This window comes from Triticum aestivum, chromosome 4B, assembly GCF_018294505.1.
Source record: "Triticum aestivum cultivar Chinese Spring chromosome 4B, IWGSC CS RefSeq v2.1, whole genome shotgun sequence".
NCBI lineage: Eukaryota > Viridiplantae > Streptophyta > Magnoliopsida > Poales > Poaceae > Triticum > Triticum aestivum.
Genome location: NC_057804.1, coordinates 150,447,400 through 150,519,488, shown reverse-complemented (window position 1 = coordinate 150,519,488; position 72,089 = coordinate 150,447,400). Strand labels below are relative to the sequence as shown.

Sequence of the window (72,089 nt, the reverse complement as noted above, 5' to 3'; positions counted from 1 at the left end):
GGTTTTCCATTGAAAAACACTTTTCAAACAACCCTATATGCTTTATAGAAATTCTACATCATTTCTGATCAACAATATGTCAACAACATATACTCATCGGAAATTCTATAGTGCTCCCACTCACTTATTTGGAAATACATGTTTCTCATAAACTTTGTATAGACTCAAAATCTTTGATCATCTCATCAAAGCGTACATTCCAACTCCGAGATGCTTACTCTAGTCCTTAGAAGGATAGCTGGAGCTTTGCATACTTGTTAGCGTCTTTCAGGATTGTCAAAAACCTTCTGGTTATATCACATACAACCTTTCCTCAAGAAAACGTCAAGGAAACAATGTTTTTACATCCTATATGCAAGATTTCATAAATAATGCAGTAACTGCTAATCCAATTCCAACAGACTGTTAGCATCGCTACGAGTGAGAAAGCCTCACCTTAGTCAACTCCTTGAACTTGTCGGAAAACATATTTAACGACAAGTCGAGCTTTCTTAATGGTGATACTTACCATCATTGTCTGTCTTACTCTTAAAATCCATCTGTACCCAACAGCCTTATGACCATCAAGTATTTCTTCCAAAGTCATGGATCCTCTCTCAGATTCTATGGCCTCGAGCCATTTGTCGGAATCCGGGCCCACCATCGCTTCTCCATAGCTCGTAGGTTCATTGTTATCTAGCAACATGACCTTCAATACATGATTACAGTACCACTCTGAAGTAGTACGCATCCTTGTCACCCTACGAGGTTCGGTAGTGACTTGATCCGAAGTTTCATGATCACCATCATCAACTTCCACTTCAATTGATGTAGGTGCCACAGGAACAACTTCCTGTGCCCTGCTACATACTGGTTGAAGTGATGGTTCAATAACCTCATCAAGTCTCCACCATCCTCCCACTCAATTCTTTCGAGAGAAACTTTTCCTTGAGAAAGGACCCGTTTCTAGAAACAATTACTTTTGCTTACGGATCTGAGATAGGAGGTATACCCAACCATTTTGGGTATCCTATGAAGATGTATTTATCCGTTTTAGGTTCGAGCTTATCACGATGAAACTTTTTCACATAAGCATCGCAGCCCCAAACTTTTAAGAAACGACAACTTAGGTTTCTCCAAACCATAGTTCAAACGGTGTCGTCTCAACGGAATTACGTGGTGCCCAATTAAAGTGAGTGCGGTTTTCTCTAATGCCTAACCCGTGAACGATAGTGGTAATTCGATAAGAGACATCATGGTATGCACCATATTCAATAGGGTGCAACTATGATGTTCGGACACACCATCACACTATGGTGTTCTAGGCGGTATTTATTGTGAAACAATTTCCACAATGTCTTAATTGCGTGCCAAAGCTCGTAACTCAGATACTCATCTCTATGATCATATCATAGACATATTATCCTCTTGTCACGATAATCTTTAACTTCACTCTAAAATTACTCGAACCATTCAATAATTTAGATTTGTGTTTCCTCAAGTAAATATACTCAACATCTACTCGAATCATCTGTGAAGTAAGAACATAAGGATATTCACTGCATGCCTCAGCACTCATTGGACTGCACACATCAAAATGTGTTACTTCCAACAAGTTGCTATCTTGTTCCATCTTACTGAAAATGAGGCTTTTCAGTCATCTTGCCCATGTGGTATGATTTGCATATCTCAAGTGATTCAAAATCAAGAGTCCAAACAATCCATCTGCATGGAGTTTCTTCATGCGTATACACCAATAGAAATGGTTCGCATGTCTCAAACTTTTCAAAAACGAGTGAGTCCAAAGATCCATCAACATGGAGCTTCTTCATGCGTTTTACACCAATATGACTTACCTGGCAGTGCCACAAGTAAGTGGTACTATCATTAGTATCTTATATCTTTTGGCATGAAAATGTGTATCACTACGATCGAGATTCAATAAACCATTCTTTTCGGTGTAAGAGACCATTGAAGGTATTATTCAAATAATTAGAGTAACCATTATTCTCCTTAAATGAATAACCGCATCGCGATAGACATAATCCAATCATGTCTATGCTCAACGCAAACACCAAATGACAATTATTCTGGTTTAATACTAATCTTGATGGTAGAGGGAGCGTGCGATGTTTAATGACATCAAACTTGGAAACACTTCCAACACATATTGTCAGCTCACCTTTAGCTAGTCTCCGTTTATTCTGTAGCCTTTTATTTCGAGTTACTAACACTTAGCAACCGAACCGGTATCTAATACCCTGGTGCTACTAGGAGTACTAGTAAAGTACACAATGACTTAGTGTATATCCAATATACTTCTATCGACCTTGCCAGCCTTCTCATCTACCAAGTATCTAGGGTAATTCTGCTCCAGTGGTTGTTCCCCTTATTACAGAAGCACTTAGTCTCGGGTTTGGGTTCAACCTTGGGTTTCTTCATTAGAGCAGCAGCTGATTTGCTGTTTCATGAAGTATCCCTTCTTGTCCTTGCCCTTCTTGAAACTAGTGGTTTCACCAACCATCAACAATTGATGCTCCTTCTTGATTCCTACTTTCGCGGTGTCAAACATCGCGGATATCTCAAGGATCATCATATCTATCCCTGATTTGTTATAGTTCATCATGAAGCTCTAGCAGCTTGGTGGCAATGACTTTGGAGAAACATCACTATCTCTGGAAGATCAACTCCCACTCGATTCAAGTGATTGTTGCACTCAGACAATCTGAGCACAAGCTCAACGATTGAGCTTTTCTCCCTTAGTTTGCAGGCTAAGAAAATCGTCAGAGGTCTTATACCTCTTGACGTGGGCACGAGCCTGAAATCCCAATTTCAGCCCTCGAAATATCTCATATGTTTCGCGACGTTTTGAAAAACGTCTTTGGTGCCTCAAGTCTAAACCGTTTAACTGAACTATCACGTAGTTATCAAAACGTGTATGTTCGATGTTCATAACATCCACAGACGACGTTTGGGGTTCAGCACACTGAGCGGTGCATTAAGGACATAAGCTTTCTTCTGTCCGCATAATCGCTACTGTCAACTTTCAACTATATTTTCTCTAGGAACATATCTAAATAGTGGAACTAAAGCGCGAGCTTACGACATAATTTGTAAAGATCTTTTGACTATGTTCAGGACAATTAAGTTCATCTCATGAACTCCCACTCAGATAGACATCCCTCTAGTCATCTAAGTGATTACATGATCCGAGTCAACTAGGCCGTGTCCGATCATCACGTGAGACGGACTAGTCATCATCGATGAACATCTTCATGTTGATCATATCTACCATACGACTCATGCTCGACCTTTCGGTCTCTTGTATTCCGAGGCCATGTTTGTACATGCTAGGCTCGTCAAGTCAACCTAAGTGTTTCGCGTGTGTAAATCTGGCTTACACCCGTTGTATGTGAACGTAAGAATCTATCACACCCGATCATCACGTGGTGCTTCGAAATGACGAACTTTCGCAATGGTGCACAGTTAGGGGGAACACTTTCTTGAAATTTTAATGAGGGATCATCTTATTTACTACCGTCATTCTAAGCAAATAAGATGCATAAACATGATAAACATCACATGCAATCAAATAGTGACATGATATGGCCAATATCATTTTGCTCCTTTTGATCTCCATCTTCGGGGCTCCATGATCATCATCGTCACCGGCATGACACCATGATCTCCATCATCATGATCTCCATCATAATGATCTCCATCATCATGATCTCCATCATCGTGTCTTCATGAAGTTGTCTCGCCAACTATTACTTCTACTACTATGGCTAACGGTTAGCAATAAAGTAAAGTAATTACATGGCGTTGTTCAATGACACACAGGTCATAAAATAAATAAAGACAACTCCTATGGCTCCTGCCGGTTGTCATACTCATCGACATGCAAGTCGTGATTCCTATTACAAGAACATGATCAATCTCATACATCACATATCATTCATCAGATTCCTTTTTGGCCATATCACATCACATAGCATACCCTGCAAAAACAAGTTAGACGTCCTCTAATTGTTGTTTGCATGTTTTTACGTGGCTGCTATGGGTTTCTAGCAAGAACGTTTCTTACCTACGCAAAACCACAACGTGATATGCCAATTGCTATTTACCCTTCATAAGGACCCTTTTCATCAAATCCGTTCCGACTAAAGTGGGAGAGACTGGCACCCGCTAGCCACCTTATGCACCAAGTGCATGTCAGTCAGTGGAACCTGTCTCACGTAAGTGTACGTGTAAGGTCCGTCCGGGCCGCTTCATCCCACAATACCGTCGAAACAAGATTGGACTAGTAACGGTAAGCATATTGAACAAAATCAACGCCCACAACTACTTTGTGTTCTACTCGTGCAAAGAATCTACGCAATAGACCTAGCTCATGATGCCACTGTTGGGGAACGTAGCAGAACTTCAAAATTTTCTACGCATCACCAAGATCAATCTATGGAGAGACTAGCAACGAGAGAGAGAGGGAGTGCATCTACATAACCTTGTAGATTGCTAAGCATATGCGTTACAAGAAAACGGGGTTGAAGGAGTCGTACTCGTCGTGATCCAAATCACCAGAGATCCTAGTGCCGAACGGACGGCACCTCCGCGTTCAACACACGTACAGCCTGGTGACGTCTCTCATGCCTTGATCCAGCAAGGAGAGAGGGAGAGGTTGGGGAAGACTCCATCCAATAGCAGCACAACAGTGTGGCGGTGATGGAGGAGTGTGGCAATCCTGCAGGGCTTCGCCAAGCACCGCGGGAGAGGAGGAGGACTTGGGAGAGGGGGAGGGCTGCGCCAGGGGCAAGGGTGCAACTCCCATGCACCTCCCCACTATATATAGGGGTGGAGGGGGATTATTTCTTGCCCTCCAAGTTCATTGGGGCGTTGGCAAAGGCGGGAGGAAAGAAATCCCATCCTTACCTTTCCCCACCGATTGTTATCCCCCCTTTTTAGGGATCTTGATCTTATCCCTTCGGGATATGATCTTATTCCTTCTAAGGGGGGATATTGGTGCGCCTTGACCAGGGGTGTGGGGCCTTGCCCCCACTACCCACGTTCATGTGGGTCCCCCCATGCAGGTGGGCCCCACTCCGGAACCTTTTAGAACCTTCCCGGTACAATACCGAAAAATCCCGAACATTTTCCGGTGGCCAAAATAGGACTTCCCATATATAAATATTTACCTCCGGACCATTTCGGAACTCCTCGTGATGTCCGGGATCTCATCGGGGACTCCGAACAACATTCGGTAACCACGTATATCTATTCCCTATAACCCTAGCGTCATCGAACCTTAAGTGTGTAGACCCTACGGGTTCGGGAACCATGCAGACATGACCGAGACGTTCTCCGGTCAATAACCAACAGCGGGATCTGGATACCCATGTTGGCTCCCACATGTTCCACGATGATCTCATCAGATGAACCACGATGTCAAGGACTCAATCAATCCCGTATACAATTCCCTTTCTCTAGTGGTATTGTACTTGCCCGAGATTCGATCGTCGGTATGCCGATACCTTGTTCAATCTCGTTACTGGTAAGTCTCTTTACTCGTTCTGTAACACATCATCCCGTGATCAACCCCTTGGTCACATTGTGCACATTATGATGATGTCCTACCGAGTGGGCCCAGAGATACCTCTCCGTTTACACGGAGTGACAAATCCCAGTCTCGATTCGTGCCAACCCAACAGACACTTTCGGAGATACCTGTAGTGCACCTTTATAGCCACCCAGTTACGTTGTGATGTTTGGTACACCCAAAGCATTCCTACGGTATCCGGGAGTTGCACAATCTCATGGTCTAAGGAAAAGATACTTGACATTAGAAAAGCTTTAGCATACGAACTACACGATCTTTGTGCTAGGCTTAGGATTGGGTCTTGTCCATCACATCATTCTCCAAATGATGTGATCCCGTTATCAACGACATCCAATGTCCATGGTCAGGAAACCATAACCATCTGTTGATCAACGAGCTAGTCAACTAGAGGCTTACTAGGGACATGGTGTTGTTTATGTACCCACACATGTATCTGAGTTTCCTATCAATAAAATTATAGCATGGGTAATAAACGATTATCATGAACAAGGAAATATAATAATAACTAATTTATTATTGCCTCTAGGGCATATTTCCAACACCACCACCATCTTGAGATTGATCTTGCCCTTGTTCTTGTTCCCGAGGTTGAGGGCCTACACTTTGTTCTTCGGAAACGTGTGGGTCTTGAGTAGGTGAAGGCTCCACTAGAGTGGAGCATTGTCCTTCTCCTTCGGCCACAAGGGGTTCCTCAATGGGTAGAATATGACCAATACCCATTCTTCTTATGGCTTGGGGACGAATTTCATCACCTACATCACAAGTACCACTTTGCTCCACTTGGGAGCCGTTATTTTCGTCAAACTCCACGTTACACGTCTCCTCAATGAGTCCGTTGGACTTGTTGAGAACACGGTAAGCATGAGAGTTTGTAGCATAACCAACAAATATGCCCTCATGAGCTCTAGCCTCAAATTTAGACAAATGAACACCTTTCTTGAGAATGAAACACTTACACCCGAACACCCGGAAGTACTTGAGATTGGGCTTGTTCCCGGTGAGTATCTCATACGGAGTCTTGTTCAAGCCTTTGCGGAGATAGAGCCGACTGGATGCATGACATGCAGTGTTGATGGCTTCGGCCCAAAAGTTGTATGGAGACTTGAACTCCGCCATCATGGTCCTTGCCGCATCCATCAACGTCCAGTTCTTCCTCTCCGCAACACCATTTTGTTGAGGGGTATATGGTGCAGAATATTGGTGCTTGATCCCCTCATCACTAAGAAACTCATCCAAGGTGTAGTTCTTGAACTTGGTGCCGTTGTCACTTCTTATTGTCAAGATCTTCGCATTATGTTGACGTTGAGCTTCATTTGCAAAGTCGATGATGGTTCGTTGAGTCTCACTCTTCCTCTTGAAGAAGTATACCCAAGTGTATCTTGAATAATCATCCACAATCACCAAGCAATACTTTCTACCCCCAAGACTATCAAAGGATGGAGGCCCAAAGAGGTCCATGTGCAGGAGCTCCAAGGGTCTCTTCGAGTAGTTGATAGTCGTGGGAGGGTGAGCCGTCTCATCAAGCTTTCCTTCGATACAAGCACTGCAAACACGATCTTTGGCAAAACTAACATTCGTTAGTCCATGAACATGGTCCCCCTTGAGAAGACTTTGCAAAGATCTCATATTGACGTGGGCTAAACAGCGATGCCAAAGCCATCCCACATCAACTTTAGCCATTAGGCATGTCGCGATCTTATTGGGTTGCTCCGAAAAGTTAATCACATAGAGACCGTTCTCGACATGCCCAACAAAGGCTACTTTAAGAGTCTTGCTCCACAAGAGGGCCACGGTATCAATATCAAAGAAGGTGGTAAAGCCCATGAGTGCGAGTTGACAAACGGAAAGTAAATTGAACGCAAGGGACTCAACAAGCATGACTTTCTTGATCGTTAGATCATGAGAAATGACAACCTTGCCAAGACCCAATACCTTAGAATGTGAGGCATCACCCTATTCGACATTGGTGGGCATAGATGGGATCTTGTGCATGTCCACCACCAAGTCCTTGCTCCCAGTCATATGATTTGTTGCTCCACTATCGAGCAACCATGATCCCCCACCGGAAGCAAACACCTACAAGAGATCAATGCTTGGTTTTAGGTACCCATTGAGTAATGGGTCCTTTGATGTTAGTAACAAGGGTCTTAGGAACCCAAATAGACCATTCAATGTACTCATAAGAAGAACCAACAAATTTAGCATAAACATGCCCATCACTAGCACGGCACAACACATAAGAGGGGTTAAAGTCATCGGCTTTGTTGGGAGAGATGGCTTTGCACTCTTTGGCATCACCACTCTTCTCATTGTTATTCTTCTCCTTAGGAGCACCCTCTCCCTCCTTCACAAAGGTTTGCTTGAGTGGGGGAGGTCGATTGGTCTTGCTATCCTTCTCCTTGTTCTTCTTCTTGTTCTTGGACTTGGGCGAGAACCCAACTCCCTCCTTGCACACAACTTCCTTTTGATTCCTCAAAAGGTCATTTAGGTTCTTCTCGCCTTGTATGCATGACACAAGACCTTTCTTGAGTTGTTCCTTCAACTTGGCATTCTCCTCCACAAGATGCACATGCTCACAACATGGGTTAGTAGCATTTGCATTATCAATTAAGACCATGTGAGGAAATGTGGACTTTTCCTTGGTTAGCTTAACTTGGAGTTGAGCATGAGACTCCTTGAGGTTTGCATGAGCACCTTTCAAGACCTTATGGTCCTTGTCAAGTACATCAAACTCCTCCTTGAGTCTAGCATGATCAACCCCAAGTTTAGCCTTCTCGGAAGTTAGAACACGAGACACAACAAGAGCATGATCAAGATCTTTCTTTAATTTGTCATGGTCATCGTTGTGTGACTCCTCAAGAGCCAAAAGATGCCCATGCTCTTCCTCAAGAGCATTAGATAGTTCCGATATCTCATCGGCATAGTCACGACTATGACCTTCCATCTTAGAGATGGTTTCTTCGTGAGCCTCTATCATGTCATTGGCTTCACCAAGTTGTTCCGAGAGAGCAACGAAGTGCTTCTTGGATTTGCCCTTGAGCTTACTCATGAAGGACTCAAATTCATTTACCTCCTCATTAGACCCCTTACCATTATCAAAGTCATCCGTTGAAGGAGGATTAGGAATAATGGTGGTTTTGATGTTGGGGGTTACCTTGTTGGTGGCCTTAGCCATGAGGCACTTGGCGGTGATGTTCTCGTTATGTGAATCGAAGAGAGACACCCGGGGAGTTGTGACAATGGCAACGGATGCCATGGCCGTTGTTTCACTATCTTCATCATCATCGTCATCCTCACGGTATTCTTCTTGAACCACCAACCCGTGAGTAGGAGTCTTCTTGGTGAAGTTGTTCTTGTTGGGGAAGGACTTGGCTTTGTCTTTTCGAATGAACTTGCCACCATTGTCTTCCCGCTTCTCGTAAGGACAATCTGCAATGAAGTGGCTCACATTGCCACAGTTGAAACAAGTTCTAACTCGTTGCTTGCCCTTGAGGCCACTTCAGTTGTTCTTGTTGAAGTTGGGTCTTGTATTCTTCTTACTCCAAAATTGTCTTGAGGCAAGAGCCATGTGCTCATGATAATCATACTTCGTGTCTTCGGGGTTGCTCTCCTCATCTTCCTCTTCTTCTTCTTCTTCCACACTAACCTTGGCCTTCAAGGCAAGATTGGGCTTCTTTGCCCTTTGAGAACGGAGCACCGCATTATCGGCGGTCTTGTCCAAGATGCTCATTGCAACAAACTCATCCAACACTTCACCTGAGGTCATGGAGTGGAAGTCCGGTCTTTGACGAATGACGGAGGACATAGCCTTGTTGTAGGGCATCATGGCCTTGAGGAACTTTCGCTTGATCCAATTGTCATCCGTGTCCTTGCTCCCATGATCTCGGAGTGCGACCGCGAGTTTGGTCACTCTTCGAAAGAGCTCACAAGGTTCTTCATCTTCTTTCATTGCAAACTCATCGGCTTCATCTCGCACCACTTCATAGTTGGAGCGTTGAATGCTAGCACTTCCTCGATAGAGAGACTCAACACATTTCCATGCTTCTTTAGCCATGACATGAGGTCGAAGATGAGGGAGATCTTCAGGAAGGATTGCATCTTGGATGATGAAGAGAGCACTCTCATTGAATTGATTGTCCACGTCTTATCGAGGGGTGAAGTTGATTGGGTCATGAGGATAGAAACCTTGTTCAATGATTCTCTAAAGGTTAGTATTCACATGTTTTAAATGACGCTTGAAGCGATAAACCCAAGAATCAAAATCTTCATGTTTCACATATTTAGGAGGAGGACCGGCATGATTCAAATGAGTAGAGGGGATCAGTCCTCTATACACTGGGGGTTCCACATGGGCAAAGATGCCAGTGCCATTTCTACCACTAGTAGAAGGACTCTTTTCACTGTTAGCTTCCCCCTTGTCGGAGGTAGCATCTATCACCTTGTTAGTGGGATCACCCACTTTCATCTGCGAGGTAGATAGTTTAAGTCCTTCTAGGAATTCAGAAAACATGCTTTTAACCTCGACCGTCATGGAGGTTTTCAATGTGTCTAAAGCCACATTGAATTCCTCACGTGAGACCGAGGTTCCCCCTTCGGCCGAAGACGAGATGGGATTCACACCGGAGTGCTCCTCCGCACCGTCGTTGGTGTAAACCATACTCTTCGGATGGCAAAGTCCTTAATAAAGAGACGAGGCTCTAATACCAATTGAAAGGATCGATATGGTTGACTAGAGGGGGGGTGAATAGGCAACGAACAATTTTTAGACTTTTCTTTAACAATTTAAACCTTGCAACAAAATAGGTTGTCTACATGTGCAAAGACAACTAGCACACAAGCAAGCAATAGATACAACACAAGTAAGCTTGCAAAAGTAAAGGCACAAGATAACCAAGAGTGGACCCGGTGGAGACGAGGATGTGTTATCGAAGTTCCTTCCTTTTAAGGGGAAGTACGTCTACGTTAGAGCGGTGTGGAGGCACAATGCTCCCCAAGAAGCCACTAGGGCCACCGTAATCTCCTCACGCCCTCACACAATGCAAGATGCCGTGATTCCACTATTGATGCCCTTGAAGGCGGCGACCGAACCTTTACAAACAAGATTGGGGCTATCTCCACAACACTTGGAGGCTCCCAACAACACCACGAAGCTTCACCACAATGGAGTATGGCTTCGAGGTGACCTCAACCGTCTAGGGTGCTCAACACCCAAGAGTAACAAGATCCGCTAGGGATAAGTGGGGGAAATCAAATTTCTCTTGGTGGAAGTGTAGATCGGGGCCTTCTCAACCAATCCCGAGCAAATCAACAAGTTTGATTGGCTAGGGAGAGAGATCGGGCGAAAATGGAGCTTGGAGCAACAATGGAGCTTTTGGGGAAAGAGGTGAGTCAACTTTGGGGAAGAAGACACCTTTATATAGTGGGCGAACCAATCCAACCGTTACCCCACTGAACAACCCCGCACAGAGCGGTACTACCGCTTGGGCAGGGCGGTACTACCGCTGAGGGCGGTACTACCGCTCTTACCCAGCGGTACTGCCGTGCTGACGGGAAGGTCAGGGTCCTGACCCCAGAGCGGTACTACCGTGGGAGTAGGCATGCTACTACCGCTTGGAGCGGTACTACCGCCACTACTATCGCACTTAGTACCACAAAACCTGACACAAAAAACACCGGTCTCGAATCGAGGCGGCAGTAGCCCGGAACCACTGCGGTACTATGGCCGAACACCACAAGCGGTACTACCGCTCAGAGGTACTACCGTTGGGGTGATTCGGCAGTACTACCGCTGTGGATCGCGGTACTACCGCTGGGGCAGGACAAAGCATACACAGGGGAAAAGGCAGCTCCAATGAAGCGGAAGGAAAACGATGGGTGTGATAAGGATGTGTACGTGTTGATTCCACCCTAGCCTTACCAAAGCGGATCCCCTCTTGATAGTACGGTGACTCCTACGAAACTAGTCCACCAACAATGAAACGAAGGAGCTACACCGTCTTGAATAAAACACCGAGGGGAGGTAATCGTCTCGTGCCAATGGATGAATCTCTGAAAGAACTTAACGCACACGATTAGTCCGCACAAGCATTGTCATCAATCACCAAAACATCTTGGGGATAAATATGCCCTTACAGTAGGGATCACCCTACCAGCATCCGTCACGGCGGTTCGGCCGCATTGGTCCTAGACCCAATCATCAATGGATTCCACCTTACGTGAGTCCTTATGGATGGCGGCAGCAGCCTGAACCTGCTTTATCAGGACACAGTGTGCAAAATGGGCATCGACCCTTCAAGGATCAAGCCCACCAAAACCACCTTTGAAGGCGTAATTCCAGGGGTAGAGGCCAGTTGCACGGGCTCCATAACACTCGAGGTGGTCTTCGGATCTCCGGATAACTTCTGAAGCGAGGAGTTAATCTTCGACATCGTCCCTTTACGTAGCGGCTATCATGCACTACTTGGACGAACCGCATTCGCTGGATTCAATGCGGTACCACACTATGCATACCTTAAGCTCAAGATGCCAGGACCTCGCGGGGTCATAACAGTCAACGGAAACATGGACCGCTCTCTCCATATAGAAGAGCATACTGCAGCCCTCGCGACAGAAGTACAAAGTAGCTTCCCCCAGCAAACCACCAATCCGGCAACAACAACTCCGAACACCGTCAAGCGAGTCGGAAGTACCCCGCAACAGGATCGCCAGGCACGCTAAGAGCGCGACTAGTAGTCCGGCCTCCGCTCCAGCCATACTAAGGCAGCATTCGTGCCGCGCGTACACAATTACGCACTCAAAATACCATGGGCATAGGCGGAGGCACAATAGTGGCACAGTCAACAGTGCGGTTCAGCCGCAACATACTTTAATAACCCCCTTTATCTTTCAGGAACCTGCTTTCGGGCAGCCTCTTCAGAAGAGCCAGATTGTCGGACTTCCACAGGAGAGAAATCCAAGGAGGCAAAAGGCGTCGTGCACAAAGGGAATACCCAGGTGGAATCTATTCACGATCCTTAATACCTGTTTTATATACCTATATGCGGCCTGCCCTTGGATAGGACATGTCAAATAGTCCTATTTACCTCTGCTTAATGCATTCATTGTAAACATACGCCTAGACGTATTGTACATCAATGGGAGATTATATACAGCGTCAGCTTATTATTCCTATCTGCACATTTTTTCTATAAATGTTTATTTACTATTGCATCCGTACACTTTGGTACGTTTAGTTTGCCAGGGGCTTCTTACGTCGCCCCTTAATACGGCAAGGTAAGTCCGAACACTTTTGATAGTGCGGCACCCCAAACTTATAGCATTATATGCATCAGCTCCGAATCATGTCTTGGGTCAATAGTTGGGTTAACCCGGCTCCCTTGTTTTGGTACCTTACGTTCCGTTATATCGGCTAAGGTAGCGCAGAGAGAACTATTGCGATTGTGTCCCGGTTCTTCCGGACGAGCACCTCAGTAGAGAAAGCCGGAAAATGACCGGCATGATGTGGCGAGAGCTGGTCGCTGTTCGAGAGGTCTCAAAATCCTTAAAGATTTTTCCACTTTAGGCGAGGAATCGGCCTCGTCCGATTTAGGCGTATATAGCGCCCCAATTCGGACTTCCGAATTCTAGGGGCTTCGCCGAAATTTAGAATTATAGACTTCTATGGCTAAGTGAAAGTTATAAAGCCGCATAGTCCGATTGCCTTGTTTGCTGCGCCAGATACCTCCTTTAGGGACCAAATATTTTGGATAAAGAGTGTCTAGGTTTCCAGGAACACCCCAATACTAGTTATATGGGGACGGAAGCCGACGACTGGCCTACTTTCAGAATTTCATAAACAGCCGCACAGTAGGTAATAGTTTAAATCAAAAAGCGCTATATAGCGCAAGTACCTTCGTCTTTATATTACAAACATGACAGAAGTACATTCACTCCAAGATAGTGTCCTTGGTACATTCATCGGACACGAGACGAGCGCCTTTCATAACACCATCATAATATTTTTCCGGATACCGATGCACCTTGCCCTCTGGCGGTCCATCCACCAGCTTCTGCGCGTCCAGCTTGCCCCAATGCACCTTCGCACGAGCAAAGGCTCGGTGGGCACCCTCAATGCAAACGGATCGCTTGATCACTTCAAGCCGCGGACAGGCATTTACCGTCCGCTTTATCAGACCGAAGTAGCTAGCAGGCATGGGCTCACCAGGCCACATCCGGACTATGAAATCTTTCATAACCACTTCGGCCACCCTGTGGAGTTCAACCAACTGCTTCAGTTGGTCACTCAGAGGCATCGAGTGTTCGGCTCCAGCATATTGGGACCAGAACAACTTCTCCGTTGAGCTCCCCTCCTCGATGCGGTAGAACTCCACAGCATCAGATACGCTGCATGGCAGATCTGCGAACGCCCCTGGAGAGCTCCAAATCCGAGTAAGTAAAAGAAACGTCTCCTCCACATGCTTGCTTTGCATAAAGAATGTCTTACCCGCCGCTATCTTCTTGGCCGCCTGGATTTCCTGTTGGGCCTTTTCGGCTTCGGCTTTGGCGTCTTTCATACTCGCAAGGGCCTTCGCAAGCTCAGACTCCTTCGTCTTGAGGTCACGCTCCAAGGGCTCGAACTTTTTGCCGAGCTCCTGGAGCTCTTGCTGTACCTCGCCCACCCTAGCATTCTGCTTTTCGCGCTCAATACGCTCCATGGCCACCTTGTCTTTGGCCTCGGACAACGCCTTCTTCAGGTACGCCACTTTGGTCGTGGCCCCTATTACCAAATCATGACACTTTCTTAGGGTCGCCAATTTTTTCTATTCTTTGTGATATGTGAACGGGGTATTACTCACCTTTGTTCTCTTCGAGCTGCCTCTTCGTGAGGCCGAGCTCCCCTTGGGTCTGCTCCAGGTCCCTCTTGAGTCCGGAGACTTCCGCCGTGCGGGCAGCAGCGGCAACCAGCGCCGCCTGATTATTCACATAGACATTTAATATTAGACTCCTGCGGATTAAAATGGACCCTCCGCTTGGCTTTTCTTTCCGAACACCAAGCAGAGTCTCAGGGGCTACTGTCTATCGGGCGATAATTTCACACATTTTTGATTACTTACCTCAAAGCCTGTTAAGAGGCTGGTACAGGCTTCGGTTAGTCCGCTCTTGGCGGATAGAACCTTTTGAATCACCGCATTCATAAGAGTACGGTGCTCTTCGTCCATGGAAGCACCGCGAAGCGCTTCCAGCAGACTATTCAATGCCTCTGGCGTAGCGGAAGTCATCGGCATGGATGGCTCTCCCTCCTTAGCGAGGGGCTGCCTGCCTGAATCGGGAGCCTTTGGAGGCTCCGGTATAGTGTCCGGCTGGAAGCTTGACTTGATGCGGCTCCCGTCGGTGCGGTCTATGGGTATCTTGCGCCCCGTGAGCCCGGCGTCTGGGGTTTCGCCTTGAGGCGTCTCCGGAATCACCTCCCCTTGCTCAGGGAGCATTTGGGATAACACCTCTGTGTCATCCGCAGGCCGAGGGGAAGTGGCCGTTGGAAGCGAATTCATTGCCGAATCGCTCAAAGACCCGTCCGATGAGGATACCTCGGGATGGGCCCTGGCCGGGCTGCATATGCATGTTCGACGTTATAACAGACTATGAAACGAAATCGCACTAAAATACAACAGAAGTGTGGATACTTACGATCTTACTAGGGGTTTCCCCCTAGGCAGCCACTCCTCCTCGTTGTAGGCGGCCATGGTGGAATAATCCGGTAGGGACATCTTTCCCTTCTTGGGTGTCCTGGCCTGCCTTTCCGGGGCGGCTTTCCTCTTCTTCTCCTCCCTAGTGCGGGGAGGTGGCATTTCTTTGTGATCCTCCCCGCTTCCGCGGGAGCAATCCGCCTCATCGTCCTCGGACGACGAGCCTATGACGACCTTGCGTCGGGGACCTTTCCTGGTCCCCTGGGACGCCTTCTTAGACCCTTCGGCCTCCCCGGATGGGGCGGCCCTCTCTTTCTCCTTCTCCTCCTCCCCTTCGTGGGAGGAATGTGCCTCGTTGTCTTCGGACGAGGCGTCCTGTATGGCCTTGCGCCAGAGACCCTTTCTGGTCCCCAGGGCCTTCTTTTCTGGCGCCTTGTAGGGCGCCGGGACTAGCATCTCTGTCAGGAGAGCGGTCGCCGGACCTTCTGGCAGCGGAGCCGGACAGTCGATCCGCTTCGCCGCCTCCACGTACTCCTGATTAAGTACACACAATCACTTAACATCTTCCCATGAGTATGCTGGGAAAGCTACACCTGGTGATGGTTAGAAAACTCACCGGACGGGGGGACAGCGCGACATGGAGTTCGTGGTCCTCAGACGTGGGAGGAGGTGTTTCGGTACCCTTAAACAACACCTTCCATGTGTCCTTAAGTGTCATGCCATAGAGCTATCGGAGTGTCCGGTGTTCGGCCGGGACGAACTCCCACAGATTAAAAGCCCGTCTTTGGCACGGAAGAATTCGGTGGACGAGCACGACCTGGACTACGTTGACAAGCTTGATGTTCTTGTCAATCATATTTTTGATATAGTTCTGAAGTCCGGTCAGCTCCGCAGGCTCGCCTCAGGCCAGGCCCTTCTTCTCCCAGGAGGTGAGCCGCATGGGAATTCCGGATCGGAATTCAGGGGCCGCCTCCTAGTTGGCGCTGTGTGGCTCGGTGATGTAGAACCACCCCAATTGCCACCCTTTCATGGTCTCCGCGAAGGAGCCGTCAAGCCAGGTGACGTGGGGCATCTTGCCCACCATGGCTCTTCCACACTCTGCCTGCTGGCCGCTCATGATCTTCGGCTTCACGCAGAAGGTTCGTAGCCACAAGCCGAAGTGAGGATTGATGCGGATGAAGGCCTCGCACATGATGATAAACGCCGAGATGTTGAGGACGAAATTTGGGGCTAGATCATGGAAATCTAGCCCGTAGTAGAACATGAGCCCGCGGACGAAGGGATGAAGTGGAAATCCCAGTCCACGGACGAAGTGGGCGAGAAACACGACCCTCTCGTGGGGCTCCGGAGTTGGAATGATCTGCCATGCGTCCGGTAGCTGATGTCTACTACACAACCTTCTTCTTGTAGACGTTGTTGGGCCTGCAAGTGCACAGGTTTGTAGGACAGTAGCAAATTTCCCTCAAGTGGATGACCTAAGGTTTATCAATCCGTAGGAGGCGTAGGATGAAGATGGTCTCTCTCAAATAACCCTGCAACCAAATAACAAAGAGTCTCTTGTGTCCCTAACACACCCAATACAATGGTAAATTGTATAGGTGCACTAGTTCGGCGAAGAGATGGTGATACAAGTGCAATATGGATGGTAGATAAAGGTTTTTGTAATCTAAAATTATAAAAACAGCAAGGTAGCGAGTGATAAAAGTGAGCGTAAACGGTATTGCAATGATAGGAAACAAGGCCTAAGGTTCATACTTTCACTAGTGCAAGTTCTCTCAACAATAATAACATAGATAGATCATATAACAATCCCTCAACATGCAACAAAGAGTCACTCCAAAGCCACTAATAGCGGAGAACAAACGTAGAGATTATGGTAGGGTACGAAACCACCTCAAAGTTATTCTTTCGGATCGATCTATTCAAGAGTCCGTACTAGAATAACACCTTAAGATACAAATCAACCAAAACCCTAATGTCACCTAGATACTCCATTGTCACCTCAAGTATCCGTGGGCATGATTATACGATATGCATCACACAATCTCAGATTCATCCAACCAACTCAAAGTACTTCAAAGAGTGCCCCAAAGTCTCTACCGGAGAGTCAAGAAAACGTGCGCCAACCCCTATGCATAGGTTCATGGGAGGAACCCGCAAGTTGGTCACCAAAACATACATCAAGTGGCACGTGATATCCCATTGTCACCATAGATAAACACGGCAAGACATACATCAAGTGTTCTCAAATAAAGACTCAATCCGATAAGATAACTTCAAAGGGGAAAACGCAATCCATTACAAGAGAGTAGAGGGGGAGAAACAGTATAAGATCCAACTATAATAGCAAAGCTCGGGATACATCAAGATCGTGCCATAGAGGGAACACGAGAGAGAACACGAGAGAGAGAGAGAGAGAGAGAGAGATCAAACACATAGCTACTGGTACATACCCTTAGCCTCGAGGGTGAACTACTCCCTCCTCGTCATGGATAGCGCCGGGATGATGAAGATGGCCACCGGTGATGGGATCCCCCTCCGGCAGGGTGCCGGAATGGGCTCCCGAGAGGTTTTTGGTGGCTACAGAGGCTTGCGGCGATGGTGTTGGAAACATGCCCTAGAGGCAATAATAAATTGGTTATTATTATTATATTTCCTTGTTCATGATAATCGTTTATTATCCATGCTATAATTGTATTGATAGGAAACTCAGATACATGTGTGGGTACATAGACAACACCATGTCCCTAGTAAGCCTCTAATTGACTAGCTCGTTGATCAACAGATGGTCACAGTTTCCTGACCATGGACATTGGATGTCGTTGATAACGGGATCACATCATTAGGAGAATGATGTGATGGACAAGACCCAATCCTAAGCCTAGCACAAAGATCGTAGTTCGTATGCTAAAGCTTTTCTAATGTCAAGTATCATTTCCTTAGACCATGAGATTGTGCAACTCCCGGATACCGTAGGAATGATTTGGGTGTACCAAACGTCACAACATAACTGGGTGGCTATAAAGGTGCACTACAGGTATCTCCGAAAGTGTCTGTTGGGTTGGCATGAATCGAGACTGGGATTTGTCACTCCGTGTAAACGGAGAGGTATCTCTGGGCCCACTCGATAGGACATCATCATAATGTGCACAATGTGATCAAGGGGTTGATCACGGGATGATGTGTTACAGAACAAGTAAAGAGACTTGTCGGTAACGAGATTGAACAAGGTATCGGCATACCGACGATCCAGCATCCAGCATGAACCAATGATCGAGATCATGAAACATATGGGTTTCGATGAGAAGTGGCTGGGATGGATCAAATGCATTTTTTCTTCTGGTAGTTCCTCGGTTTTGCTCAATGGAACCCCCAGGAAACTGTTTGACTGCCTTTGTGGAGTCCGACAGGGAGACCCTCTGTCCCCTCTGATCTTTGTCCTTGCGGCGGACCTGCTTCAGTCAGCGATCAATGATGCCACGCGGAATGGACTGCTTCAACTACCTCTTCCTACGTCTGACAGCAACTACCCAGTCATTCAGTATGCTGACGACACGATCACTGTGCTCCAGGCCTCAGTCTCGCAGGCGCATGTTCTAAAGTCCATCCTAGTTGACTACGCGAAGTCGGTGGGCCTGAAAATAAACTTCCACAAGTCAACTCTAGTGCCCATCAATTGTGACCCGATGCTGGCAGGGGAGATTGCTGCTATCTTTGGCTGCTCTCTTGGCACCATACCGTTCACTTATTTGGGCCTGCCCATGGGTACCACCTGCCCGAGCTTGAGTGACTTGATGCCAATGGTAGCCTCCGTTCAGCGTAAGATGCCTGCTGCAATCTCGCTCCTGGACTATGGCTCCAAGCTTACGTTGCTCAATTCTGTGGTCACTTCCCTGGTCATTTATGCCATGTGCTCCATCAAGAAAAACCCTAGGATCATTGAGCACCTTGATAAACTGAGGAGATCGTGTCTTTGGGTGAGAAAATCTGATGATGGGCCCAAGGGTAGCTCCTTGGCAGCTTGGGATATGGTGTGCAAACCCAAGAGCAAAGGCGGTTTGGGGATCATTGACCTCAAAACCCAAAACCAGGGGCTCCTGTTAAAGCAACTTCACAAGTTTTATAATAAACATGATGTCCCTTGGGTCAAACTGATTTGGGATTCGTACTATGTGGACAAAATACCTCATGCCTCTGACCCGTGTGGCTCCTTCTGGTGGAGAGACCTTATGTCGATGTCTGATATATACAGAGGAATCAATAAAGCTGAAGTGTTTGCCGGTGATACGATCTTATTCTGGAAGGACAGTTGGAACACGGATACTCTTCAAGACAGGTACCCGAGAGCATTTTTGTTTGCTCGAAATCCAGATGTGTCTGTTAGACATATCCTGTCGTCAGAAAGATTGGGGGAGGTGTTCCACCTGCCGCTGTCAGTGGAAGCTAAGAATGAGGTTATTCAGATACAGTCGGAAACCCTTGAAATGGCTTTGAATGAAGACAGGGACGTATGGTCATGTGTCTGGGGGGGGCAAACTTTCGATCTTCCAAATATTATGAGCACTGCTTTAGTCAGGTTCAGGCAGATCAGATCTTTGGGTTGATTTGGAAAACCAAGTGCACGATGCAATGGAAGGTGTTTTTGTGGCTGTTGATGGCTGACAGACTGAATACCAGGAATATGCTCCAACGCAGACACTTCAGAATCCAGAATGATAACTACGCATGTCTCCTCTGTAACCAGCCGCCCGAGGAAGACATTGCTCATCTCTTCTTCGCCTGCCCTTTCAGTCAAAGGTGCTGGGCTGCGCTGGGAATACATTGGCCAAATGACCCTGACTGGATTAAAATGGTTCATGAAGGCAAGAGCAGGTGGACAAGGCCGATGTTCTTAGAAGTCTTCACGGTTGCTGCTTGGGGGATCTGGAAGGAGAGGAATGACAAACACTTCAGGGGGGTTCAGCCTTCCTTTGATTCTTGGAGGGGCAGGTTCAAGAAGGATTTTGCTATGCTGGCTCATAGAGCTAGGCGGGAGCTGGCTCCTTGCATCACTTCCATTGTCAACTTACTTTGATTTTCTGTTCGGTTGTATTGTATAGCTGACAACCCCCCACCCCCCCTCTCACAACATGTAATTTTGTACAGTCTGAACTCTCTAACCCCCCCCCCCCTAACCTTTTTATTTTAATACAAAGGCAGTGGGAGTTGCTCACTGTCATCAGTTCTAAAAAAACGATCGAATCTCGGGCAAGTACAATACCACTAGACAAAGGGAATTGTATACGGGATCGATTGAGTCCTTGACATCGTGGTTCATCCGATGAGATCATCGTGGAACATGTGGGAGCCAACATGGGTATCCAGATCCCGTTGTTGGTTATTGACCGGAGAACGTCTCAGTCATGTCTGCATGATTCCCGAACCCGTAGGGTCTACACACTTAAGGTTCGATGATGCTAGGGTTATAAAGGAAGTTTGTATGTGGTTACCGAATGTTGTTCGGAGTCCCGGATGAGATCCCGGACGTCATGAGAAGTTCCGGAATGGTCCGGAGGTAAAGATTTATATATGGGAAGCCCTGTTTTGGTCACCGGAAAAGTTTCGGGTTTTTTCGGTAACGTACCGGGACCACCGGGAGGGTCCCGGGGGTCCACCAAGTGGGGCCACCAAACCAGGAGGGCTGCATGGGCCAAGTGTGGGAGGGGACCAGCCCCAGGTGGGCTGGTGCGCCCCCCACAAGGGGCCCAAGGCGCAGGGAAGAGTGGGAGGGGGCAAACCCTAGGGCAGATGGGCCCTAAGGCCCACCCCAGGTGCGCCTCCCCTCTCTCCCCCTCTGGCCGCCACCCAGATGGGATCTGGGGGCTGCCGCCACCCCTTGGGGAGGGAACCCTAGAGGGGGCGCAGCCCCCTCCCCTCCCCCTATAAATACATGAGGTCTGGGGGCTGCCCAACACACGAGTTTCTCCCCCTATTGGCGCAGCCCTACCTCTCTCACTCCTCCTCTCCCGCGGTGCTTGGCAAAGCCCTGCAGGATTGCCACGCTCCTCCACCACCACCACGCCGTTGTGCTGCTGCTGGATGGAGTCTTCCTCAACCTCTCCCTCTCTCCTTGCTGGATCAAGGCATGGGAGATGTCACCGGGCTGTACGTGTGTTGAACGCGGAGGTGCAATCCGTTCGGCACTAGGATCTCCGGTGATTTGGATCACGACGAGTACGACTCCTTCAACCCCGTTCTCTTGAACGCTTCCGCTTAGCGATCTACAAGGGTATTCAGATGCACTCTCCTTCCCCTCGTTGCTGGTTTCTCCATAGACAGATCTTGGTGACACGTAGGAAAATTTTGAATTTCTGCTACGTTCCCCAACAGTGGCATCATGAGCTAGGTCTATTGTGTAGATTCTTTGCACGAGTAGAACACAAAGTAGTTGTGGGCGTTGATTTTGTTCAATATACTTACCGTTACTAGTCCAATCTTGTTTCGACGGTATTGTGGGATGAAGCAGCCCGGACCGACCTTACACGTACACTTACGTGAGACAGGTTCCACCGACTGACATGCACTTGGTGCATAAGGTGGCTAGCGGGTGCCAGTCTCTCCCACTTTAGTTGAAACGGATTCGATGAAAAGGGTCCTTATGAAGGGTAAATAGCAATTGGCATATCACGTTGTGGTTTTGCGTAGGTAAGAAACGTTCTTGCTAGAAACCCATAGCAGCCACGTAAAACATGCAAACAACATTTAGAGGACGTCTAACTTGTTTTTGCAGGGTATGCTATGTGATGTGATATGGCCAAGAAGAATGTGATGAATGATATGTGATGTATGAGATTGATCATGTTCTTGTAATAGGAATCACGACTTGCATGTCGATGAGTATGACAACCGGCAGGAGCCATAAGAGTTGTCTTAATTTATTGTATGACCTGCGTGTCAACAAACAACGCCATGTAATTACTTTACTTTATTGCTAACCAGTAGCCATAGTAGTAGAAGTAATAGTTGGCGAGACAACTTCATGAAGACACGATGATGGAGATCATGATGATGGAAATCATGGTGTCATGCCGGTCACGATGATGATCATGGAGCCCCGAAGATGGAGATCAAGAAGGAGCAAAATGATATTGGCCATATCATGTCACTATTTGATTGCATGTGATGTTTATCATGTTTATACATCTTATTTTCTTAGAACGACGGTAGTAAATAAGATGATCCCTCATTAAAATTTCAAGAAAGTGTTCCCCCTAACTGTGCATCGTTGCGAAAGTTCGTCGTTTCGAAGCACCACGTGATGATCGGGTGTGATAGATTCTTACGTTCACATACAACGGGTGTAAGCCAGATTTACACACGCGAAACACTTAGGTTAACTTGACGAACCTAGCATGTACAGACATGGCCTTGGAACACAAGAGACCGAAAGGTCGAGCATGAGTCGTATAGTAGATACGATCAACATGAAGATGTTCACCGATGATGACTAGTCCGTCTCACGTGATGATCGTACACGGCCTAGTTGACTCGGATCATGTAATCACTTAGATGACTAGAGGGATGTCTATCTGAGTGGGAGTTCATAAGATGAACTTAATTATCCTGAACATAGTCAAAAGATCTTTGCAAATTACGTCGTAAGCTCACGCTTTACTTCCACTGTTTATATATGTTCCTAGAGAAAATATAGTTGAAAGTTGATAGTAGCGATTATGCGATCAGTAGAAAGCTTATGTCCTTAATGCACTGCTCAGTGTGCAGAACCCCAAACGTTGTCTGTGGATGTTGCAAACATCGGACATACACGTTTTGATAACTACGTGATAGTTCAGTTAAATGGTTTAGAGTAGAGGCACCAAAGACGTTTTCGAAATGTCACAGAACATATGAGATGTTTCGAGGGCTGAAATTGGGATTTCAGGCTCGTGCCCACGTCAAGAGGTATGAGACCTCCGACGATTTTCTTAGCCTGCAAACTAAGGGAGAACGCTCAATCGATGAGCTTGTGCTCAGATTGTCTGAGTGCAACAATCACTTGAATCAAGTGGGAGTTGATCTTCCAGATGAGATAGTGATGTTTCTCCAAAGTCATTGCCACCAAGCTGCTAGAGCTTCGTGATGAACTATAACATATCAGGGATACATATGATGATCCTTGAGGTATTCGCGATGTTTGACACCGCGAAAGTAGAAATCAAGAAGGAGCATCAATTGTTGATGGTTGGTGAAACCACTAGTTTCAAGAAGGGCAAGGGCAAGAAGGGATACTTCATGAAACGGCAAATCAGCTGCTGCTCTAGTGAAGAAACCCAAGGTTGAACCCAAACACGAGACTAAGTGCTTCTGTAATAAGGGGAACAGCCACTGGAGCAGCATTACCCTAGATACTTGGTAGATGAGAAGGCTGGCAAGGTCGATAGAAGTATATTGGATATACATTATGTTAAGGTGTACTTTACTAGTACTCCTAGTAGCACCAGGGTATTAAGATACCGGTTCGGTTGCCAAGTGTTAGTAACTCGAAATAAAAGAGCTACGGAATAAACGGAGACTAGCTAAAGGAGAGCTGACGATATGTGTTGGAAGTGTTTCCAATTTTGATGTGATCAAACATCGCACGCTCCCTCTACCATCAAGATTAGTATTAAACCTGAATAATTGTCATTTGGTGTTTGCATTGAGCATAGACATGATTGGATTATGTCTATCGCAATACGGTTATTCATTTAAGGAGAATAGTGGTTACTCTGTTTATTTGAATAATACCTTCAATGGTATTGCACCTAATAGGAATGGTTTATTGAATCTCGATCGTAGTGATACACATTTTCATGCCAAAAGATATAAGATAGTAATGATAGTACCACTTACTTGTGGCACTGCCATGTAAGTCATATTGGTGTAAAACGCATGAAGATGCTCCATGTTGATGGATCTTTGGACTCACTCGTTTTTGAAAAGTTTGAGACATGCGAACCATGTCTATTGGTGTATACGCATGAAGAAACTCCATGCAGATGGATCATTTGGACTCACTTGATTTTGAATCACTTGAGATATGCAAATCATACCACATGGGCAAGATGACTGAAAAGCCTCATTTTCAGTAAGATGGAACAAGATAGCAACTTGTTGGAAGTAATACATTTTGATGTCTGCAGTCCAATAAGTGCTAAGGCACGCAGTGGATATCGTTATGTTCTTACTTCACAGATGATTTGAGTAGATACTAAGTATATTTACTTGATGAAACACAAGTCTGAATTATTGAATGGTTCAAGTAATTTCAGAGTGAAGTTGAAGATCATTGTGACAAGAGGATAAAATGTCTATGATATGATCATAGAGATGAGTATCTGAGTTACGAGCTTTGGCACGCAATTAAGACATTGTGGAAATTGTTTCACAATTAATACCGCCTAGAACACCATAGTGTGATGGTGTGTCCGAACTTCATAGTTGCACCCTATTGGATATGGTGCGTACCATGATGTCTCTTATCGAATTACCACTATCGTTCATGGGTTAGGCATTAGAGACAACCGCATTCACTTTAAATAGGGCACCACGTAATTCCGTTGAGACGACACCGTTTGAACTATGGTTTGGAGAAACCTAAGTTGTCGTTTCTTAAAAGTTTGGGGCTGCGACGCTTATGTGAAAAAGTTTCAGGTTGATAAGGTTGAACCCAAAGCGGATAAAATGCATCTTCATAGGACACCCAAAACAGTTGGGTATACCTCCTAATTCAGATCCGAAAGCAATAGGGATTGTTTCTTGAATCGGGTCCTTTCTCGAGGAAAGGTTTGTCTCGAAAATTGAGTGGGAGGATGGTGGAGACTTGATGAGGTTATTGAACCGTCACTTCAACAAGTATGTAGCAGGGCACATGAAGTTGTTCCTATGGCGCCTACACCAATTGAAGTAGAAGCTTATGATAGTGATCATGAAGTTTTTGGATCAAGTCACTACTGTACCTCGTAGGGTGACAAGGATGTGTACTACTTTAGAGTGGTACAGTAATCCTGTCTTGAAGGTCATGTTGCTAGACAACAATGAACCTACGAGCTATGGAGAAGCGATGGTGGGCCCAAATTCTGACAAATGGTTAGAAGCCATGAAATCCGAGATAGGATCCATGTATCAGAACAAAGCATGGACTTTGGTGGACTTGCCCGATGATCGGCAAGCCATTGAGATAAATGGATCTTTAAGAAGAAGACGGACGTGGACGGTAATGTCACCATCTATGAAGCTCGACTTGTGGCGAAGAGTTTTTCACAAGTTCGAGTTGACTACGATGAGATTTTCTCATCTGTAGCGATGCTTAAGTCCGTCGGAATCATGTTAGCATTAGCTGCATTTATGAAATCTGGCAGATGGATGTCAAGACGAGTTTCCTTACCAGTTTTCGTAAGGAAAGGTTGTATGTGATACAATCAGAAAAGTTTTGTCGATCCTAAGGATGCTAAAAGGTATGCTGGCTCCAGCAATCCTTCTAAGGACTGGAGTAAGCATCTCGGAGTTGGAATGTGCGCTTTGATGAGATGATCAAAGATTTTTGGTTTATACAAAGTTCATGAGAAACTTGTATTTCCAAAGAAGTGAGTGGGAGCACTATAGAATTTCTGATGAGTATATGTTGTTGACGTATTGTTGATCATAAATGATGTAGAATTTCTGGAAAGCATATAGGGTTATTTGAAAGGTGTTTTTCAATGGAAACCCTGGATTAGGCTACTTGAACAATAAGCATCAAGATCTATAGGATAGAAATGCTTAATAATACTTTCAAATGAGCACATACCTTGACATGATCTTGAAGGTGTTCGAGATGGATCAGTCAAAGAAGGAGTTCTTGCCTGAGATGTAAGGTACGAAGTTAAGACTTAAAGCTCGACCACGGCAGAATAGAGAGAAAGGACGAAGGTCGTCCCCTATGCTTTAAACGTAGGCTCTATAGTATGCCATCCTGTGTACCGCACCGGAAGTGTTCCTTGCCATGAGTCAGTCAAGGGGTATAGGAATGATCCATGAATGGATCATTGGATAGCGGTCAAAATTGTCCTTGGAGTAAATAAGGACATGTTTCTCGATTATGGAGGTGACAAAGAATTCGGCGTAAAGGGTTACGTTGATGCAAGCTTTAACACCTATTCGAGTGAATCTGAGTAGCAAACCGGATACGTATAGTGGAGCAACCATTTGGGATAGCTTCAAGTGGAGCGTGGAAGCAGCATTTACAATATGACATAGAGAATTGCAAAGTGCATACGGATCTGAATACTGCAGACCCGTTGACTAAAACTTCTCTCACAAGGAAAACATGATCAAACCCCAGAACTCATTGAGTCTTAATCACATGGTGATGTGAACTAGTTTAGTGACACTAGTAAACTCTTTGGATGTTGGTCACACGGCGATGTGACCTATCAGTGTTAATCACATAGCGATGTGAACTAGATTATTGACTCTAGTGCAAGTGGGAGACTGTTGGAAATATGCCCTAGAGGCAATAATAAATTGGTTATTATTATTATATTTCCTTGTTCATGATAATCGTTTATTATCCATGCTATAATTGTATTGATAGGAAACTCAGATACATGTGTGGGTACATAGACAACACCATGTCCCTAGTAAGCCTCTAATTGACTAGCTCGTTGATCAACAGATGGTCACGGTTTCCTGACCATGGACATTGGATGTCATTGATAACGGGATCACATCATTAGGAGAATGATGTGATGGACGAGACCCAATCCTAAGCCTAGCACAAAGATCGTAGTTCGTATGCTAAAGCTTTTCTAATGTCAAGTATCATTTCCTTAGACCATGAGATTGTGCAACTCCCGGATACCGTAGGAATGATTTGGGTGTACCAAACGTCACAACGTAACTGGGTGGCTATAAAGGTGCACTACAGGTATCTCCGAAAGTGTCTGTTGGGTTGGCACGAATCGAGACTGGGATTTGTCACTCCGTGTAAACGGAGAGGTATCTCTGGGCCCACTCGATAGGACATCATCATAATGTGCACAATGTGATCAAGGGGTTGATCACGGGATGATGTGTTACGAAACGAGTAAAGAGACTTGTCGGTAACGAGATTGAACAAGGTATCGGCAAACCGACGATCGAATCTCGGGCAAGTACAATACCACTAGACAAAGGGAATTGTATACGGGATCGATTGAGTCCTTGACATCGTGGTTCATCCGATGAGATCATCGTGGAACATGTGGGAGCCAACATGGGTATCCAGATCCCGTTGTTGGTTATTGACCGGAGAACGTCTCAGTCATGTCTGCATGATTCCCGAACCCGTAGGGTCTACACACTTAAGGTTCGATGACGCTAGGGTTATAAAGGAAGTTTGTATGTGGTTACCGAATGTTGTTCAGAGTCCCTAATGAGATCCCGGACGTCATGAGGAGTTCCAGAATGGTCCGGAGGTAAAGATTTATATATGGGAAGCCCTGTTTTGGTCACCAAAAAAGTTTCGGGTTTTTCGGTAACGTACCGGGACCACCGAGAGGGTCCCGGGGGTCCACCAAGTGGGGCCACCAAACCCGGAGGGCTGCATGGGCCAAGTGTGGGAGGGGACCAGCCCCAGGTGGGCTGGTGCGCCCCCCACAAGGGGCCCAAGGCGCAGGGAAGAGTGGGAGGGGGCAAACCCTAGGGCAGATGGGCCCTAAGGCCCACCCCAGGTGCGCCTCCCCTCTCTCCCCCTCTGGCCGCCACCCAGATGGGATCTGGGGGCTGCCGCCACCCCTTGGGGAGGGAACCCTAGAGGGGGCGCAGCCCCCTCCCCTCCCCCTATAAATACATGAGGTCTGGGGGCTGCCCAACACACGAGTTTCTCCCCCTATTGGCGCAGCCCTACCTCTCTTACTCCTCCTCTCCCGCGGTGCTTGGCAAAGCCCTGCAGGATTGCCACGCTCCTCCACCACCACCACGCCGTTGTGCTGCTGCTGGATGGAGTCTTCCTCAACCTCTCCCTCTCTCCTTGCTGGATCAAGGCATGGGAGACGTCACCGGGCTGTACGTGTGTTAAACGCGGAGGTGCCGTCCGTTTGGCACTAGGATCTCCGGTGATTTGGATCACGACGAGTACGACTCCTTCAACCCCGTTCTCTTGAACTCTTCCGCTTAGCGATCTACAAGGGTATGTAGATGCACTCTCCTTCCCCTCGTTGTTGGTTTCTCCATAGATAGATCTTGGTGACACGTAGGAAAATTTTGAATTTCTGCTACGTTCCCCAACAGGTGGAACTCCCGATCTATCTTGATATTCGATGTTTTTAGGGTACATAGGCTTATATAGGCGAAAGAAGTCGGTCGGGAGGTGCTCAAGGGGCCCACAAGACAGGGGGGCGCCCAGTAGGGGGGGCGCCCTCCTATCTCGTGGCCTCCTCTAGACTCTTCTGACGTGAACTCCAAGTCTCCTGGGTGATATTCTTCCCAAAAATCACGTTGCCAAAGGTTTCATTCCGTTTGGACTCCATTTGATATTCCTTTTCTTCGAAATACTGAAACAGGCAATAAAACATCAATATGGGCTGGGCCTCCGGTTAATAGGTTAGTCCCAAAAGTAATATAAAGTGTAAAATAAAGCCCGTAATCAATCAAAACAGATAATAAAATAGCATGAATGCTTCATAAATTATACATACGTTGGACACGTATCAGTAGCTGGTGCGCGATGTCTGCGGCCAAGTATCCGGCCGCCCGAAGCTTCGTAATATGCTCCTCCATCACGGTGGAGGCCACCCACTTGCCTCCTGCTCCAGACATGTTCGGCTATGCGGAGAAGGCATGGACTAGGGCGCTGGAGCTCGAGGAGGCAAGAATGGATTAGCGAAGGAGGAAGAAGGCGTGGGTGAAAATGGGGAACTCTTATCCCTTTATAGAGGTGACGAAAGCGGTGCGCCTCCCCACTTGCCCGTTGAGGGTCGCTTATTTCCCAAGCGCCACGATAGATGGCGCGGCTGGGTTACTCATACCCGTATTGATGGGAATCTCGTGATAAGGGGACATGATCTCTGCTTTGACAAGACGTGCTGAGGAAACCGCCTCGCAATATGCGCTATGGATGGTTGTGGGAAAACGGTTCGAATAATGACCCGACCGTAGTGTCGTGACACATTGTCTAAAGTTGTCGGCAGATTACAATTGCAAAATATTATTCTCTCTACGGTGGTATGCGAAGATCATCTTGCAGATCCGGACACGGTTTAAGTGTTCGATAATTACTTTGGAGTATTCGGAGATGGAACCCGCCTTGCAATGCTGAAGACAAACTGCGCGCCGGACTCATTGTCATTGAAGCCTGGTTCAGGGGTTACTGAGGAAGTCCTGGATTAGGGGGTATCCGGATAGCCGGACTATATACTTTGGCCGGACTGTTGGACTACGAAGATACAAGACTCAAGACTTCGTCCCGTGTCTGGATGGGACTCTCCTTTGCGTGGAAGACAAGCTTGGCGATCCAGATATTATATTTCCTTCTTTGTAACCAACTCCATGTAAACCCTAGCCTTCTATGGTGTCTATATAAACTGGAGAGTTTAGTCCTTAGAGACAGAATCATAATCATCATAGGCTAGCTTCTAGGGTTTAGCCTCTACGATCTCGTGGTAGATCAACTCTTGTAACACTCATATCATCAATATCAATCAAGCAGGAAGTAGAGTTTTACCTCCATCAAGAGGGCCCGAACCTGGGTAAACATTGTGTCCCTTACCTCCTGTTACCATTAGCCTTAGACGCACAGATCGGGACCCCCTACCCGAGATCCGCCGGTTTTGACACCGACAGGAAGGGCCCCATCACGTGCAGGTTTCGTATATAGAGGGGAAGATCTCTAGGGAGAATAACCTTATACAGAAAGAATTGTCAAAGTTTTCATATGACTTAGCTTTCCTGTTGCCGCGCGAGCATTCGCTGGATCGCCTCCCTTCTTGGAAACCATGGCGACAAAGAGCTACTGGACCAACTGCTAATCCGGATTCGCACTACTGCGGTCCCTACCTGGTGCGCCAAAGATGTCGGTGGGAACGGCACCTATGGGATCACAAGAATCCCTACTGTGGTCGGCGGCGCGGGGTCGCGTGAAGAGCGGCTCTAGGAGCTAGCACGAAGGTCGTTTACCCAGGTTCGGGCCGTCGGGATCGCGTAATACCCTAGTCCTGCTTTGGTGTGTATATCAGTGATCTTGAACTAGCTATCGAGCGTGACTTTCCTAAAGAGCCGAATCCCCCTCCAGTACGCCTTGGGCCTCCTTTTATAGTCGAAGGAGGCGCTATAGTGGCACACAGGAGGTGGAAAGGGTACAGTGCACAAGCTTATCACTTGCTATTACCGGACAAAATGCATTAAATGCGCCCCTGAGGTGTCCCTCTTGCTTTATCACCGCCTCGCCCTGCTTTGACACGCGCCCGGGCCAGCGAGGCGGTCAGCGCCATGTAGGCTAGCTGGCTGCTGAGGTGGCACGGTGGCGGCATCTTCACGAAGATCTGCTTGCCACCACGCAGGTGCTTGCTGAGTTGGCCTCGGGACCGTGCGTCGCCATGCAGGCGCTCGTCTAATTGGCTGGGCTGGCAGCTACATGGGGACGGCAGTGGAGTCTTGACGCGTGCGGGCCTGGCTGCGGCCTTGTTAATGTCTTCGGCAAGGGTCTTGCCGGGGGCCCCGGCAAGGGTCTTGCCGCAGCACTGCGGTCGTCCCCGGCAAGGATGTTGCCGGAGGTCTCGTCTTCTGGTCCTCATATGATATTCATGTATGTTAATGATCTTCACAAAGATCTGCATGCCATCATGGGGGCACCTCTCGAGCCTTGGTTCCAATGTGGTTGTTGGTATTGGAAGCCCTGGGCTCAAGGGTGGTGTGCCTCGTGGGCGCCAGGCAAGTTGCCCCGGCAAGGCCCTTGCCGGGGCCGCGGGGGTCGCCCCGGCAAGGGTCTTGCCGGGGGAGTCCATCTTGCCCTCTTGTTCCTCGTGTCTTTGTCTTGGCGTTGTTTTGCTCATCTTGTGGCCTCGGCCTCCCACACCTGCCCTGTTTAGTGCGGCCATGGCCGTGTGAAAGTGCAACTATCCCTGGGTGGTTTTGGTCATTCCTAACAACATATATCTCATTGAGCTAATGCTATTTCAAGATAGATATTTCAGGAAAGCTCAATGATTGGCATGGCATGGATGAGAAAAGTGGACCCCTCAAAATGCTAAAGACAAAAGGATTGGCTCAAGCTCAAAGCACAAGACTCTACATTTTCTATTTTATTGATCCAAGATCACATTGAGTCTATAGGAAAAGCCAATACTATCAAGGAGGGATGAGGTGTTGCTTAATGGCTTTCTTGCTCAAAATGCTTAGTGATATGATCTAAAAGCGCTCAACTACTTTCTCATATCCAAATATGACCTAAACCAAAAGTCAAACTTGGCCCCACCGATTCTTTCTATCCGGCGCCACCGAGTTCAGATGTCATAGCGACTACCACAAACCCTAGGCAAATCGATCTCACCGATAGGGATCTCGGTCTCACCGAGATGGGGCATTCTCTCTGTTTCCCTTTGTAACATTTCGGTCCAACCAAGATGAGCGATCGGTCCCACCGAGATTGCAATGCAAACTCTCTGTTTCCCTTTCGTAACATTTCGGTCTAACCGAGATGAGCGAATCGGTCCCACCGAGTTTGCCTGACCAACCCTTTGTGTGTCCATTACCAAAATCGGTCTCACCGAGTTTGAGTAATCGGTCTCACCGAGATTACGTTATGCCCTAACCCTAACCATATCGGTCTCACCGAGTTGCATGTCGGTCCCACTGAAAATCCTAACGGTCACATGATTTGCTAAATCGGTCCGACCAAGTTTGACGATTTGGTCCCACCGAGATTGGCAAGTTGTGTGTAATGGTTAGATTTTGTGTGGAGGCTATATATACCCCTCCACCCACTCTTCATTCGTGGAGAGAGCCATCAGAACATGCCTACACTTCCAACATACATTTTTTGGGAGAGAACCACCTACACTTGTGTTGAGGCCAAGATATTCCATTCCTACCATATGAATCTTGATCTCTAGCCTTCCCCAAGTTGCTTTCCACTCAAATCATCTTTCCACCAAATCCAAATCCTATGAGAGAGAGTTGAGTGTTGGGGAGACTATCATTTGAAGCACAAGAGCAAGGAGTTCATCATCAACACACCATTTGTTACTTCTTGGAGAGTGGTGTCTCCTAGATTGTCTAGGTGTCACTTGGGAGCCTCCGACAAGATTGTGGAGTTCAACCAAGGAGTTTGTAAGGGCAAGGAGATCGCCTACTTCATGAAGATCTACCCTAGTGAGGCAAGTCCTTCGTGGGCGACGACCATGGTGGGATAGACAAGGTTGCTTCTTCATGGACCCTTCGTGGGTGGAGCCCTTCGTGGACTCGCACAGCCGTTACCCTTCGTGGGTTGAAGTCTCCATCAACGTGGATGTACGATAGCACCACCTATCGGAACCACGACAAAAACATCCGTGTCTCCTATTGTGTTTGCACTCGCCAAACCCTTCCCTTTACATTCTTGCAAGTTGCATGCTTTACTTTCCGCTGCTCATATACTCTTTGCATGCTTGCTTGAATCGTGCTAAGTTGCTAAAATCTGCCAAGAACTAAAATTGGGAAAAGGCTAGATTTTTATTTGGTCAAGTAGTCTAATCACCCCCCCCTCTAGACATACTTTCGATCCTACACCGTGGCTCTGACTGACCATGCACAGGTAAAGGGGTATAAAGTAAGACCCCTACTTCTGTACACCGACAGTATTGAAGGTTGGATTCACGACGATTAACAAAATACATGTTGATGTAAAAATATAGTGATATACAACAGGTACTTACACCAGCATTGGAGCACAAATAATTCCCACAAGATACTTTGCTCAAACATGATCCCAGTTTAGAACGTCTTCTATCTTTTAAGCATATTTTCTAAAATTGATATGCATAAGAAACATGTAGAAAATACGATCTGAATGCTATAAAATTTCATGATGCGAGGATATGCACACGCTTCTTAGAAAGGAGTTGACATATTTTTGCTGGACTGGAGCGGACTAGTTCTTTGGCCACCGGAATCTGGTTATTATCTGGAGGAGTTGGGTTTCTCTATGTTGGACCAGTATCTATGAACACTGGAGTTGGTTTACTATCTCCTGGCGTTTCGATCTTTTGTAAAGACCTTGTTTGTAGCCCTTTAGATTCTAACATAGTTGTCTTCCCCTTGCATGCCTTATATAGAAGAATGGTGCTTCAATTATAAAACATGTTACGGCAGAGAGATGGAATAGGTACTGAAGAATAGAAAGGCATGACATATTGACATGTATTCCCTCCATCCGGAAATAAATGGGTGTGTCTAGGCGTATTTCAGTTCTAGATACATCCATTTTTATCCATTTCTACGACATGTAATCCGGATGGAGGGAGTATGATATAAGAGGTAGGGATACAGCAGGATAACAGAGTAAAAGAAACATTAGTTGAATGTAAAACTGTATGACAGCTGGAATAGGTACAAAAAAACAGGAAGGCAACATACGTGTGTATGATGGTGAAACTAAGATGGCATTGCAACGGACTAGTAGAACAACACTTCAATGTAAAAAATATGGTATGGTAGACAGATGGAGTAGATACTGATGAATAACAATGCATGAGATATTCAGAAGCATGATGTCCAAACTAAGCAGATGGCATCGCGACAGAGTAGAATGACCGTACTTGAATTTGAAAACATGTTATCATGAATGGAATAGGTAATAAAAACAGGAAGGCATGACACATTTACATGTACGGTCAGCAGGCTAAGCACATGGCATTGCAACAGAGTAGATGCACTGCAAGACATTATATGCATGGTGCTACCCATACCACAGGCCAAGTTAGAGCAAGGACCTTGTGGGGTGAATAGGATTCATCATCTTTCTGCAACTCTTCTGAAGAACTACATTTAACTGTTCCATCATATTGGATATCATTGACGTCGAGTTTGTTGGCCGTTACATTGCTCCGTGAGGTTCTTCTAGTGGATTTGTTTCGATATTCAATATCAATGTGTGCAATTATATCTTACATGCATGGAAGACAACTAGTAGTGAGATATGTAATGAGTTCCTGTAGGAGGCAACTTAAATAGTAGGACTGAACTTAACTAGCAGCAACATGTCTCAAAAACTAAAAAGAGTGCATATGATAGCTACAGAATATGTATTGTTTGTACTCGAGATTAACTAGATGACACACAAAAATATTAAAGAACAACAACATAGGTAATACTAGAAGTGGTATAATCACCAGCCTGTGGGATAGCATTGGCTGGTGGATGATAACTATGGAACAATGTTAACTCCTGAACAAGTCTCTTATCTGAAGTAAGACTCTTAAGAGATTAACATAAATGTACAGTGACATGTGATAATCTATTTTCCATGCTTAGATGAATAATGAAGCCATTAATGTTGCACACAAGTAAGATGAGGTTACAACCTATCTGGTCGCCCTCCATAAGAGTGAGCATTATCTGCTGATTTGTCAATGGCACTGCGGTTGTTGTGGCTGTCTATGTCGGGTAGGCACATTCGAGGCAGGGAACTCTTGAGTGGTGACTATAGCTCCCTTCTGGTGTATGCTTCGCTTGTTGGAGCAGCTCCGGTGAGAAGGAATATGGTGTGGCTGAAAATGCAGAAAACACACAATATTAAAAATGACACATATCTCTGATCTGAAGAAATACCCTAAGAGATTAACACTAAGGTGCGAGACTGGTCACACGTCAGTTGACTGAAAACTAAATTGGGGTCACACGCTTTTTGTACTGTCCGATCTACGCCGGATGGCTAGATGCCCATCTTGTGCCTCCGGGCTAACACTGTTCAAGATCTTCCCGAATATCCAGCTACCACCGGGAGAGCAGCCTGCCTCCGCCGTCCCTGGCCGCGACAGCTCCGACCACGACTCCGCCCCCGGCCTGCTACTTGTGAGTTGCGTTGGTATTTCTCCGAGAAGGAGAGAATGATGGAGTACAATAGACATAATGTATGAAAAATTAAGGACTCTTTTAGCTAGCAAACGTTCGCTGGAAGGGGTGGCATTTGCGAACGTTTAGATGACAATTTTCATTGTACGGGGGTTGACAATTTCTTGAGAACAACATAATTTTTTTTTCTTTAAAACTATCACCGTTTGATCTCACGTGGCAACTAAAACTGTCAGAAAAATATATTCGCTCTACCCTCTTTCCAGCTGACGCCTGTCACATAACATCACCGAAAAACTAGGACTGAAAATGTCGGTATTAAGTTTTACCTTAAGACTGTAAATTTGGTGAAAGTCGTGATCTTTTGGTGGAAATTCAAAGAATCGAATAATCTAGAACTGGGGTTTCTTTGTGGCAAAGGCATTGTGGAGTGAAAGGGAGCACTACTGCACTTTTTAAGGAGGCGTCGCGCTTTCTCACGAGTCACGACGCATCTCACTCGCTCAGGAGACGACGACCCAAGCCAAGAACAACAAGAAGAGTCTTTCCTCACTCACTCCTCGCCGTCTCCATCTCGCCCACGGTTGCGCTGCCGGCTTTGCTTGCCTGCTTTGCCTCACACCTTGTTCTCCTCGTACGCCGCACGCACGCACAGCTCACTGCTTCGAGGAGGAGGGGGAACTAGGAGGCGCATTCGCGGGTGGCATGACCGCATGAGGCCGGCTGTCGGCCCCCGCCAAGAATGAGAGGCTGGGCTACCTCTCCCACCAGCGCACCGACCCACACCGCAAGGAAGAAGACGCCGGCGAGGAGGCGAGGAGGAGGCGATGGGCAACTGCGGCACGCGGGAGGAGAATGCCGTCGTCGCCGCGCACGCGCAAGGTGCGGGCCTCTGCCTGGCCGGTTGCCTTTCTGTTTGTTGGAGATTTCTGTTTTCTAGGGCGGTTGGGGGCTGGTAGTTGCCGGGATCTCGGGCTGGTGGGTTCCAATTGCATGCAAGTTCATGGGATCTCTTTGTCGGTGCGGAATTTGCCAGAAGTTCCTTCTTGGTTATTCGGATTGGTGATTTTGGTAGCGAATTTAGTTCGACTTTTTTTTCCAGGGGCTGCTCGGATGAATTTTTATCTGCTCTACATTTTTGTCTTTCTTCTTCTTCTTCTTCTTCTTCTTCTTCTTCTTCTTCAGCAGAGATTTGGTCTTAGCGTATGCATTTGCTCAAGTTCCATCCTTTTTGGTGGAAGCCTTCATCTCCTTGGGTCTTCCTTCAAGTTTCTTCTTTTACTGTACTGATTATATATTTGTAGACCGCTGACCTGTGATTTCCTCTTTGATGCATTTGCTTGTTGAGCTGCCCTTCTCCTGTGCTTTCTTTTATCCTATCCCCTTGTTTTTCGCATCATGAATTCTGCTTGATTGGCTTCATTAGGGACATCTCCTTGCCATCTGCAGTTGGGGTGCCCCCACCCCAGTGTTTACTCTCTTCGGTTTTCTGCAGAATAAAATCATGATCCTGCAAGTTGAATTAACATAATCTCTTGTACTAGTAGTACCTACTTGAATCGTGTGAGCAATTTGAAGATTGTTTTTCGGTTTATTGCCTGCAACCTTGCAGTAGATCTGGTCCACTGGTCCTAACATGTTTACCCTTGCTCGTGTAAAACTTATACTGTCTATTAAAATTTCTTGTGAACTTTCTTTTCATACATGTATAATAACACCTTGCAAACCTGTCTTTATTTCTCACTCTTGTTGTTGCTATGACATGTCTTCAGTTCAGCAGCTGCACTTGCTGCAACATTCTGCCAAGAATGCTCTTGCAGATAGGAAGCACAACCGGACCTTTTCAGACATAAGTGATCCTTCAACGCCTGGCAAGATTGAAGATACCAAGGACATTTCCATATACAACAATGTGATTGCCTTCACATTGTTTGAGCTTGAAACAATCACAAAGAGCTTTCGTGCCGCTTATGTTCTTGGTGAAGGAGGCTTTGGGACTGTTTACAAGGGTTATATAGACGAGAATGTCCGGGTTGGCCTGAAATCGCTGCCTGTTGCTGTCAAGGTGCTCAACAAAGATGGACATCAAGGACACAGGGAATGGCTTGTGAGTCACCAAATTGTTCAGTATTTTCCACGATCTATAGTGTTTATTGTGTGCATGGACATCCATAAATTTTATACTTATACCAGAACTTTGATATATCCTAGTTATGCATGCAGTCTTGTGAAATCTGCAGATGCTATGTATCTGTGGTTCATGCAGTCATGCTCATGTGTCTAATAAGCATCCTTGCAATGAAAACACACATTGAGGACTATATACAAAATTTGATTACTTAATCTGAATAACCCTTGGTGAGTTTAAATTGTAGTAAAAACACTTTATGCTGGGTATCCATTATGATCAAAATGTGGGAAGTTGATAAGATGGTAAAGGTCATTAGTATCTATCTCGTGTAATTGACATAATTATGTACTTGGTGTGCTGAGACAAGCAATATCACCAATCAAAGAGACTTAACTTCGTATGTTAATGTGAATGACTGCTAAGATAATGCTATTAAACTTGTTTCGGAATTATTATTTTTGCATACTGTCATTACCCTGTTAAGTCAGTACTTTGCTGAAGTTCTCATTTTGCTAATGAGTTGTCAATATGTTTCGTTGTTAACTCATTCTCTGTTTCGTGGTCAGACCGAGGTTAATTTCCTGGGGCAGCTAAGGCATCCAAATCTAGTAAAGTTGATTGGATATTGCTGTGAAGATGATCACCGGCTGCTTGTCTACGAGTTCATGTTTCGAGGAAGTCTAGAAAATCATTTATTTCGAAGTAATACTTCTCTTACTGTTAGCAACTTCTCTCGCACAATATGTTTACTCATTTTCTCGCCTCTCTTTTCTTGAATGCCATCTTCACTGATAAGAAAACCTTAAGCTGATCATAAAATGCTCAATAAAATTTATGTGCTTTTCAACTAAGCATTGTCGGTGCAACACCTCTTTGTCTGCCATATAGCTAGACATGTTCTTTCTTTCTGCCGGGATCTAAAGTAGGTGCCTTGGCATCTTCTATCAACTTTGTACTATTTTGCAAATGATTAGTAGCGGGATTAATTCAGGCAAAATTTCATTTCAACCTAAACTTTGTAGGGCTTAAAATTTTCACCCCAGAGATTATCCAGTAAATGGTATCTTTTGTTTTTGAACTGAGTACAATTTGGTCTGTTATTTGAATGTACTATTGTTGGAAATTGTACTTAGGAGATATATACTCCCTCTACCAAAATACTTGTAGTTGGGGAAAGTTGTACTAGTTTCTACAATCTTGTTAAAACTGACATGTTAATCATCCCAACTTTTCTGACTTCCTCATAGTTTAGCAACTTGAACAAGTCTTCACTTAAACATTCTGGTTTGCTTGGTTGTGGATGGTAAGCCAATTGGGTGGCACTTGGCAGTCTTTCTGGTTCCCAATTGGAGTCTGAATCTAGGACCTGTAAATATTATCATTATGAGATACAAGCATCATCATATTTTGCCCCACCCGTTGTTATGCATTCCTTCTGCATGTTACGGTGGAAGTTTGCATTATTTTGGTGCATTTATAAATGAAACTATATGCATATATTGATTAGTTAAGGCATATGCACTATACTAATCAACTATATTTGTACTTATGTGTTGGAGTAAACTTGTATTGGTTAGGAAAGAAATTTTGCTAACCACATATCTTGTTTTTTTCTTCTCTGTCAGAGACAGCATCCCCTTTACCCTGGGCTACTAGGATGTCTATAGCTTTGGGAGCTGCCAAAGGGTTGGCTTGCCTCCACAATGCTCAAAGGCCTGTTATCTACAGAGATTTCAAGACCTCGAACATTCTGCTAGACTCTGTTGAGTGATTACTTGCGCATGCCTTGTTTGTTTTCAGTTCTACGCATAACCATCAGGAATAATTATATGATTCACATAATGACATTTATCTTTGATTTGAATTGACACAGGATTATACTGCCAAGCTGTCTGACTTTGGCCTGGCAAAAGCTGGACCAGAAGGTGATGAGACCCATGTATCGACGAGAGTGATGGGAACATATGGTTATGCTGCCCCTGAATATGTGATGACCGGTACTGTCCTCATTTTGTAAATTTCCTTTGGAGTAACTAATTTTCTTAGAAGACACCGATTCCATTTTGTCCAGTCACAGAAGTACCATTTCTACTGCATGAGCTGAAACCACACATCATTTGCTCGACATAGGAGTATCATTAGCAGAATCTGACGGTGAATTGTTTGCATGTATCTGCCTAATATGAGCAGGCCACTTGACTGCTAGAAGCGACGTCTACAGCTTTGGCGTCGTCCTTCTGGAGCTGCTCACAGGGCGCAAGTCCATCGACAAGTCACGGTCCAGCAGGGAGCACAGCTTGGTGGACTGGGCCTGCCCCAAGCTGAATGACAAGAGGAGGCTTCTCCAGATCATCGACCCGAGGCTGGAGGGGCAGTACTCAGTCAGAGCAGCTCACAAGGCTTGCAGCCTGGCATACTACTGCCTGAGCCAGAACCCCAAGGCGAGGCCGTTGATGAGCGACGTGGTGGAGACCCTTGAGCCACTGCAGTTGCAGGGCAGCGATGCAAGCTTTCAGTCCATCCATGTCCCTGACTACAGGATTCACCGTAGGCTAACGGGGAACAATGTCCACTACAGGGCCATCCCAAACCCGAAATGCGCCCCGGCTGCCGTCCCGGCGTGCAGGGTGCGGTGAGAGCCGAGCCTCCTTCGTTCATGTTGCCTGGAGTTAAAGGAAATAGGTTCAGTTATAAATTTGCAAGCCGTGGATTGCGCGTTTCGTGGGTGTGTGTGGGTGCACTTGTGCCGTGCGTATTTTCTTGTTTTGCATGGTTTGTAAATCTGATCCGCGTGCTGCTGCTGCTGCTGCTTGTAAGGCCCTCTAGTTTTCTCACTGTGGTCTTATGTGGTGCTGATAAGACAGAGTGAGCCCTTGCCGAAAACCAGCAGGGTTTAGCCCTAGAAATGAACTGCTGAGCTCTTATGTTGATATGGTGAAATGGAGGTCAACTTTACTTTATGAAGTGAAACTTCCTTTCCAGGGAGTGAATTAGTATGTGGAATGGCTTCATAAGTTTTCTGTTTCTTCAGATTGTGCATGCTACACATTCTCATGCTACAATGATGAGGACACCTTGATCTCTGCTTGCTAGGGCAGTGTCCCTGAGTCGGAAACCTAAAGCGCCGCCGCCAACCCCTCATCTCCACCCTCCCTCTCTCACCGTCGCCGGAGAAGGCGAAGCCCTGCGGCGAACGTTGGCAGCAACGCCTCTTCAGGTTGGTCTGGCCGGCGTTTGGTGGTGTTGGGTTGGCCTTCCCTCCTGTATGCTTCGAGGGAAACTTCAAATCTAGGTTCCTGGATCGGACGATCGCGACCCTTTTGGCACCGTTTCCCTCCTTTGGAGGCTTCGTATTTGGAGTTGGCCGGCTGAGGAGATCTGTGTGGCAACAATGAGGATTGTGAGCAAAGTTGGGTCGCTGCGTGTCCTCCTGAGAGCATCTCCAGCCGTTGGCCCCTCAGCGAGCGCGTAAAATCGCCGTCAGGGGGCGAGCCGGCGCAAAAAATCGGTCTGGGGACGAGTGGGTTCCCAGTCGCCGACCCCAGGGTCGCTCCCAGACGCCGTTTGTGTTAAAAAAAAGTGTTTGGCAAAGTTCGGCTAAAATTCGGCAAACTGGGCATATATTAGACATGTTCGACATTTTACATAGCAAATTTATTTTAAAAAAGGCTGAAACTACAATTACGGACCGAAGAAGTCGCTGAGCGCGACGAAGTCGCCGCAGTCGCCGCCATCCTCGCCGTCGGCGGCGGCGGCCTTCTCCTCCTTGACGCGGCCGCCCCTGCTGGACCCCTGCCCGACGCCGCCATGGTGGACCGGTGGCGGTGGCGGCGCGTCATCGTCATCGCTGTCGTCGAGGACGACGACGCCTCCTTCGCCGCGGCCCCGGCGCCGATGTTCGAAGTGCTCTAGGGCGCGACACTTGCGCTCCATCTCCATCTGCAGCCAGTCACCGCGCCCCCATTTCAGGACCGCCGCCTCGTCGAGCTCCCCGGCGTCATGCTTCGTCTTCACGGCGGGGAGCCCCGGCTCCGTTTTCACGGTCGCAAGCCCTCGCTCCGCTTCGGTTTGACGAAGCGCGAAGGAGCCGAGGAGGAGGCGCACCGGCCGCCCTCATTTATGAAGATGCCGGCGCACGAGCGGCGTCTCCGCTGCGGGCTCGGCCTTGACGCCGAACACAGCCGGTGAGCCGGAGGAGTGGGAAGAAGAACGGGAGGAGGAGTGGAAGGAGGAAGTTGAGGAGGAGCCGAACCTCCTGGGCATCCATTGCCCGGCGCGCCGGCGGTGGACCGGGGCGGCCGCCGCGGCAGGGTATGCCAGCGGCGGGTCGTTGTCGCCCTCGAGGTGCTCCAGCACGTCCTGGAGCGTGCGGCTGGGGGTGCCCCACCATACGCGGCACCCCTCGCTGTTCTTGACGCCGCCCACCACCGACGCCGCATTGGTGAACGCCAGCCTTTGCTCCTGGCGGTGCTGGAAGTACGCTGCCCACGACGCGTGGTTGTCGGCGTCGTACTGGGGGAGGGTGCGCTGCTCCTCTGTCAGGGAGGCTCGCACGCGGTCCACCTCGGCGGCGAAGTAGGCGGAGCGCGCCTCGACGTCGGGCACCGGGGGAATGGGCACACCCCCGTTGCTAAGCCTCCACCCCGTCGGCCCGACGCGCATGTCCGGTATTGCCGGGATGTTCGCCTCGAAGAGTAGCCACGCCTCCCACTCGTGGAGCGAGCGGCGGCCGAAGCCATTGGTCGTCGCCGCATCGCCAAGGAATCGCGCGGCCATCGGGCTTGGGAGAGAGGGAGAGGGAGGGAAGAAGCGGCGGCGCACGGGGGGGGGGAGGGAGGGAGAGCCCGGCGGCGGTTGTGGGCTGGTGTGGTGTGGCCAGAGGCGAGGGAGGCCACCGGCTTATATAGCCTGCGTCGTGTGTACGCGTGGTGGGAGGGAAGGCGTCGCCGTGCCGCCCGTGACGCGCTGCCCGTGAGGAATCAATGGCAAGGCTGACCGGTGGCAACCTTGCCATTGATTCCACGCGGGAAACCGAGGCGTTCTGATGACGACGAGGCGCGTGTCGCTGACTCGGCAGGCCCGCGGCTCTTTAGTGCCAAAACCGCTTGCCCCGGCGCCCCCGGGCGCCCCCCTAGCGCGCTGGGTTTGGTCTAGGTCTGCCGGCGCTGATTTCGGCCCAAGCCGGCAAAAACGGGCTCCTGGGGGCGCGACTGGGCCGTTTTTTCGGCGCCGGCGCGAAAAAATCGCCTGGGGGGCCGTGTTGGGGGCGCGGCTGGAGATGCTCTGATGCCATTGTTTCAAGGGGCTTGTTGGGTGTCTTTGTTGTTTCTAGCACTATGGCAAGAATGACCAATGAAGGTTGGTTTGGTTGGCGACGCTCTCCGGTTGGTCCGTTGGACTAGGTCAATGCAAGGATTGCGACTTTATCATGGGAAGCTTGTCGGCAAAAACGGGAGTTGCTTAGTCCTCTGGGCTTTTGGTTGGCTCTTTGGCATAGGCCGACAGATTTCATGTGACATTTGCTTGGTGGGGTCTTGATAGGTTGTCCACGATGAAGTCGGAGTCGCTTGTTCGGGAGAAGTGACGACGATGACATTGTAGGCAACCTTAATAGTGTCCTCTTCTTGGCGGTGTATGTGGGTCTTGTGAGTACTGAAGTCAACCGATATGCCATTTTTTGTTCTGTAAATTAATCGGTCAACTCTTTTCTACCTTTTTAATTGATCGAAGCCATCAGAAACACAGCTTTAAAAGAAAGGACACCTTCAATCTCAATTTTTTTTGGGAGGTTCCTTCTGGTTAAAGTAATTGAAGTTCTAGGTTTGTCCTAAATGAAACTTCATTACGTTTCCATTAAGCTTTACTGTCTACTACAATAAGTTGTGCCCGACTCCGGCGATGGAGGGATGATGACGGCGGCGTGCCTTCGGCTCGCTTCAGTGCTTGTAGTCGTCGCTAGATGGTCTACGGATCTGGATGTAATTTTTATTTCTGGTGTTCGTTGTACTGCCATGATTGAAGATAATGAAGGAAATATGCCCTAGAGGAAATAATAAAGTTATTATTTATTTCCTCATATCATGATAAATGTTTATTATTCATGCTAGAATTGTATTAACCGGAAACATAATACATGTGTGAATACATAGACAAACATAGTGTCACTAGTATGCCTCTACTTGACTAGCTCGTTGATCAAAGATGGTTGTGTTTCCTAGCCGTAGACATAAGTTTTCATTTGATTAACGGGATCACATCATTAGGAGAATGATGTGATTGACTTGATCCATCCCGTTAGCTTAGCACTTGATCGTTTAGTATGTTGCTATTGCTTTCTTCATGACTTATACATATTCCTATGACTATGAGATTATGCAACTCTCGTTTATCGGAGGAACACTTTATGTGCTACCAAACGTCACAACATAACTGGTGATTATAAAGGAGCTCTACAGGTGTCTCCGAAGGCACTTGTTGAGTTGGCGTATTTCGATTAGGATTTATCACTCCGATTGTCGGAGAGGTATCTTTGGGCCCTCTCGGTAATGCACATCACTATAAGCCTTGCAAGCAATGTGACTAATGAGTTAGTTGCGGGATGATGCATTACATAACGAGTAAAGAGACTTGCCGGTAACGAGATTGAACTATGTATTGAGATACCGACGATCGAATGTCGGGCAAGTAACATACCGATGACAAAGGGAACAACGTATGTTGTTATGCGGTTTGACCGATAAAGATTTTCGTAGAATATGTAGGAGCCAATATGAGCATCCAGGTTCCTCTATTGGTTATTGACCGGAAACGTGTCTCGGTCATGTCTACATAGTTCTCGAACCCATAGGGTCCGCACGCTTAAAGTTTGGTGGCGATCGGTATTATGAGTTTTTGTGTTTTGATGTACCGAAGGTAGTTCAGAGTCCCGGATATGATCAAGGACATAACGAGGAGTCTCAAAATGGTCGAGACGTAAAGATCGACATATTGGATGACTATACTCGGACACCGGAATAGTTTCGGAGGGTTTCGGGCATATACCGGAGTACCGGGGGGTTACCGGAACCCCCCCGCCCCCAGGGGGGGTTATTAGGCCTCATGGGCCCTAGTGGAGAAGAGGAGGGGCGGCCAGGGCAAGCTGCGTGCCCCCTCCCCCTCTAGTCCGAATTGGACAAGGGGGGGGGGCGCCCCCCTTTTCCTTCCTCTCTCTCCCCTCCTCCCCCTCTCCTACTCCAACAAGGAAAGGAGGAGTCCTACTCCTGGTGGGAGTAGGACTCCCCCCTTGGCGCGCCCTCCTCCTAGGCCGGCCGCCTCCCCCCTTGCTCCTTTATATTCGAGGGCAGGGGGCATCTCTATACACAACAATTGATCATTGATCTCTTAGCCGTGTGCGATGCCCCCCCACCATATTCCACCTCGGTACGTAGCGGTGCTTAGGCGAACCCCTGCGTCGGTAGCATCATCGACATCATCATCACGCCGTCGTGCTGACGGAACTCTCCCGCAAATCTCTACTGGATCGGAGTTCGTGGGGCGTCATCGAGCTGAACGTGTGCTGAACTCGGAGGTGCCGTACATTTGGTACTTGATCGGTCGGATCGTGAAGACGTACGACTACATTAACCGCGTTGTGCTAATGCTTCCGCTTTCGGTCTACGAGGGTACATGGACAACACTCTCCCCTCTCGTTGCTGTGCATCACCATGATCTTGCGTGTGCGTAGGATTTTTTTTGAAATTACTACGTTCCCCAACAGATGAATAGATTGAAAGTTTTCCCGCAAAAGAAAGAAGCTTATATTAAAATATATTAACATCTACACACCAAATTTTCTTCATTCGATTCATTGTAAAATACATTTTCATTTTTTTTAAAAAGGGAATATATTAATATCGCAAAGATACCAATTATACCCAGTCTCTGCACCTACAAGATGTCACAAGACATCCAGGATGCACACAACCAAAGAAAAAAAAGGAAAAACAAAGGCCCCGCCACAACGATCAACTCCTCTCAGCAGTAGCACACCAACCACCAACAAATACAACACCCAAAAAACATAAGAGGTCTCCAAAAGCAACGCCTTCAAGAAGGGAACAGCGCACAAGCGCCGTCGTTGCCCAATCCAAGATCTAAGGTTTTCACCTTGAAGGTAGTCCGAACTCTCAAAACAATTCCTTCAGCAAGGCAATTGCCATGCACAACCAATGAAGGTCAGACCTTAGGTTTTCACCCTGAAAGTCACGACTCAGCACCCAAAGAGCACCACCAAAAATGAAATACTGCAATGCTATCGTCCCGACTTATCAGTGCTGCTTCTAAGAGTTATCAAACACCTGGTTGACTCCATCGCCACCAAGGCACTGTTCGACTAACTGATCCTCCGATCTCAGCCACCATGACCTTCTCCATCGCCGTCTATTCCATGGAAATCGAGAGGCCGACATGCCCCATGGTATCAACAAACTCCAGAGCTTCGTGATGCCCCCTCAGAACCTCGTAGGCTGATCTGGACATGCACGACCGGATACTGTCCGATCCAGATCTCCTGGGCAAGACCACTGTTAACAGTTTCGGAACCCGTCAATGACCAGATGGGGGCGATCATGCCGAACGTTGTTGTGATGCAAGCAGAGCACGAGGACCGCCACCTTTATTCACGGCAATAGGCCCCCACGCCGCCCCGAACTAGCCTGCCGCCGCCTGGCTAGCCACCATCAGCAACACCAGGGTGCCTACCCGACGCCGTCAGTCCCCTAATCGCACCACCGTAGCCGATGTCAGATCTGACGATAACCGAGATCCATGGCCACCACCTCCGCCGGCATCCGGCAAAGAGCAGCGGGCACGTCGGATGCCCGCGCGATACGCCGGAGCCGAGCCCGGCCGCCATATCATCGCAACGCGGTGCCTGCACATGGATCAAAGCACGCCGACTAGATCCGTAGTGGTGGAGAGCAGCCCGTGCCCATCACGTCCACAAGAGCACCCGCGCGACACTGGTCGCAGGACCGAAGCGCTCGAGGAGCTGCCGCCGGCGTCACTCGGGACGAAGGTATGACGATGTGAGGGGGGAAACGCCCGCCGCCACGATACCAGAGCGCGGTGCAGCTTCACCGGCCGGCTATCCGACGGCGGCACGGCGTGAGGCAGAGAAGAGGGGGGCGGGCGAAGGTGGCCGGTGTTTTCCCCCGAGTTGCCAAATGCGGGTGATGCGGGGGCGGCGCCTGGGTCTTCCGCCTCGTGGTTTTCATATATTGTAGAATTTTATATAGGTTTTTCATAGAGTTGGTCAAACTTAAATAAAAGTTAGATAGAGCTTCAACTGTTTTGTGTGGAAGTAGCTTCTCTCGGTTTTTGACTGTTCACACAAAAGCAACCCAGACGGGCTCCTCAAACGGGCCTCAAACGCTCAGGCTGACCGACACACCTCATATCTATCCCAAATCTGGGACATATATGGGGGCGCCCGGACGCGTCCGCCACGTCAGACCCGACAACCCTACCCCACCATAAATTGCACCAAATCCGCCCCCTCGACCTACCGGATCCATTTGCTCTCTCATCTCTTCTTCCTCCTTCACGACAGACGTCTCGCAGCTCCACCACCACCCTTGCTCCGCTATCGTTCCGAGCCTCTGCGCCGCCAGTACCGGCACAACTGTCCTCTGTCCCGTCCTTGCCGTCGGGGTACGTCTGGCAACTCTCGGGCCGCCCCTTGCGCTCTATGTGTTCGACACATTCTCCGACCCAGTTTTTTGTGATTTATTTGTAGGGAAAATGATGATTTTGATGTTTCATCGGACGAGGAGTATGGATCGACGAAGCTTGATCAAATGATTCAAGATGAGTTCTTCAATTCATTGTATTCAGACGAAGAAGTGGACATGATCATGCTCATGAGCATGCAAGAGGAAATGGATCGGTAAATATTCTCAACTTCAAGGACTCTATTAAAGGAAGAAGAGTGATCAATCAGAATAGGGTGTCTGGAGCACGGCTACTGCGCAAGGACTACTTTGCTCTGAAAGCAACTTTCCCGGATAATCCATGGTTTTGTCATGGTTTTCGCATGCGGAAACCATTGTTTTTGTGCATTGTGGAGGGAGTGGAGGCACATGATGACTACTTCAAGCTCATAAGGGGTTGCTGCTGCCAACTTTGTTTCTATGCTAAGTAGAAATGCACGGGTACTCTGAGGATGCTCGCAGTTGGTACTGTCACATATGTCGTTGGTGAGATGGTCCGGATGGGGGAGAGCACATGATGAAGACTATTGTCAAGTTTGCCCGCACCATGGTGCGAGTGTTTGGAGCCGAGCATCCGAGAGAACCAAATGTGCAGGACACATAAATGTTGTTGGTTATTGAAGAGGTCTGAGGGTTTTCAGGAATGCTTGGATCAATTGATTGCATGCATTGGCAATGAAAGAACTGCCCCAAAGGTTTGCGAGGAATGTATCAAGGTCATACCAAAATGGCCAACATGATACTTGCAGCAGTGATATCACATGACTTATGGATTTGGCATGCTTACTTTGGAATGCCGGGTTCTCACAACGACATCAACGTGCTTCAACGATCTCCGTGTTCAGGAGGCTTTGTAATGGGGAATCACAGTCGTGCAACTACACTGTCGGTGGTCGTGACTACAATATGGGATATTGTCTTGTCGATGGCATCTACCCTCACTGGGCGGCGTTTCTCAAGACCATATCCAAACCATATGGCAGCAAACAAAGCCACTTTGCATCAATGCAGGAAGCAACTAGGAACGATATGGAGAGGGCATTCAAAGTGCTTCAAGCTCGTTGGGGAATTGTTAGTGGAGCTGCAATGATGTGGGAATCAGAAATTTTGTGGCAGTTGATGACATATTGTGTTATTTTGCACGTTATGGCTGCCGAGGATGAGGGTGATGGTGTTGCCCAACCAAATGATTTTGAATTGCCGAGAGAAAAGTTCAAATCCCGAAAGATCAAGATGCAAATCAACTTATGAACTTCCTGCAGATGCATCAGAACCTTCGAGATCATCATGTGCATGCCCAGCTACTCAATAATCTTGTGAAACATATGTGGACCTAGAATGAAAACCAAAGAACTAATGTTTGAGTTGTGCACTTAAAATAAATTTTATATAAGAACTATCTATTTTTGGTACCAACATTTGTTATTCACGTGCGACATTGTGTACTCCCTCCGTTCCCAAATATAAGTCTTTCAAGAGATACCAACAAGTAACTCCATAAGAAGCGAAATGAGTGAATCTACACTTCAAAATATGTCTACATACATCTATACGTTGTAGTCCATTTGAAATGTCTAAAAAGACTTATATTTATTATTTAGGAACAAAAGGAGTATGATGTAGTGTATGGATTTGCATGGATTGGAAAGTCCGGATTTAATATACGTGGATGTCGGGCAGGGGCCGTCCGAGTGCGTCCTCCGACGTGACGTATCCACGGATCGTATAGGAGGCCGGATTTGTCGGCTGTAGACGCTCTAACACACCCGAAATGATCTCCTTGTAGTACATGTGGAGTTGCTGCCCTGCCAAACTCCATTTGCTCTGTTTGGATACTCTAACTCAGTTAGAGGTTAGAGTTAGATTCTAACCCTAAACTAACTCTGAACTAACTCTAACCAAAGAGGTGTTTGGATGACAGGGTTAGATGAAGCGCGGATATGGCCAAGCGCCTTCACGAACATTGTGAGAGGGAGGGAGGAATAGGACGAGAAGCTTCGAGGAAGTGTGGAGGGATCTGTTGCGGAGAGAGCGAGAGAAAAATGTGTTTTTTAGTGCTCCTGAGAAGACTAACCCAAATAAGCACCTCTTGGGTGGGTTAGATTTTTAGATGGGTTAGATGCATCTAACCCAATCTAACCCTCCTGTTCGGATACTTTTGGGTTAGTTGAGTCCAAACTAATGCAAACTAACTCTAACCCATGGATCCAAACAGACCATTGTCACTTGGCTAGTTGGCTAGTCCCCAAAAGGGTGCAGCTTGCTTATTTTCCTCTCCTTCCCAGTTTCATCCTCCACAAGCCCACAAGACAAGCATGGCGCACCACGTGCCATCCAACTCTCTCATACTTCTCCTGGTCCTCGCCTCCATCCAAGCCGGCAGAGGTGCGACGTCGCGTCCATCGCCGGCCCCGGCGGGATACGTGCCGGTTCGCGCCGTGGTGTACCGATCGGTGGCGCTCCCGGCCGCGAGGGTAGCCGCCGCCGGGGACGAGGCGCCGGGCGGAGGAAGGTACGAGCCGTTCCAGCTGTGCATGGGGTGCCGGTGCTGCGCGGCGGCAGGGAGCGGCAGCAACGCCAGCGCGAGCAGCTCATGCGTGGACACGCGGTGCTGCTACGCCATCGACTGCAACGTCCCCGGCAAGCCCTTCGGCGTCTGCGCCTTCTCCCCACGCACATGCGGCTGCGGCGCCGACGCCGGCGCCGGCAACAACTGCACCGCCACCTAGGGACACCGATCGCCCTCGTCACCGATCGTCCTCATCAACCTGCTAGCTGTTTTCGACATGCTATTACTTTTACTTCGATTTGGAAAAAGGTTATATGCCTACCAAATGGCACTGCAGATATAGCTCACGATTTGTTTTTCATTTCTTTGTACTACCGATGTCAATTCTTTTGGGTACTGTCGAAATAATTTCTACTCGTCTCTAGAGAGTTGGCAGCAGTTGTATTTGACCGATTTTGCCCCCTTCCCTTTTCTGCCGAACAAAAATTTCGTTGTTGACTCGTTGCAAAGCATCGCAAGATAGACAGGTACCAGTACCTAACCTTCACTTTCCAAAGCACTGACTCTTGCACGCACCCAAGAAAAAAAGTTGCTCTGACTATGACTGCACTTAGATGCCAATACGAGCATATATGAAGCATCCGTCAATAATTGTGCAATCGTGCATGGTCCGTCATTTGATGCCAAGTGGCACGACGACATATGCACCAAATCTCCCATCAAATGCCAATAAGCTCTGGCTAGCACTCAAGCCTCCCTCTGCTTTTTCCAATCAAATATCAAATCTTTTCCTTTCCTTTATTATCCAAAACCAAAATCAATGGGGAAATAAATTTGATTGGCACGTAAGGGAGAATAACCAGCCCAATAGTATATTCTTACGAGTTACGACGAACAAGTGATCTCCCGATACCACTACATCAGATGTGCGATATATTCTTACGATGAAGCAATACCACCACATCAGATTTGGACTGGACGCTACCAGGTCCGTGGAGAATAAGAACCACAACGCGCAATCAAGGACAAGCAGTCACAAGGCTTATTTAGGCAAGAGTGGCAGTGGATGAAAATTAGAGTTCATCAGAAAAGAGCGAGGTACTCGGTGGCCTCATGAGCCATTTCTTCCATGCTTCTATCTTTTCTTTCGACATCTAGGTCAAGCTTCTCCTTCATTTCCTTCTCTTTCACTTTCACGTCAGTCTGTTACAAGGCAAAATGACAAGCCTTATGTCAGAATCAACCAGAAAAGAAAACTGGATCAGATAATATCAACGGAACACCAAGGTCATTTTACCGCATCATATATTTCATCGTTTTTCTCGAAATCTCCTTTCTTCCTGGGGATGACGTGGATGTGGACATGGGCAACTGTTTGGCCAGCCTGAGGACCATCCTGATAAGTACAAATAGCTATAATTCAGCAGCTGCTCCTTCCGCCATTGATTATTGTGACTTTGTAAGGCAAAGGTGAACAAAGTAACCAAAGGAAAAAACCACAGTAGTCAAATGTAACTTATTCCACAGCTAACACATTCTATTTTGTTGTGTACCACACAACAGGAAAATCAATAAGGTGAACCCCTTTAAATTGTGCTACCTCTGTTCCTAAATATAAGACGTTTTGGTAGTTCAAATTGAACTGGCAAAACATCTTATACTCCCTCCGTCCGAAAATACTTGTCGGAGAAATGCATGAATCTGGATGTATTTTAGTTATAGATACATCCAATTTTATCCATTTCTCCGACAAGTATTTTGGGACGGAGGGAGTATTTGTGAACGGAGGGAGTAGAAACAAACTACATAAAATTTGGACGCTGAGCTATTCATCACATAGATATAGACTTTACCTGAATCGCGAATGTGATGGAAGAAGCTTTGTGGTACTGCTCGAGCTTTGCACCAACTTCTTTTGCAGTTACCCACAAATCACTAGTCTCATCAGAACTTAGATCAGCAAATCGTTTCACCACGCGTTTGGGGCACACGAGGACATGTGTGTATTGTCAAGGTAAAATAGTATATACCATAAAACATGTGTTCTCATCATATGAAACTTTAAACTGTAATAGATGCTAAACTCCAAATTATAAATGTTGTGAACAGCTGAATGGCAGGGAAAAAAAAGACAATGGGGTATTACCTCAAGTAAAAGTTATATACCAAAGAAGTGCATATATCAGTATGAATAGGTTGCACACTGGAACTAACTGCTGCATACAACTCAACCATAAGAAGATGAAGATCAATTGGTTGGGATGACATGACATTTAATATTATTACTTTTGAAGAATTAATGACGGATGTTTCAATCACTTTTTATAAGCCACTCACATACATGAAACCAGATTCTAGTATCGACATCCTTGATATATCGATTTTATTTATATATCAATGCAAAAGACTATGAAAATATGCGGCAATATATTCTCCAATTGATAACAAAAACCAGTCATCCTTTTTTGTTAGAAGTGTTTGGACTGTATCCATGAGATTTAGCAGGCATAAACAAGCAAGTGAATCAAAGTAATCGATAGTATGACAAAACCAGGAGACCCCATCCAGGCATGTCCTCATTAGCACTCTCATAACTCTAAACCACAGAAACGTCTTTGCCAAATCAAAGGATATGACCTGCAGAGTAAGATTGACATAGATAAATACAAAATAGCAGCCAGAAGTACAAAAGATACAAATCTAAAATTACAAATCGCCATCGTACAAAATGGTAACAGAAACAAATCCACCATTCATGAACATGGTGATTTGTACATAAGAGTCGAATGTGATTGAATGGAATGGATTTTCAATTGTCCAAACAGATAACTTAAATGGATTATATGTGCAAGAACTACATAGGAAGGCACGAATAGGAAAGCATGCATTGCAGGATCCGGAGATTGATGACTAGGAACCCTGTGCCGATAAAACAAAACAAGGCACCGTGAGAGGGATGCATAGCATTCTCTTAAGCAAAGAAAAAAGCTTGACTGCAGAGTACTTAGTCTAATGTTTATGCTTCGGAGAAGGGGATCCATGTGCCCAAAAATAAAGAATGAAACCCGTTCCGCTACTTGTTTCTCCCAGGTTAACGTTGATGCTAAAGAACTGCAGAAGATCTCCATTCTCGAAGCTGGGCATAACTCCCCGAAATAAACGAAATTGGGATCTAATCTATCTAACACGATCTAGTGTGTTAAAATTATTTTCATGGTGGTCTGAAGAGTGAATTTCTCATCTATCATCTGGTCTACACAAAAAATCTGATGTGCCATTAGCCGCATTCGCAAGGGCGGGCTAATTTTTCTAAGCATGTGTCACATGCTCATGCGATTCATCGAGATATATAAGCGTCCTAGCGTGATTCTAAGTCAGGAGCGGCAGACTGGCATTGAATAGTTACAGCAAACAAAACCCTAGAGGCGAGGCAAGGGAAAGGGGCGAATAGGGCGTCAAGACTACCAGGGAGGAGGGGGCGGAGGTTGACCATGGCGTAGGAGAGGGGCGTGGCGTGGAAGACCTCCCTCGCGTCGATCTTATACGGCCCGAACTTGTACAGCGGCGGCTCTTCCATCCTCGAGGGCAGCGCGGAGGTGGGAGCGGGGAAGACGGGGAGAAGACGGAGCACGGAAGGTCGGAAGCGGACGCAGGCAGCAAGGAGCCCGCGGCGGCGGGGAGATTGGGGAGACCGGGAGAGGGCGGAGAGCGCAAGGAGCAGCAGCACTACAGCCGGCCGAGAGCAACAACAGCGAGTTTTATTACTTTTTTTCAGAACAGCGAGTTTTTTTGTTTTTTTTTTTGAGGGAGGGAGTTTTTTTAGATGCATAGCCAGTAATCACCACTACTATCAAACAATCAAACAAAAACAAGAACTTTCTTACGTGCACCCCGTAATTAGCCCCACAACACCGTACGACCCAGCCAACACCACACGATTAGTCCCACTAAACTTAATCTAACGGCTGGCCTTAACTTGATCCATTTTCTATGTGCACTTAGTAATTTAAATTAACTGACCGTACTCCACCGCGGAGGAAAATATGTAATTCCACGACCCGCATCACCCTAATCACGCGACGCGAAAATAGGAAACTAATCGCCCGAGCACATGATGCATCCCGCTGCCTGTTGGGACGCGAGCGGCCGCCGCACGGACGAACCGCGGCCGATCCGCCTACCCCTCAGTCCCTCACCCACGCCCAATCTTCCCGGCGCAGACACCACTCTCCTCCACCTTCAACATCCTGCTGGAGGTTGCCGTCCTCAGCCACGGGTTTAGCCCCTTCTCTCGCTGTGGACAGGAGGCGTCGACTGCGGCTCCATGTTGAGTAAATTGCACAGAAGTACCACAATTGGGCATTGGAAGCAGATTTGTACCAAGATTGATATTTTTACGTGTCAGTACCAAGATCGGGGCGAGCCGTTGCAAAAAAGACTAAAAGTGTGTTTTATACGTATTGACAGATAAACTGATCGGTTGGGCCCGCCGTCAGGCGCCACGCTGGCCAGTGCGCGCATGCCCGCGCGCTGACTACGCGCTGACTAGGACGAGGCCGGCTCACACCGTTATAGTCGCGGCTGTGCGACCGAGCCAGATCCCGACCCAACCCCGCTCGCCTTCCTCTTCCTTTCTTCCTGCTCTCTGCGTCGCCGTCGCCTGCGCCCGCCACCGCCGGCTGCCACACCACACCGCCGCAGCCATGGTTCTGGAAGACGAGAGCAGCGATGACAACTCAAGCCTCTCGTACATGTACTCCGAAACCTCCATCGATGGCCTGAACCAGGTTAGTTACTCCATTGGAGCTAGGGTTAGGGTTAGGTTTAGGAATTTTGGGGATTTTTGTGTGTAGGTGGTCTTTGTTGTGAGGATTTCGTTTGATTTGATGTGTCCTCTTGCTGTCCTTTTGATTGTGCAGGTGCCTTTCTCACTTGAGGACCCGGATTACAAGGGCCTTGAGCTAGATCTGATGGCGTTCTGCGAGAAGCATGGGAAGCCATCAGAGAGGCTTGTTGCGTTTGAAGGAACAATGATTGGGAGAAGGTTCTTAGCATGTGCAAAGCCGGTATTTTTCTTGCTTTGGTGATTAAGCACTGGATGTGTTCATTGAAAGTGGCAGAGTATTGTTTGCCACCTGTGATTCAGTTATGTGCATGCTAAATTTGTTAGTCATATGTGCCCTAGTTCAGTGGACTGCATTTTTGCTAAAATATATGCTCCTTTTGTGTGCACATGTGAAAGGACATGCGGTGCCCCCATGTTTGGTTTTGGCAATTGATGACAATCTCTATGGACTAATGATTGCCTTGAGTTATATTTGAAGGGTTTGTCCATAGGCTTTTCTTGGAGTCCATTTGTTGGTTTCAAGGAGAGTTTGTGATGACCTCGGTGCTATTAAGGAATTATCCAAAGATTGGTCATGTGAGTGTTGAGCTTATTGCAAGCATATCTTGAAGAAGAAGATTGTGTGATCATTCATGTTTACCTTCAAGACATCATCCAAACTAAGAGAGTTGGAAAGATTCAAGGTTGATCAAGACTAAGTCAAGAGTGAATCAAGTTGATCAACTCACAAAGCGTAGAAGATGTACCGAGAGGGATCAAGTGATCCCATGGTATGGTAAGCATTGTCCATTGCACTTTGTGTACTAACCCATGGTCTATGTGAGAGTTCTATGTGGGGTTAGGTACATGTCCATGGGCTTGCGTCAAGAGGAAGATATCATACAACCCATGGAAAGGATGCATCAAGTGGTGATCATCATCAAGATTGCCGTGTGCAAGTTCAAGTGGAGCATCACGAAGAGATCAAGTGCTTGAATCTTGCCATCCATTGTGGTGTCAATGGACTTGTGAAGATGTGCCGAAGAGTGGCTCACCCATAGTGGACTATGGGGGAGCAATCATCTAGTCTTCATCGAGCCAACGCAATCAAGAAAGGTGGTCCAACTTGAGGGAGTCAAGATCGTCATCATCTAGCTCAAGTGGATCATGTGCAAGGCAAAGGTTTGCCCTTGATAGGTTTTCTATTTTACCGGTCTCATGGTGGTAGTTGGGAGACCGGGTTATAGGATCGATAGCCGTACTATCAAGGGGGGCTCTCAAGTGAGTAGCTTGATCGTATCGTTCTTCGAGAGCTCAAACCATTGCATCCTTGCATCATGTTTCTTGGTTCTTGTTTGGTTCTCTTTGTGATTCTTAGAGCTTATGGTCATCTTTATGACAAGCTTGAGTTCATCGAAAACGGAGTTTGCATGCGTCTTCTATGATGTTTTCGGTGTTGGAGGTTTTACTGGTCTTATCCGAGGAAGGGTTCTCACCATTTTCTTTTGGGACTTTTATCATTTGCTTATTATTGGTTTTTCTATCAAGATTGTGTTAGCCCTTGTCGCTATCTTTCCAACAAACTTGGTTTCGTCGAATTCGGAGTCCGGATGCAAAAGTTGTGGTTGTTTTGGTAAAGGCTGCAGCGGTACTACCGCGACTAGAGCGGATGTAATTTTTTACTACCGCTCCAGAGCGGTACTACCGCGGCTCCTGAGCGGTAGTACCGCCCCAGAGCAGTACTACCGCGGCTCCTAAGCGGTAGTACCGCTCCGGACCAAAATCTCGTGTTTTGCTCAGCGGAAGTAGGCACAAAAGTATTTTTTTAGTACCGCTCGCAAGCAGTAGTACCGCTACCATTTGCGGTAGTACCGTGAGGTCGAGCGGTAGTACCGTGAGGTCGAGCGGTACTACCGCTCCAAAGGTTCTTTTGGCCTTTTTGCCTCCTCGCTGTTGTGTTTCGAAGGGGTTCTACCGCCCTAGCAGTAGTACCGCTCTGTGCGGGCTGTGAGCATAACGGTTGGATTCGGGAGCTCCTATAAAAGGGGGTCTTCTTCCCCATTCAACCTTATCCTTAGAGCTCGTGTTCTTCCCCCATTGTTGACCTTCTTCGAGCTTGCTAACTCTCAATCCCTCCATGGATTCTTGCTAGTTTTTGAGGGAAAAGAAAGAGGAGATCTAGATCCACATTTCCACCAATCACTTTCTCCTCTATGTGAGGGGAACCCCTTGGATCTTGATCTTGGAGTTATTGGTGTTCTCCTTCTTGTTCTTCCTCTCATTTTCCTCCCTAGCATTAGTTGCTTCGGTGGGATTTGAGAGAGAAGGACTTGGGCACTCCGTGTGCCCTTGCCATTGCATTTGGTGCATCGGTTTGAGTTCTCCACGGTGATACGTGGAAGTGAAGTTTGAGAAGCTTATTACTCTTGGGTGCTTGGTGCCCTTGAGCTTGTTCCTCTTGGGTGCTTGGGCGCCCTAGACGGTTGGTGGTGTTCGGAGCTCAATCATTGTGGTGTAAAGCTCCGGGCAAGCGTCGGGGTCTCCAATTAGGTTGTGGAGATCGCCCCGAGCAATTTGACGGGTTCCGGTGACCGCCCCCAAGGGTTGCCAAAGTGTACGGGTTCGGTGACCGCCCCCAAGGGTTGCCATTTGTACGGGTTCGGTGACCGCCCTCAAGGGTCCCTTAGTGGAATCACGGCATCTTGCATTGTGCGAGGGCGTGAGGAGATTACGGTGGCCCTAGTGGCTTCTTGGGGAGCATTGTGCCTCCACACCGCTCCAAACGGAGATTAGCATCCGCAAGGGTGTGAACTTCGGGATACATCGTCGTCTCCGCGTGCCTCGGTTATCTCTTACCCGACCCTTTACTTATGCACTTTACTTTGTGATAGCCATATTGTTCTTTGTCATATATCTTGCTATCACATAGTTGCTTATCTTGCTTAGCATAAGTTGTTGGTGCACATAGGTGAGCCTAGTTGTTTTAGGTTTTGTGCTTGACAAATTAACCGCTAGGTTTATTCCGCATTTGTTCAAGCCTAAACCGTAATTATTTTAAAGCGCCTATTCACCCCCCCCTCTAGGCGACATCCTCGATCTTTCAATTGGTATCAGAGCCTCGTCTCTCTTTATTAGGCTTAACCGCCTAGAGAGTAAAGATGTCGACTAGGGGATTAGGATTCTCTGACACTCTTAGTTTCGATGGCACAAATTTTGATGTTTGGGTAATTCGCATGCTTAATCTCTTTAGGGTCATGGACCCAAATTTAGAGCGAATTGTAGATATGGGTTTTTCTCCTCCAAAGGATCCCCAAAGATTATCTTTAGAGGATGAGAAAAACTCTTATCTCAATGCTCAAGCTTCTAATGTGCTTTTCGATGCTTTGAGCAATGTAGTTATATTTCAACTCATGCCGTTCCGAGATGCTCATGAGTTGTGGACGAAGCTTCAAGATAAATATGGTGTGTCCAAGATTTGTGGGGATGATTGTTCTCCCTCCACCTCCGGTCGTATAGTCTTCTCAACTTCTTCTACTTCACCTACATGTGGTTTGCCACAAGGTAATGACATGGTGAGTAGTGTTGGTCATTGCAATGATGATAGTATGCTTATTGTGGATGATCCTTCATCACTATATTATTGCAATGCTCCTTCTTTGGGCTTTAACACTTCGAGCACTCCAAATGTTTCACATGCTTGTGTTGATAGTCCTTGCATATCATGTAGAAATTGCTTGACTAAATCTCATGATATGCTTGCTATGTCTTGTTGCCATGATAAAAATGCATCTATTTCCTCGAATTGTTGTGCTAACAATGTAGAGGAAACCGAACACTCCATGGAACAAGATGTGGTGTTTAATGGTGCCTCAAGGGATCCTACATCATCATCTATTGCTTTTTGCCTTATGGCTAAGGCGTCAAAGGTATCTCCTACTTTGTACCCCAATATGTCTCTTGATGATGATGTTGATGCTAATGATGATGAGGATAATGATGAAGAGAATGATAATGTTGCCTCCTTAAAAACTAAGGGGGAAATGATTTTTAAAGCTCTTCATAAAAATAAAATTGCTCGTTCCAACTTCATGGAAATAATGTCCATTGCCATTGATGGCAAGAAATACATTGAGGAGTTGGAATCTCATCTAGAGGAGCATGAGGTCACCATTGATAAAATGGAAGGTCATGGGCGTGATTACGCTAATGAGATTGCGGACCTCTCTCAAGCTCTTGAACTTGAACAAACCACCAAGGAATCTCTTGAGGAGACTTTTGCTCTAGAATTGTCTAGAGTGAAGGAATCTACTGATAGAGCTCTTGAGGTGGCCAATGTTTTGAAACTAAAAATGCTAAGCTTGAAGTTGCTCATGCTAGACTCCTTGAGGATTTTGAGCACCTCGAAAATGGCTCAAGGGTCATCAAGGGTGAGCTCATCAAACTCACCGAGTCTCATGCTCAACTTGAAGCTTCTTATTTAAAAGAGCTTGCCAAGTTGCCTTCTCCTCTTGTTGTTAATGATGATGCTTGTGCTACTAATTCTATTACTTGTGAAGCATCCATTTTGAAGGAGAATGTTGAGCTACGGGCTCAACTTGAGGTGCTATCTAGCAATTATGGGAAATTGGAAGAAAGTCATGAAAAGCTCTCAAGCTCTCATGATGATCTTCTAGTATCCCATAGTGTGCTAAAGATAGCTCATGAGGCCATGATTGCTAAGGTAACATCTAGTGAGCCTCATGTGGATACTAGCACTACTTCTAGTCAAAATAGTATATTGCCATGTGCTAGTCCTTGTAATTCATCTACTCACAATGTTGGTACATCTTGTGATGAATTGCTTTCCTTGCCTTGTTGCTCTAACGATGAAGCTTATACTTCCTCTAGTACTTGTGTTGAGACTAACCATGTAGAGGAAATCAAAGAGCTCAAGGCCCAAGTCACTTCTTTGAAGAAAGACTTGGAAAAGTGTCATGAAGGGAAATCCACACTCAACAATATCTTGAGTGTGCAAAAATCCCCCAATGACAAAGGTGGACTTGGATTCAACTCCAACAAGAAGAAGAAGTCCAAGATGAACAAGAAGAAGGGCCAAGAACAAGTCAAGAATTCGGCCAAGATTGTTTGCTTCAAGTGCAAAGTTGAAGGGCATCATGTTAGATCTTGCCCATTGAAGAAGAAGGCCATTAGTGTCAAGCAACAAGGGAAGAGGGCACAAGTTCAATCTCATGCTCAACCTCAAGTTGAAGAAAGGCCTCTTCCCAAGAAGACTCAAGTTAATGCTTCTCAAGTTGAGAAATCAAGTGAGAAGAAAGTGAAGAGTAGACGTTGCTACTTATGTCGTGAGAAAGGTCACGTCGCTTCTTCATGCACTAGTGGTAACTTATCCAACCCAATTATTATTGATGATATCTATTCTCTTGGTAAGGATAAGGTTGGCAATGTGTTTGCCAAGTTTGTTGGTACTCAAAGTGGTGTCAAGCAAAGAACCATTTGGGTAGCCAAACCTATTGTGACTAACCTCTTAGGACCCAACTTGGTTGGGGACCAACAAGCTCAAACTTGATCAATAGGTGTTGTTGGAGGGCATTGGAGACTTGGCTACATTATGAAGAATTAAGGGGACTTCATCATTCTTTTGTCTCAAGCCAAGTCAATTGGATTATCAAGTTTCTATCTTATATCCAATGTGCCTCCTTGCGGTAACTTGTACTTAAATTGCTTACATTGAAAGTTACTTGCCCCCTTGCATGTTTTGGTTTTGTTCCTTGCATGTGTTTGTATATGTTGTGATTCCAACTTGCTTATCTTGAGCAATCAAGTATGTGTGTGTTGGTTTGCACATCATGTACGTGTGTGTCGTGCGTTGAGCCTTTATGCTTCTTGTTTGTATCCTAGTTGGCTTGTGTGAGAGATTAATGGAACATCCCATTTTGGGGGAGTGATGTGCTTTGTGCACCTCACAATCCTATAAATGTGTGTACATGAGGAATACCATCTAGTATTGATATTACAAGATTATCTAGTCGCTAGGTGGTATATCTCTCATGAGAAATTCAAATTCTAAAAATTCCATTGATTATCTCGTGTTGGATCCTCTTATTGCCTCTTGTTAAGTTCTTATTGGTATCACATTATGGGGGAGTAATATGGTAAGTGCATAGTACAAGCCTAGAAAATGTGTACATTTGAGATATTGTCACCTAGAATTGATATTGTAAATTATCTTGTTCCTAGGTGGCATGTTAGCTCTACAAGTTGCAATTTGCTTTTGTTTGGAGTGAAGATGATGTCGGATATCCTTGCTATCTACCACCGGGAATTATTTCCAAATACTTCTTGTCTTTTGACAATTGGTAGTCACTTATGTGTGGTAGAATTTATTGATCATCTTTACATTGGCTTTTGTTTTATTTGCCTTTTCTCTTGCCAAGGTTTGTGTCAACTCCCGTTGTCTTCCCTACCACTTGTGGATCTTGTTTATTTCTTGTTCTTGTCTAGTGTTTTCTAGATATAGTGAAAGTGGTGATCCCACCTTGTGCATTTTGTATTCAAATGCAAATCCTATATAATGCACAACTCGTGGGGGAGCTATTCTATTTTCTTTAGAACACTCTTCTTGTGATCCTTATCAAGTGTGTTTTGGTGGAAGGCAAGCCATTTCTTTTTGGTACTTTGTGCCATCATGAAACTTTGTTGAGAGCTTGGTTTGTTTGGAACCATCCTCTCTTTGGGAGTTTGACATCTTTAGTTTAGTGTGTATCAATGGATATCTCATTCCTTGATGTATCTTTAATGATATCTTCCAAGTGATGATTTCTCCATTTGGTATCCTTTTCACTTGGCATTTCTTTGTTTTGGTTTCGGGTTTTGAAAGTCTTGAGCATGCATGTTTACTTCATGTATTTCATTTGGCATGCTTTCTTTCTTTGACCCAATATATAGGGGAAACTCCACCAAGTCTCAAATTGGATGAGATGTGCATGAAATTTATTTTCATATCTATATGCACATATTTATGTGGAGTTTGTCCTATGTATTGGTGTTTCTAACTATTTGGTCCCAATGAGTTTGGGTACCGTTTAGTTTGTGTTGTTCTTCTAGGAACATTTGGAGATGCATTGGATGCTCGGCTCACTCACAAGGAAGGTGTTGTCACCATGTGCATATTGGAGTCAAGCTAGGATGATCAATGAACTACTATCTACCTTCAATTGGTATCTACTACATCCTTCCAATGATATCTCGGTAACAAGTATCTATTCATGCTTTCCTCTCCTGCTTTCAACCTTGTGTAGGTTGCATCTTGGCATGATATTCATTTCATATCTTGTGATACTTGTTTCCTTTCTCAGAGCATCCCAACGATGATCTCTTGTTGCTAGTTGTGATGTCTTTGATGGATGTGTGATTGGAATTCATTTATATACAATAAGACCATATCTAGCCAAGTGTTATGCTTTCAAGCAAATATCTTATTGGTATATTTATGACTTCCTTGTGGATATCTTGTTCCTTCATGTTGTAACTATTTCGGGTGTACATTCTTCTTTGTAGATATATATATATATATATATATATATATATATATATATATATATCATCATCATGATTTCGTCTACATAGAACCTTATACACTTGAGAGAAATTACATCTCTAGTTGATATCCTTTCTTTCACGTCCACCTTGTCTTTCTTATGTTATTTCTTTGGTGGCTCCGTGAAAGCTTTTGCCTTGAGTGTGTGTCCTCTATCGTTGCATCTTGATGCACTCTTGTGTGGTGAAGATTATTTTCCTCATGCTTATCTTTACGAGGCTTTTGCCATCTTAATTGGCATCCCTCGTCTTGATGAGGCTTTCATCTTCTATCTTCACCACGGGTTGTCACAAGCATAGGTTCTTTATATGCTTATTAGTAAGCTTGTGAACCCATTTGCTAGTTGTGTGTGGGAATGATAGGCCTTGCACCGTGTGCCTCATTCTTTCAAGACTATGTTGATGCTTAATGCTCATCCTAATTTTAGTCTTCTCAAGTGCTTCGCCATGACTCACACACATCATTTTGGTTGAGCCTATTCTTAAGTTGCCTCTTTTACATGTTGCTCAACCATGTGCTTGTTGCAAGCGCTAGGCTTTGTTTCCTATATGCTCACTTGCACTGGATGTGAGTTTCTATTGATTTTGGGGGAGCTATGATCCTATTTTGTGCACTTTGTATTCAAATAAAAAATTCTTATGTGTGCACAAATCATCGGGAGCTTCTCTAGTTTCTTTAGAACACTCCTTTGCGCTTATCATAATATCTTTATTCTTGTGGCATGTAGGATCATTGGTCTAGTTGGTTCAATTGATATCCGTTGATTGCTTGCTTCAATTGGTATCTTCTGATTGCTTGTGTCTCTCTTTGTTATGTCTTTGTGGCATATCTTTCTGTTGCAATCTTTGGGCATCAATATAGTTTGTCTTCCTCCAAGTATTGGCAGTTGGATATGTGTATTGCATTCCACTCTCTTGTTGAGAAATACACAATTTATGGAGGACCACAATTTATATTGGCCTTCTAAGATTTTCGCCCATTTTGGCAATCGATGCCAATGGGGGAGAAGTTTCAGAGAGTTTTGTGGAGTAGCTTTGGTTTTTGTTTCCTTAGCATTTGCATCTCATATGCATGCATTATTGGTTGGTGCATTGCATGGTGATGCATAATTCCTTATATAAACTCTCTTGAAAGTGATTGTCATCAATTACCAAAATGGGGGAGATTGAAAGGACATGCGGTGCCCCCATGTTTGGTTTTGGTAATTGATGACAATCTCTATGGACTAATGATTGCCTTGAGTTATATTTGAAGGGTTTGTCCATAGGCTTTTCTTGGAGTCCATGTGTTGGTTTCAAGGAGAGTTTGTGATTGACCAAGGTGCTATTAAGGAATTATCCAAAGATTGGTCATGTGAGTGTTGAGCTTATTGCAAGCATGTCTTGAAGAAGAAGATTGTGTGATCATTCATGTTTACCTTCAAGACATCATCCAAATGAAGAGAGTTGGAAAGATTCAAGGTTGATCAAGACTAAGTCAAGAGTGAATCAAGTTGATCAACTCACAAAGCGTAGAAGATGTACCGAGAGGGATCAAGTGATCCCATGGTATGGTAAGCATTGTCCATTGCACTTTGTGTACTAACCCATGGTCTATGTGAGAGTTCTATGTGGGGTTAGGTACGTGTCCATGGGCTTGCGTCAAGAGGAAGATATCATACAACCCATGGAAAGGATGACATCAAGTGGTGATCGTCATCAAGATTGCCGTGTGCAAGTTCAAGTGGAGCATCACGAAGAGATCAAGTGCTTGAATCTTGCCATCCATTGTGGTGTCAATGGACTTGTGAAGATGTGCCGAAGAGTGGCTCACCCATAGTGGACTATGGGGGAGCAATCATCTAGTCTTCATCGAGCCAACGCAATCAAGAAAGGTGGTCCAACTTGAGGGAGTCAAGATCGTCATCATCTAGCTCAAGTGGATCATGTGCAAGGCAAAGGTTTGCCCTTGATAGGTTTTCTATTTTACCGGTCTCATGGTGGTAGTTGGGAGACCGGGTTATAGGATCGATAGCCGTACTATCAAGGGGGGCTCTCAAGTGAGTAGCTTGATCGTATCGTTCGTCGAGAGCTCAAACCATTGCATCCTTGCATCATGTTTCTTGGTTCTTGTTTGGTTCTCTTTGTGAGTCTTAGAGCTTATGGTCATCTTGATGACAAGCTTGAGTTCATCGAAAACGGAGTTTGCATGCGTCTTCTATGATGTTTTCGGTGTTGGAGGTTTTACCGGTCTTATCCGAGGAAGGGTTCTCACCATTTTCTTTTGGGACTTTTATCATTTGCTTATTATTGGTTTTTCTATCAAGATTGTGTTAGCCCTTGTCGCTATCTTTCCAACAAACTTGGTTTCGTCGAATTCGGAGTCCGGATGCAAAAGTTGTGGTTGTTTTGGTAAAGGCTGCAGCGGTACTACCGCGACTAGAGCGGATGTAATTTTTACTACCGCTCCAGAGCGGTACTACCGCGGCTCCTGAGCGGTAGTACCGCCCCAGAGCAGTACTACCGCGGCTCCTAAGCGGTAGTACCGCTCCGGACCAAAATCTCGTGTTTTGCTCAGCGGAAGTAGGCACAGAAGTATTTTTTTAGTACCGCTCGCAAGCAGTAGTACCGCTACCATTTGCGGTAGTACCGTGAGGTCGAGCGGTAGTACCGTGAGGTCGAGCGGTACTACCGCTCCAAAGGTTCTTTTGGCCTTTTTGCCTCCTCGCTGTTGTGTTTCGAAGGGGTTCTACCGCCCTAGCAGTAGTACCGCTCTGTGCGGGCTGTGAGCATAACGGTTGGATTCGGGAGCTCCTATAAAAGGGGGTCTTCTTCCCCATTCAACCTTATCCTTTGAGCTCGTGTTCTTCCCCCATTGTTGACCTTCTTCGAGCTTGCTAACTCTCAATCCCTCCATGGATTCTTGCTAGTTTTTGAGGGAAAAGAGAGAGGAGATCTAGATCCACATTTCCACCAATCACTTTCTCCTCTATGTGAGGGGAACCCCTTGGATCTAGATCTTGGATTTCTTGGTGTTCTCCTTCTTGTTCTTCCTCTCATTTTCCTCCCTAGCATTAGTTGCTTCGGTGGGATTTGAGAGAGAAGGACTTGGGCACTCCGTGTGCCCTTGCCATTGCATTTGGTGCATCGGTTTGAGTTCTCCACGGTGATACGTGGAAGTGAAGTTGAGAAGCTTATTACTCTTGGGTGCTTGGTGCCCTTGAGCTTGTTCCTCTTGGGTGCTTGGGCGCCCTAGACGGTTGGTGGTGTTCGGAGCTCAATCATTGTGGTGTAAAGCTCCGGGCAAGCGTCGGGGTCTCCAATTAGGTTGTGGAGATCGCCCCGAGCAATTTGACGGGTACCGGTGACCGCCCCCAAGGGTTGCCAAAGTGTACGGGTTCGGTGACCGCCCCCAAGGGTTGCCATTTGTACGGGTTCGGTGACCGCCCTCAAGGGTCCCTTAGTGGAATCACGGCATCTTGCATTGTGCGAGGGCGTGAGGAGATTACGGTGGCCCTAGTGGCTTCTTGGGGAGCATTGTGCCTCCACACCGCTCCAAACGGAGATTAGCATCCGCAAGGGTGTGAACTTCGGGATACATCGTCGTCTCCGCGTGCCTCGGTTATCTCTTACCCGAGCCCTTTACTTATGCACTTTACTTTGTGATAGCCATATTGTTCTTTGTCATATATCTTGCTATCACATAGTTGCTTATCTTGCTTAGCATAAGTTGTTGGTGCACATAGGTGAGCCTAGTTGTTTTAGGTTTTGTGCTTGACAAATTAACCGCTAGGTTTATTCCGCATTTGTTCAAGCCTAAACCGTAATTATTTTAAAGCGCCTATTCACCCCCCCCTCTAGGCGACATCCACGATCTTTCAATTGGTATCAGAGCCTCGTCTCTCTTTATTAGGCTTAACCGCCTAGAGAGTAAAGATGTCGACTAGGGGATTAGGATTCTCTGACACTCTTAGTTTCGATGGCACAAATTTTGATGTTTGGGTAATTCGCATGCTTAATCTCTTTAGGGTCATGGACCCAAATTTAGAGCGAATTGTAGATATGGGTTTTTCTCCTCCAAAGGATCCCCAAAGATTATCTTTAGAGGATGAGAAAAACTCTTATCTCAATGCTCAAGCTTCTAATGTGCTTTTCGATGCTTTGAGCAATGTAGTTATATTTCAACTCATGCCGTTCCGGGATGCTCATGAGTTGTGGACAAAGCTTCAAGATAAATATGGTGTGTCCAAGATTTGTGGGGATGATTGTTCTCCCTCCACCTCCGGTCGTATAGTCTTCTCAACTTCTTCTACTTCACCTACATGTGGTTTGCCACAAGGTAATGATATGGTGAGTAGTGTTGGTCATTGCAATGATGATAGTATGCTTATTGTGGATGATCCTTCATCACTATATTATTGCAATGCTCCTTCTTTGGGCTTTAACACTTCGAGCACTCCAAATGTTTCACATGCTTGTGTTGATAGTCCTTGCATATCATGTAGAAATTGCTTGACTAAATCTCATGATGATATGCTTGCTATGTCTTGTTGCCATGATAAAAATGCATCTATTTCCTCGAATTGTTGTGCTAACAATGTAGAGGAAACCGAACACTCCATGGAACAAGATGTGGTGTTTAATGGTGCCTCAAGGGATCCTACATCATCATCTATTGCTTTTTGCCTTATGGCTAAGGCGTCAAAGGTATCTCCTACTTTGTACCCCAATATGTCTCTTGATGATGATGTTGATGCTAATGATGATGAGGATAATGATGAAGAGAATGATAATGTTGCCTCCTTAAAAACTAAGGGGGAAATGATTTTTAAAGCTCTTCATAAAAATAAAATTGCTCGTTCCAACTTCATGGAAATAATGTCCATTGCCATTGAGGCAAGAAATATATTGAGGAGTTGGAATCTCATCTAGAGGAGCATGAGGTCACCATTGATAAAATGGAAGGTCATGGGCGTGATTACGCTAATGAGATTGCGGACCTCTCTCAAGCTCTTGAACTTGAACAAACCACCAAGGAATCTCTTGAGGAGACTTTTGCTCTAGAATTATCTAGAGTGAAGGAATCTCATGATAGAGCTCTTGAGGTGGCCAATGTTTTGAAACTAAAAATGCTAAGCTTGAAGTTGCTCATGCTAGACTCCTTGAGGATTTTGAGCACCTCGAAAATGGCTCAAGGGTCATCAAGGGTGAGCTCATCAAACTCACCGAGTCTCATGCTCAACTTGAAGCTTCTTATTTAAAAGAGCTTGCCAAGTTGCCTTCTCCTCTTGTTGTTAATGATGATGCTTGTGCTACTAACTCTATTACTTGTGAAACATCCATTTTGAAGGAGAATGTTGAGCTACGGGCTCAACTTGAGGTGCTATCTAGCAATTATGGGAAATTGGAAGAAAGTCATGAAAAGCTCTCAAGCTCTCATGATGATCTTCTAGTATCCCATAGTGTGCTAAAGATAGCTCATGAGGCCATGATTGCTAAGGTAACATCTAGTGAGCCTCATGTGGATACTAGCACTACTTCTAGTCAAAATAGTATATTGCCATGTGCTAGTCCTTGTAATTCATCTACTCACAATGTTGGTACATCTTGTGATGAATTGCTTTCCTTGCCTTGTTGCTCTAACGATGAAGCTTATACTTCCTCTAGTACTTGTGTTGAGACTAACCATGTAGAGGAAATCAAAGAGCTCAAGGCCCAAGTCACTTCTTTGAAGAAAGACTTGGAAAAGTGTCATGAAGGGAAATCCACACTCAACAATATCTTGAGTGTGCAAAAATCCCCCAATGACAAAGGTGGACTTGGATTCAACTCCAATAAGAAGAAGAAGTCCAAGATGAACAAGAAGAAGGGCCAAGAACAAGTCAAGAATTCGGCCAAGATTGTTTGCTTCAAGTGCAAAGTTGAAGGGCATCATGTTAGATCTTGCCCATTGAAGAAGAAGGCCATTAGTGTCAAGCAACAAGGGAAGAGGGCACAAGTTCAATCTCATGCTCAACCTCAAGTTGAAGAAAGGCCTCTTCCCAAGAAGACTCAAGTTAATGCTTCTCAAGTTGAGAAATCAAGTGAGAAGAAAGTGAAGAGTAGACGTTGCTACTTATGTCGTGAGAAAGGTCACGTCGCTTCTTCATGCACTAGTGGTAACTTATCCAACCCAATTATTATTGATGATATCTATTCTCTTGGGAAGGATAAGGTTGGCAATGTGTTTGCCAAGTTTGTTGGTACTCAAAGTGGTGTCAAGCAAAGAACCATTTGGGTAGCCAAACCTATTGTGACTAACCTCTTAGGACCCAACTTGGTTGGGGACCAACAAGCTCAAACTTGATCAATAGGTGTTGTTGGAGGGCATTGGAGACTTGGCTACATTATGAAGAATTAAGGGGACTTCATCATTCTTATTGTCTCAAGCCAAGTCAATTGGATTATCAAGTTTCTATCTTATATCCAATGTGCCTCCTTGCGGTAACTTGTACTTAAAATTGCTTACATTGAAAGTTACTTGCCCCCTTGCATGTTTTGGTTTTGTTCCTTGCATGTGTTTGTATATGTTGTGATTCCAACTTGCTTATCTTGAGCAATCAAGTATGTGTGTGTTGGTTTGCACATCATGTACGTGTGTGTCGTGCGTTGAGCCTTTATGCTTCTTGTTTGTATCCTAGTTGGCTCGTGTGAGAGATTAATGGAACATCCCATTTTGGGGGAGTGATGTGCTTTGTGCACCTCACAATCCTATAAATGTGTGTACATGAGGAATACCATCTAGTATTGATATTACAAGATTATCTAGTCGCTAGGTGGTATATCTCTCATGAGAAATTCAAATTCTAAAAATTCCATTGATTATCTCGTGTTGGATCCTCTTATTGCCTCTTGTTAAGTTCTTATTGGTATCACATTATGGGGGAGTAATATGCTAAGTGCATATTACAAGCCTAGAAAATGTGTACATTTGAGATATTGTCACCTAGAATTGATATTGTAAATTATCTTGTTCCTAGGTGGCATGTTAGCTCTACAAGTTGCAATTTGCTTGTGTTTGGTGTGAAGATGATGTTGGATATCCTTGCTATCTACCACCGGGAATTATTTCCAAATACTTCTTGTCTTTTGACAATTGGTAGTCACTTATGTGTGGTAGAATTTATTGATCATCTTTACATTGGCTTTTGTTTTATTTGCCTTTTCTCTTGCCAAGGTTTGTGTCAACTCCCGTTGTCTTCCCTACCACTTGTGGATCTTGTTTATTTCTTGTTCTTGTCTAGTGTTTTCTAGATATAGTGAAAGTGGTGATCCCACCTTGTGCATTTTGTATTCAAATGCAAATCCTATATAATGCACAACTCGTGGGGGAGCTATTCTATTTTCTTTAGAACACTCTTCTTGTGATCCTTATCAAGTGTGTTTTGGTGGAAGGCAAGCCATTTCTTTTTGGTACTTTGTGCCATCATGAAACTTTGTTGAGAGCTTGGTTTGTTTGGAACCATCCTCTCTTTGGGAGTTTGACATCTTTAGTTTAGTGTGTATCAATGGATATCTCATTCCTTGATGTATCTTTAATGATATCTTCCAAGTGATGATTTCTCCATTTGGTATCCTTTTCACTTGGCATTTCTTTGTCTTTGGTTTCGGGTTTTGAAAGTCTTGAGCATGCATGTTTACTTCATGTATTTCATTTGGCATGCTTTCTTTCTTTGACCCAATATATAGGGGAAACTCCACCAAGTCTCAAATTGGATGAGATGTGCATGAAATTCATTTTCATATCTATATGCACATATTTATGTGGAGTTTGTCCTATGTATTGGTGTTTCTAACTATTTGGTCCCAATGAGTTTGGGTACCGTTTAGTTTGTGTTGTTCTTCTAGGAACATTTGGAGATGCATTGGATGCTCGGCTCACTCACAAGGAAGGTGTTGTCACCATGTGCATATTGGAGTCAAGCTAGGATGATCAATGAACTACTATCTACCTTCAATTGGTATCTACTACATCCTTCCAATGATATCTCGGTAACAAGTATCTATTCATGCTTTCCTCTCTTGCATTCAACCTTGTGTAGGTTGCATCTTGGCATGATATTCATTTCATATCTTGTGATACTTGTTTCCTTTCTCAAAGCATCCCAACGATGATCTCTTGTTGCTAGTTGTGATGTCTTTGATGGATGTGTGATTGGACTTCATTTATATACAATAAGACCATATCTAGCCAAGTGTTATGCTTTCAAGCAAATATCTTATTGGTATATTTATGACTTCCTTGTGGATATCTTGTTCCTTCGTGTTGTAACTATTTCGGGTGTACATTCTTCTTTGTAGATATATATATATATATATATATATATATATATATATCATCATCATGATTTCGTCTACATAGAACCTTATACACTTGAGAGAAATTACATCTCTAGTTGATATCCTTTCTTTCACGTCCACCTTGTCTTTCTTATGTTATTTCTTTGGTGGCTCCGTGAAAGCTTTTGCCTTGAGTGTGTGTCCTCTATCGTTGCATCTTGATGCACTCTTGTGTGGTGAAGATTATTTTCCTCATGCTTATCTTTACGAGGCTTTTGCCATCTTAATTGGCATCCCTCGTCTTGATGAGGCTTTCATCTTCTATCTTCACCACAGGTCGTCACAAGCATAAGTTCTTTATATGCTTATTAGTAAGCTTGTGAACCCATTTGCTAGTTGTGTGTGGGAATGATAGGCCTTGCACCGTGTGCCTCATTCTTTCAAGACTATATTGATGCTTAAAGCTCATCCTAATTTTAGTCTTCTCAAGTGCTTCGCCATGACTCACACACATCATTTTGGTTGAGCCTATTCTTAAGTTGCCTCTTTTACATGTTGCTCAACCATGTGCTTGTTGCAAGCGCTAGGCTTTGTTTCCTATATGCTCACTTGCACTGGATGTGAGTTTCTATTGATTTTGGGGGAGCTATGATCCTATTTTGTGCACTTTGTATTCAAATACAAAATTCTTATGTGTGCACAAATCATGGGGAGCTTCTCTAGTTTCTTTAGAACACTCCTTTGCGCTTATCATAATATCTTTATTCTTGTGGCATGTAGGATCATTGGTCTAGTTGGTTCAATTGATATCCGTTGATTGCTTGCTTCAATTGGTATCTTCTGATTGCTTGTGTCTCTCTTTGTTATGTCTTTGTGGCATATCTTTCTGTTGCAATCTTTGGGCATCAATATAGTTTGTCTTCCTCCAAGTATTGGCAGTTGGATATGTGTATTGCATTCCACTCTCTTGTTGAGAAATACACAATTTATGGAGGACCACAATTTATATTGGCCTTCTAGATTTTCGCCCATTTTGGCAATCGATGCCAATGGGGGAGAAGTTTCAGAGAGTTTTGTGGAGTAGCTTTTGGTTTTGTTTCCTTAGCATTTGCATCTCATATGCATGCATTATTGGTTGGTGCATTGCATGGTGATGCATAATTCCTTATATAAACTCTCTTGAAAGTGATTGTCATCAATTACCAAAATGGGGGAGATTGAAAGGACATGCGGTGCCCCCATGTTTGGTTTTGGTAATTGATGACAATCTCTATGGACTAATGGTTGCCTTGAGTTATATTTGAAGGGTTTGTCCATAGGCTTTTCTTGGAGTCCATTGTTGGTTTCAAGGAGAGTTTGTGATGACCAAGGTGCTATTAAGGAATTATCCAAAGATTGGTCATGTGAGTGTTGAGCTTATTGCAAGCATGTCTTGAAGAAGAAGATTGTGTGATCATTCATGTTTACCTTCAAGACATCATCCAAACTAAGAGAGTTGGAAAGATTCAAGGTTGATCAAGACTAAGTCAAGAGTGAATCAAGTTGATCAACTCACAAAGCGTAGAAGATGTACCGAGAGGGATCAAGTGATCCCATGGTATGGTAAGCATTGTCCATTGCACTTTGTGTACTAACCCATGGTCTATGTGAGAGTTCTATGTGGGGTTAGGTACGTGTCCATGGGCTTGCGTCAAGAGGAAG

The 72,089-nt window shown here is 45.9% G+C and overlaps 3 protein-coding genes across 3 annotated transcripts; 2 read left to right on the top strand and 1 right to left on the bottom strand.

Annotated features, from left to right (window-relative positions):
- Positions 1-35,755: 35,755 nt before the first annotated feature.
- On the top strand, positions 35,756-40,371 carry LOC123091564 (probable serine/threonine-protein kinase PBL8). Its single transcript, XM_044513095.1, has 6 exons — positions 35,756-36,162; positions 37,053-37,387; positions 37,978-38,113; positions 39,037-39,173; positions 39,285-39,408; positions 39,602-40,371. The coding sequence occupies exons 1-6, from the start codon at positions 36,108-36,110 to the stop codon at positions 40,045-40,047; spliced, it is 1,233 nt and encodes a 410-aa protein (XP_044369030.1). The 5' UTR covers positions 35,756-36,107; the 3' UTR covers positions 40,048-40,371.
- A 9,008-nt stretch (positions 40,372-49,379) lies between these two features.
- LOC123091563 (uncharacterized) lies at positions 49,380-50,095 on the top strand. Its single transcript, XM_044513094.1, has one exon. The coding sequence runs from the start codon at positions 49,476-49,478 to the stop codon at positions 49,887-49,889; it is 414 nt and encodes a 137-aa protein (XP_044369029.1). The 5' UTR covers positions 49,380-49,475; the 3' UTR covers positions 49,890-50,095.
- A 351-nt stretch (positions 50,096-50,446) lies between these two features.
- Positions 50,447-53,430, bottom strand: LOC123091561 (bifunctional bis(5'-adenosyl)-triphosphatase/adenylylsulfatase FHIT). Its single transcript, XM_044513093.1, has 4 exons — positions 53,133-53,430; positions 51,523-51,669; positions 50,967-51,065; positions 50,447-50,872 (listed from the first exon to the last, which is right to left on the bottom strand). Exons 1-4 carry the CDS (start codon positions 53,244-53,246, stop codon positions 50,753-50,755), a joined length of 480 nt encoding a protein of 159 aa, XP_044369028.1. The 5' UTR covers positions 53,247-53,430; the 3' UTR covers positions 50,447-50,752.
- Between the last annotated feature and the right edge of the window lie 18,659 nt (positions 53,431-72,089).

Bases quoted from the DNA above. Each gene is read 5' to 3' on its own strand.
- LOC123091564 (XM_044513095.1), top strand. From the start codon at position 36,108: ATGGGCAACTGCGGCACGCGGGAGGAGAATGCCGTCGTCGCCGCGCAC. The intron at 36,163-37,052 runs GTGCGGGCCTCT...ACATGTCTTCAG, and splicing joins CGTCGCCGCGCACGCGCAAG to TTCAGCAGCTGCACTTGCTG. The intron at 39,174-39,284 runs GTTGAGTGATTA...GAATTGACACAG, and splicing joins CGAACATTCTGCTAGACTCT to GATTATACTGCCAAGCTGTC.
- LOC123091563 (XM_044513094.1), top strand. From the start codon at position 49,476: ATGGCGCACCACGTGCCATCCAACTCTCTCATACTTCTCCTGGTCCTC.
- LOC123091561 (XM_044513093.1), bottom strand. From the start codon at position 53,246: ATGGAAGAGCCGCCGCTGTACAAGTTCGGGCCGTATAAGATCGACGCG. The intron at 51,066-51,522 runs GTAAAGTCTATA...TGTACTTATCAG, and splicing joins CCATCACATTCGCGATTCAG to GATGGTCCTCAGGCTGGCCA. The intron at 50,873-50,966 runs GTAAAATGACCT...GCCTTGTAACAG, and splicing joins ACGATGAAATATATGATGCG to ACTGACGTGAAAGTGAAAGA.